Raw genomic sequence first — 72,089 nt, 5'->3', positions numbered from 1 at the left:
TATTTTCCATTGACATAGATAATTAGACCAAGGATTTGAAATTATTTAAAATAGATGGAAAACAATTGATCTATTTCAATCAGGCCTAAAGAAAGGGGCTAGGCCGCAACCAACCCAAAGACCACCAACTTGACCCACTAAGATATTCACCTGAAGCCCACACTGTCCACTAAAAACACATAGGCCAAGCTACAATAATTTAGGGCTAGGCTACCTACAGCCCAAGCTTGGGTTGGGTTGCTTATGGCCCCAAACCCACCACTCACCTAGGCTAGGCCGCAGATAGCCCAACCCACCCCAAGCTCGAGTTAGGCTGCACCCAGCCCAACCAACACTCAGGTTGGGCTGCACCTAGCCCGACTTGACACTCGAGCTGGCTGCACCTAGCCTGAGCCTGACCACCCCTTCCTCGACTCAGATTAGCTAAGGAAGAGAAGGAAAAGTGCTACCAGCAAGCACCGCCGCCAGCAACCAAGCCGGTACATCGGTCGACTCCTCGTCGGGTGAGGAAGGCACCACAGTACCAACCGGCTGACAAAGGAGGCGACAGCTGCCAACAAGGCAACAAAAGCCCCAACAGTGGGAGGGGAAGCTGCCAGCTGTCCCAGCGACCGACGTTCTCACTCAACCGCGCCAGCACCCTCCCTTCGGCTAGTAGAAGCTAGTTGAGGGGGAGCCTAGCTGCTAGAGGCGGCCGATGGTGAGAACCGCCCTTGCCAAGGCTACCGACGAAAGCAAGGGGCTGTCAAGCGGTTTCGACCACGAAGGCTCTAAAGGATGCCACTAAGGGCATTCTTGCGAAGAGGAGAAGCTCACCGAATTGGCGCAACAAGGCACGAAGCTGCCGGCTGTCCAGATCACAGCGAAGCTGAGAGGGGAAAGTTTCAAAGAAGAAAAACTCAAATGCTAACACATTTTTAAATTAAAATTTACCTGATGAGAGAGGTAGCTCCAACGCTTCAATCTACAGGGTTAGCGGTTTCGGCGGCACTCCGGTGCGACGGGAAGAAAAATGAGGGAGAGTGAGCTAGCGGGGAGAAGAAGGAAGAAAGAAGAAAAAGAAAGGAATTAAAAAAAAAGAGAAGGAAGAAAAGAGAGAGGGAGGGAGAAGGAAAAGGGCGCACGTGCGCCCAAATTTTTTTTTTTTTTGGGTTGTTACAAATCAAACTCTAGAATTTTTGTCGGTGTAGATGTCGATGTAGACAACTTGGTTCAGCTCCTCTGATGCTTGATGGTAAAACTTTGATACAGCCTACCACATGAACATAAATAGATAAGTCTCATATTTTTGTAGAAAATATGCTCCGTGATCGAACTAGAAACTCTTAGGTGATGAACTTAAAACTCCTCAAATCTTCTCTAAATTGATCCTACTTTTAACCTCTAGTTTAGCTCCTCTACAAGTTGTAGATAATATTTAACTAGTAATTGGACTCAAATTATTCTTCACACAATGATAGAAGGTTGAAGGTCCTTTTGGGGATGGATCCTTAAATGGATGGATTTCTTTCCGCTGCTTCTAGATTCTTTAAATAAGTGTGGAGGGATCTCTGCAATTCATACTAGGAGAACCTCAAAAGGAAACACCAAGTTTCAACCTATTCTACTCTTCTTGTTTTTATCAGACCTGTAGGGGGTGCATTAGACTTACTCGGAGTGTGTCAACTCCAAATTACATAGGAACTCTTATGTCAATTTTGTGTCAGGATGCACATATATGCAACCTGCAGAACTGAATAGCTGATTTGCTTTGATTTTAGTTCCGTTCTTTGATCTTCTTCACACGAGCATTCTTTCACAAGTCATACATTTTGATCTAACATCAAAACTATTATACATCATATTTTAAAGTGTTTTATGTCCACAATTTTTTTCATGATATAATTTTATACTTAACAAATTAAAGTTTATTGGTGTTATGGGGTTTTAGCCACAGATAACAAGGACAGTCAGAAACTCAGTTTGAGAAGTTTATTGGTGTTATTGGTGTTACGGGGTTCTAGCATTGTAACACCCCAAAATACGCGTCCTCTCTTCTCCTTCTTCCCTTTCCCTTGCCGTGCACGCCACTTTCCCCACCTCCTCTATCTCCTTCTTCCCCTCACCGCAGCCATCCCACCCCGGCCTCTCATCTTCTCCTCCACCTCACTTCTCTCCCTCTCTCGAGGATTGCCGAAGCCGGAGTCGACGAAGTGCCGTTGCCGCCGAAGCTGGACCGAGAGTTGCCGAGCCTGCCGAACCCCCCGGTAAGCCTCCCCCCCCTGCCATTAATTTTGATAGTGTAACCCCCCTCCCTCGCCGCCATCGGAGCCCACGGCGGCCAACGATCTCGCGTCTAGCTGCCGATCCGAGAAGCCCCGGTGGAGGGAGAGAAGCCATCTCTGGGCTTCGGGCCCTTGGTGATGGGGGGAGGATGGACTCCCCATGGCCGCCGGCCATGGAGCGCGGTCGTCGCCGTCGGGTCCACCTCCTTCCCCTTTTTTCTTTCCTTTTCCCCTTTCACTTACCCGTCGGTCTCGTGGCCGCCGCCGGCCTCGTGGCCGCGTCGTCGGCCTCGTGCTGCGCCGCCGGCCTCGTGCCGCGCCGCCCGTAGCCCCGCAACCCCGTGGATCCCTCTCACCGCCTCGACCTCCTTCCCCGGGAGGAGATGGGGTGGAAGGGTGGGGGTTTAACCCCCACCCATTCTCTCACACCACCTTTCTCCTACACATTTCATTTTTCTTAGATTTCTCGTCTCCTCCACCGGAAATGTATCATTTTATTCTTGAGTTAGGTAAAATTTAAAATTTTGATAATATTCCAATTGTAGATAAGCAAATATTGAAATGTAATAAAAAATACAGTGTACCGCCTCTCTCTCTCTCCTCCCCCCTCCCCCCATTTCTGAGAGAGTTCAAAATTTCCATGGCAATCATCATTATTTTGAAGAATGTAATGGTAATTGTGATATTTGAAAAAGTTTTTAATGACAATTGTGTAAATTTAAGAAGAAAAAAAGTTGGAAAGTTGGAATTTTGCATTTTATTTCTCTAACAACTAAAAGGGAAGAGGAAGTTCTCTCTCTTTTCTACCTGAAGGAGAACTGTAAATAATTTTTCGGATTTTCCTATTATCTCCTAGCCTAAGTACTCTGTTCTACAAGTTACAGGCTGTTTAGCATCTGAAAATGATAGAAAAATAATATGTTACTAAGCCATATAGTTTGATTAGTTTCATGTCCAAGTGTTAAGTTAGAAATTTCTTCATCTCAAATTCTCACTTAGGGTCCTGGTTTGTATTTGATCCAGCCTTGCCCATGCTTTCTAGAACAGGTCATACTGACAAGGTTGTGCAACAATAAAGTGTCATACTGTCATTATTCTTAAGAGTTAAGACCTTGCTTTAGTGTAAATGAATGGATGTTTACTTTGATTGACGATGATGTCATAGTTTTGGCCTTGAAGATGTGAGATTTTCTGATCTAGAAGTGATTTGAAGGTCCAAAATTGAGTTGTCTTCTGTTTTGCTTCATGCTCCTATAGTTGCCCTTGCTTAGATTATCTCTAATACCCCTATCTGAACTATTTTTGCAATAATCGTACCAGCTTGAATCACTTCCCTTTAATTATCTTTTCATGCTTAATATCATAATCATATGTTATCATATGTTTACTTTGGTGCTTGATTATTCCTTCCCTTTCTTAGTTCTTGGCAAAAATCCTATAGTACACAAAATTCAACCTTGCCGTTGGAAGGGATTTGCGTTATTAGGGTTATCCATATTGAAAGTCTAGCAGCCTCTTTGCTCTTAGACTCCTCTAACATTAGATCCTCCAATATAGAGTTAATTTTGTGTTATGATTCAATCACGTGGGTTAAGTCAAGTCAAGTTGAGTCGAGTCTATTTATCTTTTAATTATTTCATGATGTATGCTTCTTAAGCAAGTTTAGTTTAGTTGTGTGAGCCATTAAGACAAGTCGAAATAAGTCATGACAGTTCTTAAGACAAGTCTAGTTAAGACAAGTCCAAATAAGTCACGACAGCCCTTAAAGCAAATTTAGTCAAGTTAAGTAAGCTTTTAAGGCAAGTTTAATTAAATTATGTAAGCCTTTAAGGCAAGTCATAATTCAAGTCGTGTCAGGCTTTAGGGTTTATCTTGGTGAGACTCGTTGTAACTAACCTCTATATATAGAGGGGTTGGGCTCCTTTGTTAAGCATCTAAGCATTGAGAATTAATTAAATTTAGTTATTTTCTTATTACCGTATTTATCGTTTTATCGTAGCCGTTAGATTGCCTTTACCTTTTTAGGAGTAAATCATGGTTATAGAACCTCCAAGGCTTTCAAATCTTAATCACCACCTTCCTCCAGCAGCCATCCTACCCTACGGCCGTCCACCACCATTAATGGCCGTCCGCCACCTTTTCGATGACTGTCGCAATATCGGATATTTACTGTTCTATTCTATTCTGACCTATCTCCATTGTTTTATTTTTAATTTTTCATCTTGACGTCCGATTTAGGTGAAATTAGAGCCATTAAAACTTTAACTCATGAGGCTACCACCATGTAAATTTTTATAATTTTCTTATATTCGGATTATTCTATATCTAGTTTGTAACATTTTGATAACTAAGTTGACAGTTTGTAAGTTTCTCAATTAGCTAGTATGGTTGTTGGCAGAACACATTTATGATTGTATTTTCTAGCGCAAAAGTTAATTTATTTGGTCATTTCTCAAGAAAAATCATTCCTTTGCCCCTATATTATGTGCTAATCCTTAGGGGCTGATATAAATTCAAGGGGAATATTATATATCGGGGTTGTATTTAATTGAATGAAACACTTAGGAATGAGTTTTCCATCATGTGTTGTCTGAGTGTGGCCCAGCCTGGCATGCTATTGGCACACTTGCATGGCCTTTGGCATTCCCTAAATTAATCTTTAGCCATTTTAGAGCCTGAATATCCTGGTCATTGTGTGAAAATAGGAGTACAATTGTCGAGACATATAAATGTTTTGAAATAAAAACTGCATACATGTTTGAACTATAGATCAGAGGACAATAATGTGGCAGATCTTGTTGAATAATACACTAACTAGACTCCAATTTGATGCTTTCCCCATTCTCTTTTTCTAGATTTTCTTATGTCGGCAAAAAGTTTTGGCAAAACCAATTTTTTTTTGCGGTTGAAATTTTAATCAATAAATTTCTGAATTTGTGATGAGAGCAATGCATAGAGAGTAGATCTACTTGAATCCTGCACCAGTTAAACAACAATTTAATGATTTCCTATTTTCTTCTAATACTTTGCAAAATTGGGGCAGCTTGGAGAAACCCAACTTTTCTATCTATGGCTAAAATTTTGAATAATAATTGCAATATCTTGGTTTAGTCAAACTGTATGTGGTACATCTACTTGGATCTTATAACAATTAAGAGTTCATTTATGATTTCTTTAATTTTTCTCAATTAATCTCAATTCTAATTTCCTCATTTCTCTGATTTTCTCCTATTTACTTTCGTTTCCTTCTCGGGTCAATAGGCAGCCCGGAAATCTGGTATAAACCCCGGGGCCTTTCTGTTGGTGTCTCTCTCCTCTTGTGCTCTGTAGGATGGGACCTTTCTGTTGGTGTCTCTCTCCTTTTGTGCTCTGTAGGAAATCGTCTATCATGAGCTAATGTAATATGAGAACCCTTTCCAGTAGCTTCTTGATAAAAGTTGTGCTGATCGTTTTCTTTTGCTGCAGAAAAAGCATGTCCGCGATCAGTCGGAATTTTATATTAGATCTGCTTTGGTATAGCCTTCTGTGTGGGACCCCCTTAATGTTAGTAGTGTTAGTAATTTAGTGCCACATGGTAATACTGCTTTGGCTTTAGGGATAATATTAAACTTGCTCTAGTTGCACTTGTTATATGATTGTGGTGGTCTGTGATTGATGCCACCAATATTTCATGATATTTGTCTTAACTCTTTTCCTTCAGCTTGGCTTGATGGAATTCTGTTGGGCTGCCCATACTCCATAGACATTTCCTTTATAATTTACCTCTAAATAGCCATTTGAATTAGCTAGATTGAGAAAAAAAAAGTTTAAATGTCCCAGGAAAGAGTGATATGGTAGGATGCTTTTTATGATCCATTATGAAGAATGAGATAATAATACTTCAGTATTTTCTTTGGTCATTTCCTTGATATGTTCGAGGTGAGTTGCTTTTGATTATTCTTATCCACATTATGAAGATAATGTGATGTCCTGTACATTTAAAATTCTGCAGGCCTAATAAAGTTGGTTGGTATAGATTTCCACCTTTAAGTTGTTCCAAATCCTTTTTCATTGTTTGTCTTGTCTTGAACTCTTGCTATGAAGAATTGATGTAGCAGGTATATTGTAGTTTATAATAATGTTATTATTTAGGTTTAAATCACGTACCATTTAAAATGCTACAATTAAATTTCCTAAACTAATTGAGCATTGCAATTTTTCTTCTGTTATACTGGCACCTCACTTATTGGCTCAAAATTGTCACACATGGTGCACGTGAGTGATTTGTAACAATTATGCCCTTAGAATAAAAAAGTACTTTAAATTATGACAAAAATACCCTTTTTTGTTATTCCTTCATTTTCTTCATTTTCTTCATTTTCTTCATTTCTTCATTTCTCCTTCCTTCTCCACCCTAACTGAAAGCTTTCCCCTTCCTCAACCCTAACCTGAACCTAAACCCGTCTTCCTGCTGACTGCAGTCCACTCCTTGGTGATGGTCTTTATCATAGTGGCTAGCATTGCCCATGCCAAGACTAGCAATTTAATCCCCTTCCTCTCATTTAGTGTGCAAGGGGTAAGCTGCTGCAATTGTGCATTTCGTCTATGGTGAATTTGGTAACATAGCAACAATGGAAGTGGAAACTAGAAGTCCTTAAAGAGTCATTACCATTAGGCCTACTAGTGTGGAGTAGGTACTTAATAATACAATGTGGATAGGTGGGACATTTTGTGCCTCTATGTAGGACTGCAAAGGTTTAGAGAGTGCCATTAGTGCAATGGATGTCATCTTTGTCGATTGCAATTAATTTGTTACTCATGGCCCTTTGGAGTCTCAGGCATTCATTTGCTTTAAAATATGCGGTGGGATAGTGCTCATCTACTACTATTTTGGAGTGCATGCAACTTATAATATGGCTCACGGCTATGGGCAGTATGATAAGGCTGGAGAGACGCAAGCAGAGGAGAAGAGTGGAGACATGGTGAAGCCAATGGAGAGGAGAGAAGTTTGATGTTGTCCTTTCATCTTTAAATTGATGTTAAGCAATAGGAGATTTTAAGGCAGATGATTTGGAAATAGAGAGGAGAAAAGGAAGATGAGATTAAGGTGGTGCAATTTCAAAGTGGAGAGGAGGAGATGAGAGAGGAAGGGGATTTGTACTCCCAAAAAATCACATTGCATCCATTAACAATATAGGGTTAATGGGCATTTATATTGTCTCTAGTATCTACCAATAGGAATGCAGAATAATGCCATGTGGACAAGGATAAAAGAGTAATATGCCATGTTTCGTTAATGCCGTCAATTCTGTCACACCCCCTAATAATTTAAGGGGTTTGTTGTATTATTTAAACTGTAGGGGGTCACTGTAATACTATCCTATAGCTCCGGATGTGTAGGTGTAATTAGACCTATTATTTATTAACAACAATACAGCTTCAAGTTATAGTTGTTTGGGGCTTACTGTGAGTTTCTTTCTTTTGTTCAGCTTTTATTTGGTTCATACACTTTATATATAAGAGCCACTATAATTTTCTTACTGTTTTTTCAATCTTCTTCCTAATTGTTTTTGTTCCTCTTTATAAAACCTGAAATGTGTGAAAAACTACTTATATTTACTCTCTTCATGGAAGTTAGAAAATAGTTGCCTATGCTTTGGACTGTTGTTTCCATCAAGGCTATGTAATCTAGCTTTTCTTTGCTTGTTTCTCATCTTTATTTCTTTTTCTTTTTGTATGCATTGGTCTATTATATTTCTACATGGATTGTAACTAGCTGTTATTCATTTTTTCATGTTCTGCATTCTGGTTTTAAGCTCGCATTTTGCTTTTCTTCATGTGCAGGATCTAGTTAACTGAACTTCATCACATAAAGGAATTCATGAATGGTGCTTCTACATCTGGCAATAGCTTACGAGCAGCCTTCTCTTACTGCGTACAGCAAGTCCGCAGTTATGACTACCACCACTACCTTTGCCTCCTCCACCTTCCACCAGCTATGCGCAAGGCGGCATTTGCCTTCCGTGCTTTCAATGTTGAAACTGCCAGAGCCGTGGATGTTGCATCCGATCCCAAGATAGGCCTCATGCGCCTTCTATGGTGGCAAGAGGCCATAGATAAGATATTTGCTAGGAAGCTAATAGAGCACCCTGTAGCGCAAGCTCTTTCTTCAATTACTGTGGAGCGAAAAATTAACAAGCATTGGCTGAAAAGATCTGTGGATGCTCGAATAAATGATGCAAACCGAGATGACTGTGCCATTCCTGAAACCGTTGGTGATTTGGAGAGATATGCAGAGGACACCCAGTCTACCATGCTATACATGACTCTGCAAGCTGGTGGAATACAATCCACTGCTGCTGATCATGCAGCCTCACACATTGGTAAAGCTAGTGGACTCCTCTTGCTGCTCAAATCTCTGCCTCATCATGCAAATCGCCTAGGGAGGATACCATATATTCCAGCTGATATAGCTGATAAACATGGTTTGCTTATAAGAGAAGGCAGTCGGTCTGAGGTCAGAATGGAATCTGGCGAGGCACTGTCTGATGCAATTTTTGATGTTGCATCTATTGCCAGTGTTCACTTGCAGAAGGCACGAGAATTAGCTCCAATGGTTCCACCCGAGGCCATTCCGGTGCTCTTGCCAGCAGTACCGGCTCAGGTCCTTTTGGATTCGTTAAGAAGGTGTCAGTTCAATGTTTTTGATTCAAGGATATCACGAGGTGTTCTGGGTGTATCTCCTCTGTGGTACCAATTGAAGCTAAAATGGCATGCATGGCGAAAAGATTATTGAGGCAATTAGATTGAGGTTTTTTTTTTGTTTTTTATGCAAGGAGAATTTCATCTGCTAGTGTTTATTCACCATAATAAAACAAGAGTTTTTAAGAGCTTTTGTACAAGAGATTGCATTGCTGGAGAAAAAAAAATTTTGATTTGAAGTTTTAATAATTTTACGTCCTTTTTTAAGGTTGTACTAAATAAGGTGAATAAATTTTAAGCAATCCCTGTGTGAAGTTCTATGTCAAATTTTGATTGAACTGGTTAGAAGTTTGTGGAGAAGTCGCAATATGATGTATCACTGGGATGATCTCGTCGAGGAAGAAACATTGGCTACAAGGCAGAGCATCTGATTGCTCAAACTTCAATTAAGATAAATGATCATGATCTAAGACTTAACTTTTTCCCATCTCCCATCTCTTGTAGGTTTCAGCTATGGATCTTTAAACAATGAAGGATCTGGAAGTCGGGAGAATTTGCTCAAAGAAAAGAGGTAAAATATTATGTATGCATGATAACATTATTCTCCTTAAGATGTTCTCGATCAATTTGAAAATTTAAAATCTTACCCACAAACAAACACTCTATAAACATTTCTATAAAACAATGTAGATGTGACATCATCAAATACGTTGATAAGTATGATCACAAACTGCCAGGAGTTAATAAATTACACCATATTATTCCGCTTGTAAAACGTTTGGTATGTAAACTGTTTATAAACATAGCATCACACAATCAATCAATCGTATGATCACCCATACGACTTCCATACTATTCTCTTTCCATGACTATATATGTCTACATGCATGCCTTTTCGTGGAAGTGGTAAAGCTCTGTTACAATCTAAACTCCTAGCCAATATGGGACACCAGTCTCCGGAATCCATGACCTCCCTTCTATAAACCTCTCAACAGTGAACGGAGCAGCATCACTAGGATCCTTCAACACATGGAAACCGACCCACTTAACTCTTCCACCAGTAAAAGCACCATCCCCACTGTTCATATACTCTCCATAATACAAACTATCCAATGCAAAGTCTCCTTCCCACTTTGCCCACCCTTCCGGATTCACCAACCCATCAAGCTCCGTCTTCATGAACACCACCCTCGAGTACTTCTTCCATGGCCTGCCCAAGTAATTCTTAAATGACCCTTTTACCCCTTCGAAGTCCGGCGCCGGCCTAACGCGAGATGCGTGGATGGAAAAGCCGGTGTTCTGGTTCGGGTCGTCCCTGCCTTGGGCTGTGATCATGTTGGCCTGGTGGAGCATCGGTTTCCGCACGTAGATGTCGCAGTTCTGGAGGACGGCGGCGGCGTTGCCGAAGATGAAGTCGACGGTGCCGGAGATGCGGCACTCGCGGTAAAATTGGCGCAGGGAGTGGGCGAAGAGGGTGTCCTGGTAGCCTCGGAAGCCGCAGCGGTAGAAGGCGGCGTGATCGGCGGCAACCCTCAGGGCGACGGCTTGCTCCTTCTCGGGGCCCGCCGTGTTCTCGAAGGTTATGTCCCTTGCCCAGAATCCGTCACCTGAGACACCTGTAGAAAAAAAGTTCATTAGCATTCATTAACTCGTATTCCATAAGGAATTTTCCCATGGGAAGAATGAATTCTACATTACCAAATGTGGCCGAGCTGAAGGTCGTATAACCATCCGGGACATTCCGGTTACCCGTCACGATGGTCTTGTCGATGCCATCGCCGACGACCATCACGTTCCTCATGCTCGCGTCGATCTCGACGCACTCTTTGTATATCCCTGACTTGACGTAGATCACCACCCGCCTCAGCTGGCTGTTGTATCCTATCTGACGCTGCTGCTTGCCGCGTGTCGCAGCGACGGCTTCGTTGATGGTTCCGTAATTGCCTGTCCCATCTTGAGCAACCACGATGTCTGCACTACTACTTCGCATTGATATGTTCCAGGATGCCAGTAGTCCAGCACTATCCACGGCTGTCGACTTCCATTCGAGTGAATTAATTGTGAAATTTAAATTTTAGATGAAGAGTTTACGTATTTGGGATTAATCGACACAACTCACCGTGCTTCTCCTTGGACGTCGGTGACACGTGCAACGCCAGCGCCCTCTGAAGCACGGCTCCAAGTTTCTCGGCTGGGCTTATTAGTGATAACGTAGAGTGGTCGTACGCCCCCAACCCATCCATGCACGTCGAGTGCGCCGTCATCGCACCGCTCAGCCACGTGGCAGCATCCGACGTGTCATACTCCCCCGTCGCCAGCCGTCCGATCCGCTGCTCGCTGTCCGCGTAAAGCCGGGCGCAGTCGGCCCACGCGAGGCCTCGTGATTCGCGGAGCCCGTCGGCGTTTGGGCCCACCGAGGCGGTCCAGTTCTTAGCACTTCGCAGGGCCGCACGTGCCTCTCGGATTGCCTCTCGTCTGAGGCTTCTCAGCTGATCTGAATCTTGAGAGGTAGAGGAGATAGTAAACGACATGAAGCCAAGTAGTAGAGAGACAAAGAGTCTACTGCTGCTAGCCATATCGTTACTATATTTCCTTCTGTTAGTTGCTAATATCGGTAATTGGAGATAGGATATAGAGATAGCCTCCTTTTATCCAAGTATTCCTAAAGATTTTGAGGAGGATCTCTGAAAGGGCTTCTTTTGCCACCTGGACTTGTTGGTAACCCAAGTGGCAAGTCTCTGGGACTAGAGACTGTATGCACGTGCAAGGGAGCTAGGTAGTAGGTGTTGTGTTGGGTGGAGGAAGTGTCGAGTGGAAAGACGTACCATGCGTCGAGTGGGAAAATATTTATTGTTCTTGATTCAGAACCTAGCATTGAACGTATCTGCTTCTCAAATAGTAGAGTAATATATATTTCATTATTTATTTTTAAGATAGTTTGATCTACTTCCACTAATTGGTTTGACATGATCTTATTGTATCCTTGTATGACAAATTAGCAAACAATGTACTTGCTTTCAGATAGATAATCTTGGATTAATCTTGTAAATTTTAATAGGCTATTTCAACATTTATGCAATGAGGCATTTGTATTGGCGTTTCAAATAAAGCAAGTGCCTTATGCTGAGACTCTATAATGAAAAATTGGCATGCTGTTGTAAGAACAAAATCTAAAAATTTATTTAAAAAGAATGAAGATGTGCCTCTAGAAAGTATAGAGATGTTTGTTCTTAAGAGCCCAATAAAATTTATTAGAGAATACACATATGTTTGTTAGCAGTGATGCATTAAACGCTACACTAAATGCTAGAAGATGATGTTGTTACAGATCGAATGATCCTCGTCAACCTCCGTAGTTTTGCCAACCCTTGAAGGATAGGAGCTAGAATTAGCATGTTGCGGGCTTTCTGTCCAGAACAACCCTCTTTTTTTTTATAGAGAAAGTTTGTAGATAGTAAACTTCACACCCAACTATATTAAGCAAAATCACATAAAATAATACATCAAGGCTAAGAGCACCAAGATAACATTGCTAAAGAATGACCCAAGCTCTATAGGGGTGAAAACGGATCAAATATGGATCGGATAGTACTCAATCCATATTCGGATCTATATTTATAGTCCAGATAGAAATTCGGATATGGATATTGGACGGATAACAAAATTTAAAACCATATCCTAACTAACTAAATGGATACGAATAATTTTTGGATAGAGATCGGAATAATATAAAAAGAGGATATGGTGTATACTTTATTCGCATATTTTTTTGAATAATTTATACTTTACAGAATGATTTGTTAAAGCTCGGATACCAAATTGATGGGATCTAGAACCAAAAAATCGGCTACGGATCAATTCCTTAATATCTGAATTTATTGTAGGAAGCAGGCCGTGCAACTGTGGGAAAATATTAGTCAGATATTTTTCGGTAATTATAAAATTACGAAACCAATTAGGTTGGATCCGTATCTTCCTGATCTACAACTTTTGTATTTATACCTTTCACAGATTAAAACTGTAGCAGGGACGAAAATACGGAATAACGTGGGTGATGGTGGTGGTGACGAGTGGAGTGGATGTTAGGGTTATGGATGGGTATGAAGATGAGGGTGGATTGTGGAAGTGATTAAGGGAAGTAGACGAAGGAAACGAAGTGGTCGAGATCCCAAAGAAGAGAGGTGGCTCGACAGTCGAGGGAGATTAGAAATGAGGAGAAATCTTGCTAATGGTAGAGGTGGAAGGATAGTGAAGAGGGAGGAGTCTAGAGAGAACATAGAAGGCAACAAATCAAGAATCCAATAGCAATATGAAGTTGGTTGTCATCAATATAGTTATAGAGGCTAGCCAACAAGTTCTAAAACAATATGAAACCCTAATTCTAGAGGATTCCCGTCAATCGCGTTCGAACGCACTCAAAAAACCCCTTCTTTAGATTTGCGAACGCGACACCAGCATTCACAAGTCGTTCGAACGCGAGCGTTCACAAACGCGGGTGTTCACAACGCATTCACAAAGCGTTCACAAGGGTTCACAAGCGTGCAAACGTGACTCTACCTGCGTTCGAACCCGACCTATAGGAATTTTATTTTAATAAAATTAAACCCTAATGCAATAAGAAAAGATCCTAACTAAGTGTATAAGCCCACCACGCTTCCCCCACCTTGCCCTCAAGGTGAAAAGTCAAGAAAACGCTCCAAAATATTAGTCTCCAACTCCCATGTCGCCTCATCAGATAGCTTGCCAAGCCACTCAACTAGAATCTCCATCTCTAATCTGATATCATGTCGTCATCGACGTTTAGCAAATACTTGAACTAGCTCTACGATCTCTATGTCCTCCAATAGCTCCGACAAATCCGATCCAACAATCTCATGATCTCTAATGCGCTCTCTCAACAATGAAACATGAAAGATAGGGTGCACTCTCGACCCATCTGTCAACTCCAAATAATATGCAACCGGACCAATACACTCCAACACCCGAATGCATCTACGGTCCAGCAGCAAATCGCCTCGATTCTCCAACTCTAGATGGCGCTCCAAATCATCCATCACCTTCTGCAATAATCTCAAAATATCTGGGTCAGATGTACATGCATATCTCAGCTCATCAAGGAAGGGAAAGGTAGAAGATGAATAGGCTACAAGCTCGGCGGTATTGGGTTGGCGCGATAGTGCATCTGCAATTTATTTTTCGTTCCCTTCTTGTATTAAATTTCATAATCATACCCCAACAATTTTGTGACCCATAGCTGCTGTGCTAGAGTATGTATGCGCTGTCCCATAAAGTATGGAAGGCTCCTCTGATCAGTTCAGATAATGAATTGTTTACCGATTAAATAAGGCCTCCACCTTGTCATGGCATGTAGAATTGCTAGCAACTCTCTCTTATAAATCGATAATTGCTGAGATTTTTATGATAGAGCCTTACTAAGATAGGCAATGGGACGTCCTTTTTGTATTAGTACAACTCCTATGCTAACACTCGACGCATCACATTCAACAATGAATTCTTTGGTGAAGTCCGGTAGCGCTAAAACGGATGCCGTCATCATTGCTGTTTTTAATTTTTCAAAGGCTAAAGTGGCTTCATCCATCCATCTAAAAGAATTCTTCTTCAACAAAGAAGTGAGAGGATCAGCGATCTTGCCATATCCGATGATGAATCGACGATAATAATCAGTTAGCCCCAAAAATACTCTCAATTTAGTGGTAGTAGTAGGAATAGGTCAAGCGGTTATACATGCAACCTTTTGAGGATCTGTCGCTACACCATCCGTTGAAATGATGTGGCCTAAATACTCCACCTTTGGTACTCCCCATAAGCAATTAGACTTCTTGTTCTTCAATTGGTTTTGCTCCAACAAATTCAGCACGTCCTTCAAATACCACCAATGCTCCAATTCAGTCCTGCTATACACCAAAATATTGTCAAAAAATATCAAGACATACCTTCCAAGAGAAGCCGAAATATATCATTCATGAGGCCATGTAAGGTAGCTAGAGTATTGGTGAGACCAAAAGGCATCACTCAGAACTCGTAACGCCGGTCTGGAGTCCGAAATGCCGTTTTGTGCACATCTGCCAGGTGAACTCTAATTTGATGATACCCGGCCCTCAAGTCAAGCTTACTAAATATAGTCATCCCTGCAACCTCGTCCAGTAACTCCTCGATAACCGGAATGGGATATCGGTCCTTGACGGTAATAGCGTTTAGTCCTCGGTAGTCGACACAAAAATATCATATCCTATCTATTTTTCACACCACAAGTACGGAGAATGAGTATGAGCTATGACTTAGTTGTATGAGGCCTTGCTCCAACATCTCGGCTACCATCTTTGGAATAACTTCTTTTTGCACATGTAGATACCGATATAACCTCACGTTCGCCGATGCAACCCCGGGTACAACCTCTATGCGATGGTTCGCCGCTCTCCTCGGTGGCAACTCCTATGGCTCAAACAGTCTAGAAAAGTTATCTAATAAATTGGACAATTCAATTATAGTATATGAACTCGTTTGAGGCTCATCTCCTACTGGTCCTAACTGAAGAAAATAGGCCAAATTATACGCACCAAGCAGCCCCACCATAGGCTGCATCGTAGGATTCAGCGAAGTCCGTACACCATCAAGCCACATATCTTTGTTTCCTTGTTTATATTTCATCCACATGGTCCGGAAATCAAATGTGACGAATCCCAAACTTTGTAACTACTTAGCACCAAGGACAACCTTCGCTCCTCGTAGCACCAATGGATACAAGTCCATAATGATGTCGTGTCCTTGCACCTGTATACCGACTCGACGACACAAGCTCTCTACCTTAAGCTTCATGTCGTCTCCAATAGCAACGTCAAAATCCGTAGTCGGTTTGGCATCCAAACCTAATCTCCTCACTAACCTCTCATCTAGAAAGTTGTGAGTACTCCCCGAATCAATGAGGATGTGCACACAATACTTTCTAACGAGTCCATCTACTCGTAACGTCCTTGGAGCAGAAGTACCCGAATATGCATGCATTGATATTTCAGCTTGAATATCTTCCTCAACGCCCTCCTCAATGGTCTCATCATAGGTCTCCTCTAGACACTCTCCATCATCATTAATCTCATCATCCTCCTCAGGACCATCGATAAGCATCACACTCCCGATCGGTTTAGAACACCGATGACTGGAGGTGAAACGCTCATCACATTGAAAGAAAAGGCCTTTCGCTCTTCGCTCCTCCACCTGGGCAGGTGTGAGAGTTTGAACAGGGGGGGGGGGGTCTAGTGCCTCCTCTAACATTGGAAAAATGTCTCAAAGGTAATTGTGGTTTAGTAGTCACAACCGTTGTTTTTGAAACCGTAGAATTTGCAGCCGGCGTTCTAGGTGCAAACTGCTCATCTCGGTTGCCCCAATTAGTTTTTGCTGCCATCTTTAGAGCCATATATTTTTTTTTTATCCTCACGGCCTTCTCAAAGGCCTCCTCAAGAGTAGTAGGACATAGAGCACGAACATCCGCTTGTATCTCCTCTTGCAGCCCTGAAATAAATGTACTCATCAATGTACGTTTAGGCCACGGCGACTCATAACAACTACTAACTCTTTCAAACTCAGCTTAGTACTCCAATACGGTAGTCTTTTAAACCATCTTGCTTAATGTGGCAGCAAAATCTTTATATGCTGCTGTCCCAAATTTACGTGTAATCCTCTTACAAAAATTAGTCCATCCGGTAAATCCACCATCATGAATAATCGATCTATACTAATGCAATGCCGTTCCTTGAAGGTGAAAATTTGCCATCTAGACTTTTGCATTTTCCGTTGTACCTTGACAATCAAAATACTGTTCAACTTAAAATACCCAATCCGTTGGATCATCGCCTTGAAATTTTGGAAAATCCAAACGTACGGTTCTCCCCCGAATAGCATTGTCAGGTTCGTGAAAGATCCTTGGTTCAGGTCTAAACCTTTGTACATGTTGATCACCTTCTCTAAATCCTTGAGCACGTCCATCACCATCTCCATAGGGATCAAGCTCATCCTCATAGTGCCAATCCTCCTCATCAGCGAGGCGCACCGGTGCCTCACGCCTCTTGGGTTCCATTATCGCCAGTCTTAGGTTTTGTAATAGAGGTGGGGGATGATGTGAAGGCATAGGTAGGAGAGGATCATTGACACTCATATGACACATCTGGACCTGTGGGGTGTCGGTTCGATGGGGTCCCACCGTTGGTCCTTCTTGGAATTCCGTTCGTTGTCGAGGAGATGATGAACCCAATCGATTCACGACATATTCCTTAAATTCATTGTGATCCTTTTGTATGTTGTCAACTCAATACAACAATGTTTGGAACATGCCCCTTAGTTCATCCATATTCGAACCCATAGATGTTGGTTGACTTGGTACTACCGTGGTCACTCTAAAGGAATCGGCCTCATGGTTAGGATCAGCGTGCATTGAGTCCTCCCTTGTCGGTGTGCTCTCCATAGGTCTCCTTGTTGATATCATCTTTCTTGTTTCAATCATTAATGGAGGTCTGAGGTTCGTCTACTCTGATACCAATTTGTTAAAGCTCAAATACCAAATTGATGGGATCTAGAACTAAAAGATCGGCTACGGAATAATTCCTTAAGATCTAAATTTATTGTAGGAAATAGTCCGTATAATCGTGGAAAAATATTCTTCAGATATTCTCCGGTAATTAGAAAGTTACGAAACTAATTGGGTTGATCCGTATCTTTCTAATCTACAACTTTAGTATTTACACCCTTCATAGATTCGAACTGTAGTAGGGACGAAAATAAGGAATAACGTGGGTGATGGTGGTGGTGACGGGTGGAGTGGATGTTAGGGTTACGGATGGGTATGAAGATGAGGGTGGATTGTGGAAGTGATTAAGGGAAGTAGACGAAGAGAACGAAGTGATCGAGATCCCAAAGAAGAGGGGTGGCTCGATAGTCGAGGGAAATTAGAAGCGAGGAGAAACCTTGCCAACGATAGAGGTGGAAGGATAGTGAAGAGGGAGGAGGAAGGAGTCTAGAGAGAACATAGAAGGCAACAAATCAAGAATCCAATAGCAATATGAAGTTGGTTGCCATCCACATATTTATAGAGGCTAGCCAACAAGTCCTAAAACAATATGAAACCCTAATTCTAGAGGATTCCCATCGATCGCGTTCGAACGTACTCAAAAAGCTTCTTCTCTGGATTTGCGAACGCGACACAGGCGTTCACAAGCTGTTCGAACGCGGGCGTTCACAAACGTGTTCACAAGGCATTCTCAAACACGGGCATTCACAAGACGTTCACAAGCATTCGAATGCGACTTCACCTGCGTTCGAAAGCGACCTACATGAATTTTATTTTAATGAAAATAAACATCTAATGTAATAAGAAAAGATCTTAATTAAGTGTATCAGATTTATACTTTATCCTCTTTTTATTTTATCTATTCATGCATGATAGCGCATTCAGAACAATGAGACTCATCTATCCCTTTTCACATGCATAGGAAGCAACAACATTCATGTTATTTTTCCCTCTCATAGCAAGGTTATGTTCTTGTTATTTTTCCCTCTCATAGCTATGATAAATTTTTTTCTTGCATTATCTTATTTCCTTTTACCTAGCTACCAATCACTAGGTTTAAAATTTTAAATTAGAGTATGTCATTTTTAACTGCCTACTAGATCGATCACCATCGGTGATGATCAATCTCTTTCTCTGGTAGGTTGTACTCTCCAATGTTTAGAGTTGTCATCCTTCAAAAAAAACATCATTATTGCGCTATAAGTGAAGAAGTCATTTAACATTTTGCTCAAGATATCCTTTGGTTGTGGAAACGAGATTTAACCAACTTGAAAAGAATTTATGATGGTGATGTTGGTGATTATAATAAATCTCTATGAGTTTTGTAGACAAATGGACAACCTACTTCAAAGAAACGAAAAGTTTGACTCCTTAGTGAAGAGAAGGTTGATCAAGTTTAGTGCTATATGCTTACTCAATTATATGAAGTAATTCTTTTTGTCAAGTGAGAAGATTACTATTGAGTTTATAATTATCATATTTGTTATGCTCAAATTAAGTGTTAATGTTTTATTTTTACTAATTAATGTGTTTCAGATATATGTAGAGCTTTGATTAATTGAATTCCATTTAACTGAAAATAATCAAATTTGAGTTCCAATTAGATTTAGACTTAGCCACTTAAGCTTATTGATCAATACTAACCAACTCAAGTCAGCTCTCATCTACTCTGGTCAAGTTGAGGAGTCAAACTCAATCCATTATTCATCTTTTTCTACCCAAATCGGAATTTGCTTGGAAATAAATTTTTCTCTTTTCTCTTCCTCCCAAAATATAGTGGATATCTAGCATTGGCAGCAGCAAATTGGATCTCCATTAATATATTTATTTACCAAGTTGCAAATTTTTAGCAAGATCTCTCTAGCAAATACAACAACAAACCTCTAACAATTACAGCAGCAGAATTCTGATTTTAGCAAGCATATTTCCAAAAGTAATTGTAGCAAATTTCCAACATATTTTATGCAGATCTTTAATAGATATCACGCACATTTTTAGCAAATTTCAAGTAGTAATCACAACAGATTTTTATGAGTCTGAAAGTTTATAAAAAGAGGGGTTTTTATAGATAAATATCCAAAGTAGATTGATAAATATCCAAAGTTGCGGCGGTCGTCAAAAGGTGGCATACAACCAAGGGTGGTAGTGAGCGGCCTTATAGTAGGGTGGCTACTGGAGAGAGATGGTGGCTAGGGTTTGGAAGATTTGAAGGTTTTCTGGCTATGATTTATTCCCAAAAAGGTAAAAACGATCTAACTATTATAATAAAAGGGTAAATGTAATAATAAGAAAATAATTAAACTCAATTAATGCTTAATGCTTAGATGCTTGGATGATTTAAACAAAGAAGCCCAGCTCCTCTATATATAGAGGTTTGGGTACAAAGTGTTATGAATGAGATATGGACAGTAACATTGGCATCAGAGCCGACATTCCTCGGACAATGCTGAACATGTGATACAAAGCTAACCCAGCGAAGATCGCAACCATGGAAAACCAAGAACTTGTCTCCATTCCTATGAAGGTTTCCTCAGCACCACTAGAAACTATCGACGATGAGCCGTTAGCGTGAGCAAAAGTATTTTTAAAAAAAAAATTCACCTAGTCAAAGGAGATCCACACTGCCCTCAAGGACTCAATCCAAACCATCCTCAAGGACTCCTTTTAGGCATTGATAGAGGTTCTCCTAACCCACTACAATCACCCCACACTACTTGTGTCGTCGGCCACGCTAGAATAGCCCACTTATGAACCAAGAATGGGAGAAACCACACACACCACAGTGGTTGAACAAGAGTGCATCGAACCAATGGTAGACAGAAGCACCCCTTGAGTGAGCACCTCAAGGCTCGGCACCACCACATGATGACATGCCACTAGTTGAAAACACACCTCGCCTAGTGGCTAGGGCATGCTCTAATTTGACAATGCCTAGGGCTATGGCAAAACCAATTATAGCTATAGTTAGACGTGATCATCGAGCGGGCCGGGCCGGGTTCGGGCCGAGCTAACCAGGCTTAAACATTTGTCCACGGCCCGACCCACCAATCACTCGGGCCGGGCCGGATTCGGGCCGGGCTAGAATAGTCTAGCTCGTTACCGCCCATCAGCCCGTGAGATATCAGGTTGGCCGGGCCGGGCTCTTCCAATTAAGATTTTTAGCAAACCCGACCCGTGAGATATTGGACAAGATCACAAGAGCTAGGACGCTGGCTTTGGCAGCAACGCCGCGGCGGAAGGGGCGAGATCTCGCAGCCGAAAGGCAGGGTCAGCGGTAGAGCTCCAGATCTCCTACCTCCGGAGCCGTAATGTCCTGATGAAGCCGCGGATGCCGAGAACGGAGTAGAATTCCGATGGTCGGCGACGCTCCACCGTAGACCTCGAGCGGATCTCACGCTGCTCGAGTAATGCCTCCTACGAGGTGCTGCCGAAATAGCCTCCATTGTGGTATATCGACCGGAAGAGACAACGCTGACGAGTGCTCTGAGGGACAAATAGGCCGATCTGAAATCGACGCCGGGATGGCGCCGCCTAAGACCGAGATCGAGGAGTTCTTCGCTGCGACTGAGCGCGCCGAGCGGCGGCGATTCGCTGAGGTAGGTAAGCTACCGCTTTCGGCCGTGAGATCTAGCCGGACTCGCCCCCTCCGTAGCTTGGATAGTTGGACCTTGGTTAACTAGGCAAAATGGCAAATGAAGATTGTGATTGTAAGATTGGAAAGACAGAGAGAGTGAGAGAGTTTGGTTTTGTGGAGTCTTGTCATTATGTCATAGTTGATAGTTGTGCCATTGTGGGTGGTGGCCAGCTGTTGGCAGTTGGCCACTACCCATTTGGCCAATTTTTTTTTTACTCGGGCTATCACTTGGCGGGATTTTTTAGAGTTTTATATAAAATACTTCATATTATTATTCACCTAAATTTACACAGTATCGTGTTCACACCGCGTTCGAACACGAAAAACAGGCGTTCACACCGTTGTAAATAAAGTAAATAAAAAATTAGAATTAAAATAAATAAAAATAAATGAGCAGATATAAAAAATAAATAGTTAAACAAATGAGTAAATAGAAATATTTTTATAATTAAACAAATAGTTACACCAAAATTAAGAGGATTTTTTTTGCATCACTATAGAATGAGCACATCCCAACTAGGTTGGCACCTACCCACCTATCTATCATTTGCGTAATCCATCCATTAATTGTAGAAAGTAAAATAAAATTACATTAGTCATTGAGATTTAAAACTCAAATTCTATATTTTCTATTACAAAATGGTCGTCCATTTGCGATCTAGATTCGGCAGCATACCAATCTTGTAGGCATATTAGCACTTCAATTGTTTCTTTTCTCAAACATGATCGACGTTGATCAATTAATCGTCCACTTGTACTGAAAGCAGATTCTGAAGGTACAGTAGACATAGGAATGGTCAATATATCACGGGCCATGACAGCAATAATTGGAAATCTCATCTCATTTGCCTTCCACCATACTAAAGTATCTATTTCATTATCACTTATAAAATGATTGTAATACACTTGAAGCTCACTGATCCCCCCGACGTTGATGAAGTTCTCCTCATTTTAAGTCGAGCAAGCAATGACTTCTTAGTACTACCACTTTTAGGAGGAATAACAGAAGATAAAGGCGTAGAGGAAGAAGAACCATATATAATAGAATAATTATTAAAAAGCCTTTCAAAATAACTTTTAATAGTTACCGCACGAGAACCATAGTCATCTTGTTTATCTTCATATAAACCATTAAAAATATCGAAAAGGCCGGTCTCTTTAAGTTGAGGTTCTAATAAAATGCCAAAACCAATAAGTAAAGGAAAATGTTCAAAATATTTAGCATATTTAGTTTCCACTTTTTGTAAGATATTATGTAAAGTTCGATCATTTTTAAAAGCAATAAAAAGTTGAACAATATTAACAAGTTGCATATCAGCAATTATAATTGTAGGAGAATAAGAGCTTGATAACATATAAGTAGCATCAAAAAAAGTTTTTAAAAAATCTTTTATTTTTTTCTGCATTTTCCCATTCTAAATCAGTAGGATATTCTAGTTCGTTATTAATATCTAAAGAAACATAAGAAATTATAGCTTTTTGATATTCAAGTACTAATTCTAACATTTCATAAGTAGAGTTCCATCTATGTTGTACATCAAATTGAAGTTTTTTAGCTTTTAATCCACACATTTTACACATATTTACAAATATTCTAGCTCTTTTATCATTAAAAATAATATGATGTATAATTTCTCTAATTTTATGAATTAGCTCAGCAATTTCTTTTAGACCACTTTGTATAATTAAATTTATAATATGACACATGCATTTATCATGTAATAATTCACCGTTACAAAGTAAAGGAAGAAAACATCGAAGATTAGAAATTGTGGAATCATTATTAGATGCATTATCAAGAGTGAGAGAAAAAAATCTTATTTTGGATATTATAACTTGTTAACTCTTGAATAATAGTACGAGAAAGATATTCACCAGTATGACTCTCATCAAGCTTCGAAAAGAAATTATTCGTTTTTGCATTTTCTAATTATCATCAATAAAATGTGCGGTTATACACATAAAAGACCAACGTTGGCATGAAGTCCAAATATCACTAGTAAAAGAAATTCTAGATTTTAATTTTTCAAAATCTAAAATTAATTTTTCTTTTTCCTCAGCAAAATATTTTAAAATATCTCTTCTAATTGTATGACGAGAAATTTTTTTAAAAGCCGGATTAAAACCTCTTTGTAAACAACCTTCAAGTTCCGAATCATCACCCATAGCAAAAAGTTTATTTCTACGAATAATATATTTAACTATTTCTTTACAAGCATTTTCATAATTTCATTGAAAATTAGAAATATTTCCGGAAGCACCTTGATTAAGCAACATTTGACTAATATCAAGTTGACATTTTTTATGCTTATCTTTAATATGCTTCATTAGGTAATGCAGAAAAATCATGATTACATTGAAAACATTTAGCTCTACAGTCTATAACATTACCTTGGCCATCTTTCGTTTCAATCCTTTTGAAATACTTCCAAACTTCGGACTTTAATCTTCTAGAACTACTTGATGATGAGGCCGAAGCCAGAGTTTCCAGATCAGGTTGAAGTTGAGATGCGGGTGTAGGATTAATTGAATCTCCGCCCTCCAATTGAGATTCTATATGATCATCAAATGAATCCATATTGGAAAGAATTTGCTAATTTGAAAACTAAAAATCTTGAAACCTTTAATTTGGAAAGAACTTGAGAGATTATAGGATTTGAGAATATGTGATGAATTTAGAAAATTTATCATCTATTTATAAGCACGAGAAAAGTTAAAATTACCAATATACCCCTATAAACTAGTTGTTTATTTCTGTTAAAAGGGTAAAATGGTTAAAAAAAAAGTAGAGATCCTATTTTTCTAATTTTCTAAATTATTTAGCTATTTTGAGAATATTTTTTACCGTTACATATTTTTTTTTAAATATATTTTTGTTCTTCTCTATTTAAAAAATATATATATTAAAAAAAATTAAATAGTACATGGGCTGATATGTGATGAGAGATGGGCTAAAAAATTTAAACAATACTTGTACTTGGGCTGAATTATGATAGGAGAGATGGGCTAAAAAAAATTATAAAACGGTATAGTGTACAAAATTTTTCGTTATTTTTTACTATAGTAGAGGGCCGAACGGGCGGGCGGGCCGAACAAGCGGGCTTTCAGGCTGGGCTGGGCGGGCAAAGGGTTAGCTCGTGCCGCCCATTGGTAGTTTGGCCCGGGCCGGGCATAGCCCGGTCCAAACCGGGCCAAGTCGAGCTAGGCACGGGCGGGCTGGGCCCAATGATTAGGTCTAGCTATAGTTTGGTTCGAATCACTCACGGCTAGGATTTGGCTCGAGCCACCCGCGACTAAAGCGGACTATGGCTCAAACCAACGGGCCCTAGAAAAGAAACCACCATGAAATAGGATGCGCAAAGAGATCAAGGACATAAAGTTCGAGAGCGAATGAAGGTCTGAAAACCACTATGGACACCTTGAGGACAAGGTGGACGAAAGCATGGTGGATTGATGCGATACAGATTGGATCGGATCACATCATAGGGACATTAGGCTTAATTAATCGAGTCTATTTATCTTTTAATTATTTTATAATGTAAACATTTTAGGCAAGTCTAGTTTAGTCATGTAAGCCCTTAAGACAAGTCAAAATAAGCTATGACAACATTTAAGACAAGTCTAGTTAAGTCAAGTAAACCTTTAAGGTAAGAAGTCTAATTAAGTTATATAAGTCTTTAAGACAAATCCTATTTCGAATTGTGTCAGCCTTTAGGGCTAGTCCTAGTGAGACTTATTATAATCTACCTGTATATATAAAGAGATTTCCTTATTAAGCATTCATGAGAATTAATTAAGTTTAGTTATTTTATTATTATTATATTTATCATTTTATCATAGCCGTTAGATCATCTTCATCTTTCTAGAAGTAAATCATAGTTGTAGCACCTTCAAAACTTTTAAACCCTAGCCACCACCTTCCCCCAACTGCCCCGTTCTGACCTATCTCTACTATTTTATTTTTAACTATTCATCTCGACCTTCGATTTAGGTAAAACAAGAGCTATTAAAACCTAACTCATGAGGCCTACCACTACCAAATTTTTATAATTTTCTTACATTTGGATCGGTTCAAATTTGGTTCGTAACATAAGGACTAGCCTAGCCTCTAAAAACTTATACGACTCAAACTAGAACTTGTCTTATAAGCTTACATGGCTTAATTATACTTGTCTTAGAGGTTTACATGACTTAATTGAACTTGTCTTTTGAGGCTTACATAACTTAACTAGACTTGACTTAAGAGCTTACATAAGTATGAACCAATTAAAAGATAAATAGGCTCCACTCAACTGACTGGACTAACTTAACCCCCATGATTGGATCATAATATTGATAAATTCCTATTAATCTAAACTTTGAGTTGTCCTCATAGCTAAATAGGTTTTTTTTTCCTTGTACTATAAATTGGTTGATAGATATTAGATATTGATTGTTTTTCTCAAAGTGATATATTCAATTATTTGAAATTCTTACTCCATATTTTCTTAAGGAAAGGAAGTACTTAGTTTTTATGAATATTGAATTGTTTATTTAAAGATAATCTTTTGATTCACCAATAATTCATTTCTTGGAGAATTATAGAAAAGTAAGAGATTTAGATTAGCTAAAAGAAATGTGTTATCTACAAAGTGGATTCAAAGACTTTATTTCTCTCACACTTAATTGAAAATTTATAAAAATATTTCTTTTCCAATAAATCTCCTAAATTCTTTTCCAACTAGGTTAAAATTATTTTAAATATTTTCAAACTCTTTAAGTTTTCAAATAAGTCATTGTGGGATCGATACTTTGCTTGTTGATCTACTCTATATATTCGTGCACCTGTAAGTGTTACTTAATTTGTCACAACAATTATTTTATCTATTATGTATTGTATTAGAATTTTTTTGCAACATGCAATCTAATCCACCCAAATAGATTGTACCATTATTAGAAGGTATTTTACTTTTATTTGAAATTATTCCATGATTATTATATTGTATTACATTGTTATTAAAAACTATTTAATAGTTATTTTACGTATTATTTTGTTTATCTCTTTTAATCCACTGGTTATATCTCCCTATTCCATAGTTAACTTTATATATTAATAATTTCTCTCTTTTATTTCTTTCGTAATTCATAATTATTCTACATATTATATAGTTTTCTAATTTTAATTTCACAAGCGAATTTAAATTATTTTTAATTAATACAGTATCTTTCCTAGAGAGAAATAGAAATCTAATGGTATCTCACTAAATACTAATATCGTTGCGATTCGAATTCAGAAACTCTTAGAACATGAGTCCTTTTAATTAATTAATTGTGCACTATCTTTCTAATAATTAAGAAAATACTTATATATCCAATCAATGGTAATGTGCATATAATACAACTGATAAATGTACTGTACAACTATTTCTTCTTTTCACATGAGTTGAGATTAAACTGTGACAAAAGAAATATAAAAGGTTTTCCATAAAAAGAAAATGAAAGGTGGGATTCCCTTCTAAAGCCAAAATTGTAGTGGATTTTGTTAGTATTATTATTTAGATGGCAGCTTCATGATTCCCAAAACTCATTTAGAGCTTATTTATATTCAAGGTTAAGGCAAAAGATATTTAGATCACTAGAGTAAGTTTTAAGTGTTAGAAGTCAAAAATTTAGAATTTAGTAATTATTCTTCAGAAGATAAACTAACGACAATTTCAGCGATCAAACAATTGGGCTTGATCGAAGGCCAAATGAAGCTTGGTCAAACGGTCAAAATAGAAACCCTTACATTCCTCCATCAATAGATTAAACAATATTATCATGTTCGATCGATGGCACTACACTAATGTGGAATAATAAATTTTATTAAGGAATCTCAACCATCCCTCTGTTAGATCTAGGTTTCAAAGATTACTATTTAATTTTGATGATTAACAAATGAGTAAGTTAGTTTTATTATTTCAATTATAGCAAACAAGTTATAAGAGAAATTTGTATTTAAAGCAAAAGGTGAAATAATTCTAAATAAGCGATAGTATGTTGAGCATAATTTTTAATTAATATATGATATAAATATAATATTTTTATCTAGAAAGTATGCTTATTTATCTATATTTTTAATATAGTACATAGTTTTGAGTTCTCAAGTTTTATTTATCATAATTATGCCACAGCTAATATATCACAAATTTGTATTTCTGGTTGATAGAATTTGGCACTTGTTTGTTAATTTAGTCATTACTTTCTATAAAATGATTTGCTAAATATAATATTTTATATGTGGAAATTAGACTTAATATTATATAACTTTCATATACTAATATACTTAAATTTCTAATGTTAGATATGTAAAATGTGAGCTACAAACTAACCATCCATAATTCTATTTCATACAATATTTGGAGACATGTTTACTATTTTAATTATAATTTTTCAACCAAATATCTTTGTGATGTGACTCCTATCGGGTTAGAAAGATAACTAAAATATTTACAAATATCTTCAGCGAAATTTAATTTAAAACTCTTTAGCCATTAGAAAGGCATTGCAAAAAAGAAACCATAATTTAATCTAAATTTGCGATATTAAATGCTTTGAAAAAAATCTTAATTGCCTTTAACACTTTAAAATGAAAAAGAGTTTTCTTAAGCATATACAAAGAGATCCATTCTATTGGTTGAAGTAAGATTTTTAAAAGGCAAATAAAGAGATAAAAGAAAAAAAGCATTCTAGTTTAGCGCAACATTAGAGAAGATAAGATCTTAGCTAGATAAGCTTCCTATATCTTTTTTTTATTCTATTTCTTCGTAAACTTTATTGCAAATCTAACTCCTTGAGGGTAATTATACACCTTATGTGTGTTTGCTTTGAGTGTATTATGAAGAAGGTAAAAAAAGCTTTATAGTTTGTGAGTGAGAGATATAGTAAATCTCTTAAAAGAATTGGTAGACTTCATGACTCAAAGTGATTTTTTGAAGAAAAAAATTTGGGGAATCAATCTCTTGTAAGAATCGTTAGCATCTTACGAAGATAGTAATGTATGTCTTTAAGTGTGTATTGAATTCCTAAGAGAAGATTCTTAAATAATAGATGTAGGTATTAATAAAACCACTATAAATCCTGCTGTCTTGTTTCCTCTCTTTTTATCTTACTTATTTATGCTTTCATACCATATTCATCTCATAAGCATGAAGATTATTATTATTATTCTCAATTTACCTAAAGCTTTGATTCATCTATTATTTTTATAATTTGTATATGCATTTACATACTTAGTTTTTATCCTTATTTTTAATTTGTAAACCTAATTTACTCCCTCTTGGGTTGCCAAATCAGCCCAACACAAGATCTCTCCTACTATAATAAAGGATGCTTGGGGCATTATAATTTAGATATGTTATTGTGAAAGAAAGTCCTAGAGCCTAGGAGAAAGAAGAAAACTAGAGGAGACGAGAGATTCATAACTATCATATGCCAATGTTCATTCTATTAGAACTTTAAAATCAATGACCTTGAGAGCTAAACTTATTTTCACTACCACCACCTATCTAGAAGAGAAGAGAGAAGAATTGAAGATTAGGGAGAATTTTAAAGAAAAGACATTGAGAGAGAAAGATTGATTCATCGGAGAGGGTTTTAAGCAAGCGCCTTTAAAAGGGAGCCTTATAATTGACCATATGGAATTAACTCATCATATGAGATCAATGTGAGTGAGGATTATATGTAGATTATTTTTATATTGCATCTCACTAATGATTTGTTCAAGTAGGTCCGTACTTATTTCTCCAGGATTTTCATTTAAGTCTTTGTGTTTACATTATGGTGATTGTTCTTGCATATTTTAATTTTTTTTCTTAATATTCTTGATAAGACAACATATTAAGAAGCTAATTCTTTTATATAATTATGTGTGCATTATTCTATTTTGAGAATTAGACCTATGTAAAAATGAGCATGTAACATGTTGTAGTTTAATTAGCACAGATGTACTCGCAAATTTTATTTGTAAATTACCTAGATTTATTTTTTCTGAATTGTAAACCACCAAAATTTTTAATTTAGTGACAAAAAGGTCAAAATCTTCTCCACAATCTCTATCTCTTCTTCCCTATTTACAAGAAGTTCAAACATGCCCTATTAGAGCCTCGCAGAGCTTGATGTCTTTTATCATTGGCCTCATCCCGTTTCCTTTGTCATTTGTAAGAAAATTAGGTTATTTGGCGTCAGTCAACAAATCAACTTGCAACCGTTTTTCAATTATTCATTTTGAAAATAAATTATCTTATATGTTTATGATAGCTATCATTGCCTCTGTTTCCATCTTTTACTCTCTATTATTTCAGGTAATTTTACAAATGTTTGCAAATGTTGAGTTACGTCCTATGAGGTTATAAATTATAAGGATTACAGATAATCATAATAGCATGTAACACTCAATAATATTTGACTTATTAGACAAATTCATTTTGTCACTATAAAAGAGGTGACTTCCTTAATTATTATAAAACAGTTTTAGATGCATTCTTTCCATTAGAGTAAGAATCTACAGAGCAATAAATTCTTTTAATCTATGTATCTAGATAATGCTATCGGTCATTCTAATTTTATGTTTTTTCCTCTTATCTTTTCTTATCTTATATTATCTTATAGCAGCCACCAAATTAAAACATAGGGATAAAAATATCTAAGTTATCAAATTTATCACTTATTAATGTTCAAACATTTTAGTTTTTAATTTTATCATCAATATGTAGGTTAATGGAAAACCAAAACTAGATCTTTTTAGATTTTGAGATATAATTTATGTAGATAGATAGATGTATTACAACTCATCCAATAATACTAAATATAGAAATAAACTAAACTTTATTGCACACACTTCCAATACAGATGTGAGTTTTTTAGCTAAAAAAAAATGAATAGAATATTATTACATTACGGCGTGAGATAAAAAAGGAGAAGAGACAAAACTACCGTTTTCAAAGTTTACATCTTGTCTCTATATTTATTCCCATCACTTCGTAAAGTACATATTCTCTTTCCTAACTAATATAAATTAACAAGAATTTAAAATAATATTTAATATTATAAATAATGTGACTTTGTCCATTTATTTTAGAATAACAATTAAACGTTATGATAACCCTATTATGTAATACAAATACTATTCATCAAAATTATATCTTAAACCACCCGCTAATTTAATTACTAGTTTATCTTTGATATCTATCACATTAATCTATTTTATATCAAATCAAATTGTATTTACGATAATTTTATAAAAAATAAAATTTTATTTCATTCATTTTATATCACATCAAATATAATTAATTATTAAATTTTTATTTTAGAATATAAGTGAACATAAAAAATAGTTATTCTTAGAATAAAGATAAAAAAAATAAAGATGAATAATTATTTTAAAATTAACGTTATTGCCGAAGGAAATTAGGTCTAAAAGAAAATTTAAAATGAGCATAAAGTGCAAAAAAATAAATAAATAAATAAATAAATTGTACTGTGCACATCGTCCAAATAAACACAAAGGTAAGAATAACCAAACCAGAGAGAGTGACGACGTTACAGAAGAGAAGCAAGAAACCGAAGGAAACGAAACAGATAAAAGAAAAAAATTACATAAGGAAGTAAGAAAAGGCTCGAGGGAGAAGTGGGGATGGGGGATCCGAGCCTCCAGGAATCGGGGTGGGAGGAGCTGAGGAAAGAGGCAAGGAAGATAGAGGGCGATCTCGACGTCAAGCTTTCCTCCTACGCCCGGCTCGGTGCCAGATCCGCTCATTCTTCTGGTACACACTCTTCCCGATCCAACTCTTTTCTTCAAACTAATCGGATCAGTGCCGTCCTCCGATCCGGTTGCGCAGCAGAATTGGTTAATCTGCATTAGGAGATTTGAAATCTTTGTTGTTGTTATTAGATCTTGGGAAAAAAAGGGGGATTATTGCGGTTGATATCTTCTAGTGGAGTTCGATTTAGTATTCTTGCTTTTAGATGATCGTGTGACATGGACATATTTGTTTTGAAATCGACTTGCATGCTCATTGTTTATATGTAAAATTATATATAATTTAGTTAATTGCAGGCTCATCTTTTTTTGATGATGGATTGCGATAGACTCATATGTGCCTTGGACATGGTTAATGGATTCTCATCAGGCTTGTAGAATCTGATTTGAAGAAAAGATGAACATTCTCTTTTTTTATTTCCTCGATCTAGTAAAGAAAAAGAATTGGACTCCTAGTTTTCTGTTTGATTTTATCCCTTTACAGATGGTTTACAATATGTTACAAACGTTAATTTGGTATTTCGTTTTGCAAGTTGCTCCTGAGGGCTGTTTCTAAACACGTGAAGATTATGCGATTATCAAATATTTAAGTTGAAGAATAAAGCTGCCTTGGTTTTTTATCCTGTAAGTCTGAAATATTTGGTCACTAGGTCCTCGCCTTTTGGTGGGAGGAGCTTAGGACATAACTTCAGCCTCTGGTTCTTTTATTATTTTTACTTAGAGGAAGATATAGACTTTTAATATTAGATTTCGCTGGTTGCTCTTGATGACTGTCTACTTCATATATTTGGTATTATCTAATTTATTATTTTGTAATTTTATCTATGTTGGTATTAATTGTTGGTGATTGCCTAGTACTAGGTATTTGGTTAATTCCCCTTGGCATCCAGCTATTACTTGTTGTCATTCAAAATTTTGTAAAGAATCCACTAAAGTAGGGTTCTTTTGATCAATTTTAGAAGTCGCTTTCTGACATGTTTTTTTTACCTGTTTACCATTATTTCATATCATTAGGAGATTGGTTTAATGACCCAAACGATATTATGATGGATTCAGAAATTGGGCTATAAAGCAAAAAATCACCGCCCTCAAGTCATTGATTGCACAGTCAAGGGAGTAGAAAAGCATAATTGGGCTTATTTATGTAGCAATTTATAGAGGAGATCATCAATTCATCATAGAATCAGTTGATATGATAATTTGATCATTGATTGGGGTTTTATTTTACCGATTTAGTCATATTCTAGAGTCATCTTACATATCAAGTTCACTGCAAGCTAAATTGGATTCTAATAGTTGTTGAGTCATTGACTACAAACATCTGTAAGTGGTAACCAAATCACTTGTGATAAGACAGTTAGGGTATTGTTTTTTCTGTAACTTGCTATTTAAGACAGTCCATATCGAGTAGATAGACTAATAGCCCAAATGCCTAATAGGAATTATCTTGGGTTTGCAATGTGTAATTAGGCGGATTAAATTCTGGAAATGGAGTGTTGGTCCTATTTTCTTCTTCTCCTTAACTGCAACTTTTGCTACTCTCTTTTCGACTTGAACTCTCTCTAGTTGCCATCTTTTACAACTTATTTTTATCTCGTCTTGACTAACCAATATCTATTATAATCCTTTTATTATTTCTTGTGCCATTTATGATATACTAATGGTCATATCAAATAAATCTATCTGAGGTTGCATCCAATTTTCTTTTATTCTTTCATGATGCTAAATTGCTAAAAGGTTGCTTTAAAAGTAAATCTTTCTAGCTTGCTAACAAGTTTTGGGATTTTTGTATATGTACCCCTCAAAACTTCCGCATTTGCATATATATTATCTTATGTTTTGTATTTGCATGTATACCGCCGCAAAACCCTTTGTTTTTGCCTTGGTACCTTTCAAGTTATTTTTTGACAAAGTGAGTCAAAAATCTGAACCATTTAAGAAATAAGGTATGCTTGTCTTTTTACTGTTAAATAGTCCATAATTTAACTGTTGGTTTGTTTTGAGGGGTATCTATGAAAAAAGAAAAGTTTTGAGGGGTATACGTAGAAAGACAAAGTGTTTTGAAGGATATACATGTGAATATTAAACTTAAAAGGATACAAACATGTGTGTTATATTTGTTGCTGTAAAATTATTTAGTTTACTTCTGAAGTATACATGTGCAAAAAGAACCCAGCATTCTTTTGGTCCATAAAGCTAGTTTATTGGTTGCAGTAGCTGATGGGTTTAAAATTTTAAATTATCTTGCTTACTATTGAACTTGATTATTCATTGCTTAATCCATTGAAATCTGCAATACTGCTCGTTCTAGTTGTTGCAGTTTTATGTAATCGATCTGAGCTGCAACTACTATTAAGGATTCTTGTATTTTGTTTTAATGCCTTGATATTTGTGTTATATTTGTCTATATCTATATTTTGAGCATATGCCCTCTGTTTTACAATAAACTAATATATTTTACTTCTGCTCCGCAATTTGTTTATAGATAGCCGTGATCAAAGTCTATTTAATCCCTTTAGTAGAAGTTCTCTTGGTTAATCCACATGCTGTAGGTGATTCTGTACTGATCATACATCAGATGGGTAGCTAGTTATCAGTTATCATACATATCATATATTTGGTGTATATGATGAATTCAATTCTACTAGGTTGATGATTTATGGATGAACCTAATTATCTACCATCTCGATGCTGTCTATGCGTGGTAGAATCCAACCACTGATTTGGGCTCCATGTTTCCATGGATTAAACCAAGTTTTCCTTGATTTGACTTCCAACAGTAACACTTGTTCATCCATTGAGAAATGTAACTCTTGTACTTCACTGGAATGACTGTTATAAAGATTAGTGAGATAAAATACAAAAAACAGTTATAAGTTGAAAACTCCTTTTGATCTTGTTTGATCCTGCTACCAGACCCTTTTCATTTCTTTCATACTCCGATTAGTCTCATCCTACTGCTATTAAGCAACCATGCCAAATTTACTTGATATTCATGGCCACATAAGTTTGAACTTTAACTATGAGTTAGTTTCTTAGCTTAAATTACTGGACTTTAAAATACTATAACTCCTGATTTATTTATTCCTTGAACACATGGATTCCATATCAATGATTCCTTATTCTGTGAAGCTAGCAGATAGAGCCCGAAATTTGTCACTGCCTGTGAAGTATGGAAAGAGTTAAGTTGGCATTCAATCCAGTTAATAATCTACATAAATCCAAACAAAAAGATAAAAAGAAGGGTATTGAATTTCATTAACTCTACTTTTCTCTTATAACCGATTGCAGTCAAAACTTGGATTATGATTTTCAATTCTTTGGTTCAGAAATCCTTTGTATAAGTTACAGACAGAAATCTTTCTCAGATGCTTTTTTACTGACATGGATTGACTGGGTTTCCCTGATCCCTGGTGGAACCTAATATTACTTTAGTAGAAAACAATGCTAAATTGCATATAAAGATCAAGTTATATTGAGAGGGTTGACAGTTCTTTTTCCCTCTAGTGAATTGAATTCATCTTATTGATGACAGAAAAAACAGGTCAAACAATTATTATCATACACATTGTGGATGAGAGATAAACAATTTCCATCTTTCTCCAATAAAATATGAACTATTAAGAGCAGCTTATGTGATTGCTCTATATATGTATCAACACTATGAGGACTTTTAACTTCTAAGCATAACACGAAAAAAAAGAGACAATGTTTGCTATTGCCTGAACATTAATGTAATAATCAAACTTGTGATCAAGGTTCCAAAAATCGGGATTGGCCTTCCAAAAAAACAATACGTATCGGCCGTATTGGTCGTCCGAATCGGATCAGATTTTTTTAATTACATAAAACTTTAAATATTATTTAAAAAATGCAGAAAAATTTGTAAAAATTTAGCAAACATTACAAAAAATAATTAATATTCACATATGAGCATTAAAAATTAAACAAAGGTACTAACTTACTCAAAAATCAAAATCCGATAAATATCGAGTTGGCTCTCGTAAATCCTTATAGTCGTCATCATAATTGCTATAAGTTTGAAAATAATGATGTCTAGGGTTTAGTGCTTTAAAGAGCAATTGCATCATATCATTTATATCAAATGGATCCTATTGTCTATAAGGAGGATAATAATTAATATGTGAATCTTATGTCTTAGGAAACTGAGGAGAATATTGAGGAGAATGCTAACCAGCATATGAATCATGTGATTGTTTTAAACAATGAATATTTGATGAACCATAGTTCGTTGGAGTTCGCTGGAATGAGATTTGCGTCCCCGGATTTTGGTAAAGTTTGTTGGAGTTAGATCTCTCCATTAGAAAGTGAGAGTGAGAACAAAAGAAGAAAAGAGTGAAAGAGAGAGAGTGAGAGAAAAGAGTCAAGAGAGAAAGGGAAAGAGCTTAGTTCCGGGTCGGAATTAGGTCAGATCCATAATGGATTTGGCTCGATTTGATCAAAATTGGTCAATCCTAGACCGATCTGATGAACCTTGCTTGTGATGCCTGCCATGTGTCTTTCTTGTAAAAGGAAATGAACGAAGAGAACAAATGCAAAAACCAATCTAAGGTTCTTGATTATTGTCTTCATTTTCTTAATATGCAATCTAAGGTTCCATGGCACAAGAGTCTAACTCTACTGAGATATTCTCAGTCAACTCCTACCATGTTGCTAGAGACATAGCACATTGAGGAAAGATCATAAGTGCAAGTCAAAAGAACTAAAAAGAAAAAAAAAAAGTATCCCAATGCACAAGGCTCCCACCTACGTGAGGTCTTGGGACTTACGGAGGAAAGACACAACCTTACCCTCATTTCTGAGGAGATTGTTTCTAAGATTTGAATCAATGACCTCTTGGACGTAAGGGGAAAGCCTTGCTATCTTAGCCTCTTAATTTCCATTGTGCACCTTTAAATTTGCTTGAATATCTCTTCTCTCGGAAACTAGCACACATATCTAAAAGGTTGACAGTAAGTTGTCTGCTGGAGAACCCTTAACTGTTAATTTCTCTTGATGATTAGATTTGCCTAATCTCAGCTTCTGGACTCGGAATTTTTCCATCAACTGGGTGACGATTGTCTTTTACTTCTCCATTAAATAGTTGATGGTTCAAGTGCGTGACCAACTGAATGAATATCTTTGTTGATTTTAATACTGCCTAAGTTTTATTGCCAGATTATGAGAGGGAAAATATTTGGAGAATGTGTTGGTTTGTCGATAATCAAAGTGCCATATGCTGACGTAAAGCTGCTAGTGTGTTAATGCATATGGAGACTTCATGTTGGATAATTGATAGATCATCAAGACATTGCCTCTTGGTTTTGCATTTAAGTGATTTTGTATTTCAATTAGGTTCTAATTTAATCCTTTTTTCTTCTTCACTTTCTTAACAAAACAAACTGGATATGTTTTGCCTCACTTGTTGTTATGAAATTATGATCTTCACTATGGTTGGCTAAAGCTTATTATAGTTTCTCTATATCAAGTTGGATAATTGATAGATCATCAAGACATTGCCTCCTGGTTTTGCATTTAAGTGATTTTGTATTTTGGGTTAGGTTCTAATTTAATCCTTTTTTCTTCTTCACTTTCTTAACAAAACAAACTGGATATGTTTTGCCTCGCTCGTTATTATGAAATTATGATCTTCACTATGGTTAGCTAAAGCTTACTGCTGTTTCTCTATATCAAATGACTTGGTTGAATCATGCTATCTTTCTTTCGTAAATTGCTTCAGGTTATGTCGACAGTGGTTCACCAACCATAGGATCTAGCAGATCATGGAAATCTATGGAGATAGAAATCCAGTCATTGCTTGAGAAGCTACTTGATATTAATGACTCTATGAGTCATTGTGCTGCATCAGCAACACCTACCACTTCTGTGACGCAAAAGCTTGCAAGGCACAGAGACATACTTCATGAATTTACACAGGTATCTCCTTCATGAATTTACAAAGCTACTTGCTTTTGCTTATTAATCACACCATTTTATGCCACTTTACTACTTTGAGGAAAAGTAATGATGACCAAATCTCATATGTCCCATTAAGGTTCATGAAAAAGTATCATGATGTAATCCATCAAAGTTTAAGAATTGTATGGAAGATGGAAACTGACATACACTACCAAATTTTATCGACCAACCAGCATATGTATAAGAGGCTAAGAGCAAATAGTTCACACACACAAACACGAGCACATGTCTACAGTATACATTTAATCTTCATGATGTATGTGCTGCTACTTGACGTTGGAAATACTGAACACCTTTCTTATGATGCCACAGTATTATTATTATTGTGTGTTTGGAAGGGAGTATTAAGGTCTCTGGTCATGTTAGAATGACTTTTCCTACTTTGACAACTCAAATGACACTTTCTCATCAAGATATATTTTCTTTCTATGACTAAATGCAACGTAAATCTGATTTAGCATTCTTAATCATTTTATCTCTGCAGGAGTTTAGACGGACAAAGGGAAACTTGAATTCCATGAGGGAGCATGCAGAACTTCTTAATTCTGTTCGAGATGATATTAGTGAATCAAAGGTAACATGAAGAGTTATGGGAAAAGCAGAAAAAATTGTAAACAGGATATTTTTAATTTTGTAAGTTGATTATTCTGTAACTTTTGGCATCCTACAGGCATCTGGAAGTATGTCACCAAGGGTACATTTGTTAAGAGAGAGAGCTGCAATTCATGGAAGCATAACTCAAGTAAGATTATTAAATCTCTGTATACTTTTTCAAGAGCAATTTTTTATGACTACTATTATGGGTCAGAAACTGCAATTTCTTGTAAACTTGATATATAAGTAATGCTAATTTCTTCAGATGTTACTCTAAAGAAAGACTTACTTTATGTGATTTTATGCTTCACTTGTGATTTAAGTTAGAGTGGTTTCCACCTGATGTGGTTTTTAGATCGATTTGAATTGATTTTTGCGAGTAAAACTAAGTGGACTCTTCCATGCTTCTATTACTTTCTATTTGTATATGATGGAATCTGTTAAATTGATTGCTGTAGTAATTCTTCCTTTTTCATGTCATTAGCTATATTCTCCCTTGATTCCCTAATAAATGGCTAAACTATTAGTTAGAAAATCTCTTAAGGAAAAATATTACAAAAAATAGTTACACTTTTAGTCTGGTAACAATCCAGATCACATGTTAAGGAACTTGGCAATAATAGGTATATTTCCAAGCAGCAAACTGAAAAAAAGAGATTAGGGAGAGAGCGAGTGGTAAAAAACCAAACCAAAAAAAAAACTATAGTACAGTGAAGAAGAAGAAGAAAAGAGAAAAAAAATGAGATAGAGAGAGGAAGAAATGAAAAAGCTGAGAGAGAAATAAAGAAATAAAATTTAAAAATTACTACCAGAGTAAGCCAGAGTTAGGTCTGTATTGTCGGAGCTATATGGTAAGGAGAGAAAAAGAGAAAGAAAGAGTAAAAGAGAGAGAGAAAGAGAGTGTGTGAAGAAAGAGTGAAAGAGAGAAGGAGAGAGTTTGGATCGGGCATAGATCGTGATTAGGTTTGGCTGATCCCAATCTGAATCAGGAACGGCCGATACTGTGAATCATGGTAAAAACAAATCAGGTTAGATATGATCTAAGAAAGATTTTAACTTGGAACCTTGTGACGCCATAATCTAGAGTTATTCATGGCATTCCCTAACAAATGTACTTTTGAATCAGCTCCATAATCCTATATGGCATTATCATAATATAGTTTTTTCTATAATTCCTTGCTTTATTAATTATCAATTTGTCTGTTTATTCCTAAAGAATCTTACAATTTATGGAGGTAATAATACGGTAAGTAAAATTTCCAGTAGCTTCAGGTTTAGAGATGGGGTATCATTGAAGGGAAATAATCGCATGTGAAAATTAGAAAATGACACAAAGTATATAGTAAGGGCTATAAGCCTATAACTAAATTGTTTGTTATATGAATCACTACATATAGAAAGGTTGTTTTCTTGTGGTTGAAAGAAGGAATCTTATTGAACTCAACTTGTAGATTAAATGCCAAATATTGATGGGAAATTTAACATTTTCTGAATTGCAATTTGGCAATTCGTATAGGATTCATCTGACAATATTTATTTAATTTATTAAAGGACGTCATCCTATCACTTGCTTGGAAAGAAGGAAAGAAAACAAATAGTTCCAAGCAATACTACTGGAAGCTTTGTAGCATTTTTAAATTTTTATGGGTCTAATCCTGGTTAGTTTGTTAATACTAACCACTGCCACATTGTTAGAGGCGAGTGTTAGACAAATATTGGGAATGACAAAGAGAGAAACCTATTATTTTATGCAACTGTTTGGTTTGAGAAACTCTAAATTTAATTTCTATCAAAATTTTGCAAGGAAATTGGGATAAAAATATAATGAACTTTGGCCAAACATGTGAGATTGTGCTTAAACATTGACACAATTAGGTATGTAGATGTGCTGTCCCCACAAAACAGGTGTAGCTGTACACCATGTTGGCATATTTCTACTGTGCTCACGACACGTCAGTTCTTTCTTACAGCAAAATGTTTATAATAAATGCACCAAAAACAGCGGTATGATATGACATGACATTTGGCAATACAACAAACTTTAAAACAATATGCAAAATCACGATGAATATAGAAAGATGATTCTTTATCATGATATATTTCTTCATATTTAAGTAATTTTTTTATGATCTTGTACTGTATTTTATTTTCTTGATATCCCATAAAGTAATTTTAAAGCAAGCTGCATAAGCACCTTCATATGGAGCAACTCATTGTGCAGCTGCTACCTACAAAATGCAGCCCCGTTTAGTACAGTAGAATCGATCTTAAATAAAAGAGTACCTGATACAAAATATAGGATTTATAAGGACATCTCGTTGGTTTTATAGGGAAATATTAGTGGTCCTACAACATATCTAAGCTAATCTGGATGAGGAATAATTAGGATTGGATCATTATCGAGAATTTAGATTCTCACAGAGGATTATTATCCTAGATTAGATCATAGGGATAAGCAAATCTTGCCTTCTCAATGAAACTTGAATTCTAGCAAATTGAATTCTTTTCCTTAATTTATTTTGGTGGAACATGGTGTAACAAAAACATGTATGGTGACAGGTATGATAGAGAAAGAGGAATAAAAACATTATGCAAGTCATTAATGTGATGAATTCAAGGATATGAAGAAAGTGAAGTGGTATCATTATATTGCCTTGGCATAACCGGTGATTTTTTTTTATCACTGCCACAAAAGTAGAAGAGAGAAAATAAGTCAAGTAAAACTAATTATTTTATCAAAAATGGTTTGTTCTTTTTCATACACCATCTCTACTTTAATAGAGAACAACCCTAGGAAAATAAGGTTCCTAAAGAAACTAGGAATACAACCTAAATAGAAAAGTAACAGCTATTAGGAAACTAAATAACTAGTAAACCCTCTCGACATAAGTAACCTTTGATTTTAGGAAATGCTTGGTACTACATGCTCTAAGATCTCCAGTTCTCCACAACTTCTGCTATTCTTGTTGCATTTGTCTTCATATTTGAAAGCCTTTAACTAAATTGCAATTGTTATGATGAAATTTGATCCAGATTGATGAAGTGATAGGTCAAGCACAAGCTACAAGGTCAGTTCTCGGTACGCAGAGATCATTATTTGGAGATGTACAAGGAAAAGTCAAGCAGTTGGGTGACAAATTTCCTATTATTCGAGGCCTTCTTGGTACCCCAATTATCCCTATATTGAACCATTTCGTTCTTCTACAATGTTATGCTGGTCCTTAGTGCTTCTGTCCTTCTAGGTTCAATAAGAAGGAAGCGCTCAAAGGATACGCTAATCCTTGCTGCAGTAATAGCGGCCTGCACTTTGTTTCTGATTGTTTATTGGCTTTCAAAATGATGGGTGGCTGTGGAAGGCAACGATGAAGATGACCGCATCTCATAGTTTTCTACCTGTTGAGATGTAAAATCATAGCTAGCTCTTTCTTTCTTTTTTTCTTTTGTTGCCTCCAAAGCTAATAAGTCAATATTGGATTGCATGACATGGAGAATGTTAGGAGTAGTGATGTTTGTCAGAAGGCAAGTGAAAAGGTCGGTAAAATATATCTTGTTTTCTTTTCAGTTCTTTACTTGATGTACAGTGTCATGTGAAATTTTGCAATTTGAACACTAAAATTTCTTTCCATTGCAAAGACCACTTGTTTAGATGCAAAACCATAGTATTTTGTGGAACTGAAGGCGTCTTAAAATATACTGCTTCTCACCTCTGGTACATCTTTCTGTATTATATGGTCTTACCTGCAAATTTGTCAGATTGCGAATTGTAGAGGGCCTTGTTAAATTTAATTCAAGATTTACGTAGGATGTTTTTCTATTACTTTTCGTGATTATGACAATTGTAAGGGGAAAATAATGACCTCACAAATGCTTTACAAACATTTTGCAAATTGTGGTGGAAACATCAGATCATCTTGAGACTTCGTCAGGATATACAATGAGAAACCAGTGATGAGTGAGATGCAACTCTGCTTGTTTGAGGTTTTCACTGTTTTAAGTTTGCCCCTAATTTTTCTACAGGTCTAATTTATTTTGAAATTTAAATATGAGATAATGTGTTTCGAAAAGAAATGACTTGTATAAAGAAAATTTCTAAATTTTTTTTAGAGAATTTAAACTTTCTATATAAATCGCCAATCTAATTAGTAACTTATATTTTATCAAAAACGTACGCTCGTTTGACAAAAGTGTATAAAAGTGTGCATATACATAGTATCACACTAAAATTAAGATAGAGCAATACGAGTATGACCAATAAAGAATTGCTAAGATCAATAACTGAGAGTGAAACTATCACATATTTATCATTTGGTATGAAGAAGTTGTGGTTGCTCCATCAATTGGAAATTATATATGAGATTTATTTCTTCCTTTTTCCAGTGTTGTAATTCTACCTAGAATAATAAAAAAATAAAAAAACTTGGTGTTATAGTGTCCGGAATATCTAAGTTGAATTACATCTCCATGTGCATATGAAATGTTATTCTAATTTGTATGCCTTCCTCTTCTTAGTTTAATAATTAGGATTGCAACACGTATTTATGTTATACAAGTAGAGATAAAATTTATGTACTTTATCAAAAATCTTAATAGTCAATGCGATACTAAACTCACTTTCTTTTATTTTTTATTATTATGATAGACATTTTAAAGCTAATTTTATATTATTTTATTTCTTAGATTTGAATAAGTGATACATAATATTAAGTACTCTTTGAGCTCCTTTTATTTTATCATTAATCCATCATAAATAATGTGTGGATCCTACTTAATTTCTATCACAAAGTTCATAAAATGTTTCAAGATCAAATTATAATTTTTCGAATAGTATAGAGTTTATCATTATAATTTTCAATTTGCATAAAGTTTTGATTTATTAGTTATCTTTGCAATTAGCACATATACTTATACTTAATTTATATCTTTATTTTTTTTTTCCTTTGGAAACCTAATCCTCTCTCCTCTTGGGTTATCTAGTCAAACTAACATATCAATTAATTGACTTATACATAAATCGAAGTTCTCAGATTTGAAATTTTAGTTTTATATAGAAACAACATATATTTTTACAATTTTAAGTTAAACTTAATTTCATTATGAATATCAAATTCTAATTTTAGTAAATTGTGGCTCATAGTAGTATTATAATTTAGTTCTCATTTTCTTTTTTTAACAATAGTGTTATACCCCATTCTTAATATGACTAATTTAAATCTATTGTATATTTATCCATCCAACATTCATAGATAAGCTTAATATAGCAAGATAGATTAGTTTGCTCGATGAAGTAGTAGTTCACGATTGATTCACTAAGTTATAATCGTAAGTTTAGTTTAATTTATTATTCGGAATTAAACTTAATAATATATTTTTTAGTTATTCCTTGATATGCTCATATATATAAAGGAATTGAAAGAATGTTGGAATTGGGATGTGAAATAGGATATCTTTTGGGGAGAAAAAAGCTCATGGGCAAAGAACTTAATACCAATTAAACTAATACAATCTTAACACACACACAAAAAATTGAGTTACTACCTATGAACAAACTCCACAATTTGGTAATCATTTAAGTACCACAAAAAAGAATATATTGCAATAAGTTCAAATGGCACAAAGAAAATATAATAAGATACACAAACCAATTTCAACTATACCTCACTATCAATGCCTAGTGGGATGAGGTGTAGGGTGGGTGTGGATTTTTCTATATTATAGAAAGCTCAATGTTACAAACTTAATCATGCTTAATTCACTAGTTCATATGATACTCTAAATTCTTCGCAAGATAGACTCAGTATGGAAGTGACTAACATATAGAGGCAAAATTAGATGTAAATAATATTGTTAAAATACAAAGACAGTATGAATTGTGAAACTTTTATTTTTATTACAATAACTTTTTTACATTCAAATTGGAAAAGTTAGGTCTTCATATAGAGACAAATGAGACATAAGTATAGTATGAGAATTGAGTGGTATGAGAGCTCAAAACTATGTTGTCTGCCATGATGTATTGTAGTTAGAAAATTTAGTGAAGCAATAAGTATATATTTTGGCTACTAAAAGGGAGTAAGACTGTTCCTCTCCTAACTGAAATGATCAAATAAGAGGAGAATGAAGAGGCAAACGCAGTGGTGATTAGAAAAGAATGTCAAAAAATCTTAACAGAGTGTTGAATACACTTTTTTCACATAATATCAAATATAACTAAGAGTTATAATGTGAAATAATTGATATTAAAAAAAAGTCCTGTAAAAATTAAAAACTGGAAGTATGTCAAAGAGTTGAAATATAATAATGCGTTCTATTATATATTTTTACTCTATTCTTTCCATATCATATTTTCTAATTCTTTATAAATTGACTCTCTTATCTTAGTTTAATAATTACTTTTATTAATAGGATCATTATACTTGTTTATTAGCTCAATTTAGCTATGATTATTACTTATGTCTTAATTCGTTATGCAACTTTATATTTAACAAATTATATTATAGATTAGCTTTTTAATCCTATATCAATAGTATTAAAGCCTTAACTTTTTAGTATAATCTTTTTTATAAATTAAACTCCATACTTACAAAAATTTTGATAGAGTCAAAAATTAAAAATTGTAGAAGTTCAGCAGAGTAGCTATCTATTATGTTAATTTTGATTTTATACATATTTGAAATTATATTTATCACTCTCATTGATTGGTTTAGAAATATGTTTAACTTGATTGAAAAATATGTTTAACTTGATTGAAAAAATATAATTGCATTATTGATTAGATTAAAGAATTCATGATAAGACTTCCTATTATTAACATAGTGGTTGATTCCTAAATTGAACTATTGATATTACATAAAATTTTAATTATAAATTTAGCTTTTTTTAAGAGGAGGTCAACTGACCTATTTATTTAAATTGAAACCCAGATTATAATGAAAATTAGGATGGGGATTAACCCACTCTTTAAAAACTTTCTTGATAAAAGTAAATGATGCTAGATTGTTAGTTATAACGTTGTCGTTTCTACTAGTATCTACTAGTAAAACAGAACTTTAGGGGAGGGGTTTTGGGTTAGAATAAGGGAACATTCCCTAACAATGAGTTCTAGCACCCATTTAGAACTATCTTGGCTTAAATCTGTTACCATTCCGATCAGCTTCTCACAGTTAGAAAATAACTAAACATTCTTACCATTCACAACATTCATGGCTTCTTTCAGTAACTCCCAAAGAGCTAAAGCTTCACCGTGTAAGGCACTACTACAGTGCTCCAACAAAATGGCTTTACGTAGGCAAAAGTCAGAGGGATACTTTAATAGTACTACGTTTATTCCTCCAGTGTTTGAACCTTTCCATGCTGCTTTCGACTAGCCCATTGAGTCCTTTTATTATATTCGCTTGTTGCTTATCTCTAGGGGGATTAGAGAGAGATAAGTTCGAGGGCCCCGAAGGGATATCGGAGTGATCAACTGTGGGTCTAATTTCTGTGATCAGTAGGACCTTACTTAGATAAGGCTTTTATCCTCTAAAAATGAGATTGTTTCTACTTCTTCATAGGCTGGAAAGGATGCTAAAGCAGTACGACGTATCCTTTTTAAATTTAGCCATTTTTAAAATTTATTTATGGTTTACTTTTGTTGGGATAGATGGATCTAGTTGTTTAATCCTAGACAATATCTTTTTATCAGGAAGGATTGACTTTTATTCTATTTATACTTAGCTTATAGGCTTATTAGTAATTAAATAAGACATATTACTTGGTTCGGTCACGTAGATCTAGGATTAATAAATCTCATTTTCTAATATTACTTTAAATAGTATCACATATAAACTTTATTTAATAACTAAAAGGATATCAATAAAATGTGATATTTAGTCACATATGAAAATGAAATAATATGTGACATATTTAATAAATGGCATAAATCCACAACTTATATTTGAAGAAACTTATTTAATATTTACCTACTTTTTAATCTGGTTTTATTCAAGGGATGAAATACTAATTTTGACTTTTTCATACCTCTTATTTTACTAGCCATATTTTGCAATGCTAAGTTGGATCATGAGTGTTTATTTTTTTAAGGTGTTAAATTTATTTAAGCAAGTAGTATGAAAAATAAGTTTGGAGTTATACTCTTGCAAATTTTAATTGAGTTTGTATATTGAGTCTTACTTTCAATGGATTTGCTCATTTATATTTACGCAATAAATCTTTTCAAAGTCAAGGTTTAAAGTGGTTAATTCGGTGGTAATTTATTATTTTTGTTCAGAATTGACAATTAATACTATTATGATAAAAGTATAAAAACTAAAATTATTAGTTCATTAATAATAGAATCACACTTATTATTTAGCTATTTAGAGTTCACAAACTATATTTATTTAGTTGTCATTGATTATCTCAAACACAAGGTAAGAAATTCTTAAACTTTCATATAAAGTTAGCTTTTAAAGATAGGACCAAAATTATAATATTAAATGATTAATATTAGGTTATGGATTTACAATATCTTAGTTAAAATTTTAATTTGTATTTAGTGAGACTAGCTTAAAGACTTAATAATCATAAAAATATTTTTTTTTAACTTTTTTCTATGATTAGCTTGATGACTCTAAAAACTTATCATTTTTTTATAGTAAAGCAATTATGAAGAGTAGCGAATGATAACACTAATAATTTTAGATTATGACAAAAGTGTGTGGGTTAATTTATAGGTCAATGATGATATATTTATAGTAATTATTAAACAAACATAAATAAATTGAACATTTAAGACCAATTTGATAATTAAAAGAGAAGTCAAACTCAAGATTGATTAAGAGTAGTAGTTGGTACATAATAGAAGGTAACTAATATAGATGGCCATATTTTTAGAAAGAACTAAAGTAAAATAATCAATATAAGAGTATAATACTCATATACAATGACTTAAGCTTTTAAATTGAATACAGATTTCAATCTATGCTTCTAATACGTTTTTCTTAATTTGTATTTATATTAGCAATAGAGCTAGCTTAAGTTAGTTTATATTTTTTATTTAATTTAATTTTTTTGCTGTTGTTATATTATGATGGAGATTTTTTTTTTTTTTTTTTAACAAACAAACTACTGCATCTCTCATTTCATTGAAACTTAAAAAACTATTAACTTCTAAACATGTTATCAATACTATCATATACTAACATACTAGCATACTGGCATACTAGTATACGAACACATACTAATATACCACCTTATAAGTACAAAGTATTCAAATCTATACAGCAAACAAAACCAAGCTAATTTCCAAATCCTAAATCAAAACATAGCAATATAACAAAACACCATACTGAGATCCACACACAAAAAAACTAAATGTTTAACGTAATAAAACAGACTCTATTAATACATTAGAATGTCAATCTAAAGCGATAAGATCCGTCGCCTCACCCCTAATTTGCCAATAAGCACGTTTCACAGCCTTCATTTCTTGAATCCCTGTCCAGCATAAGAATAATGTCATTACTTTATAAAATAAAACATCCAAAGTTTTAGAGTAATTCTTAAAAATTTTGTTGTTACTTTCAGCCAAATTGATCATAATAATGTATTTAGCCAAATCAGCCACGACTTAATCTTTTTAGCTACCATGTTCATATTATTCTTTTCAAACTAGTTTTTGATATGTTTAGCCTTACCAATTATTTCCTAATTATTTTTCATTTTTTCTATAATTTGTTTCACATAACTACATCTAACAAATAAATGGTCTACAAATTTTATTTACTCACAGTTACACATTTTAGAGTACTCAACTAACATTTCCTCATCAAATTATCTCTGGTCAACAGCCTATTATTATATACCAGTCATAGGAAAGCTCTAATTTTAAGGGAATTGTTATTTGCTAGATTTTAGCAAATCTTTTTAAAATAATCTCACCATTATTTAATAAATTATAAATAGACTTTACTGTGAATATACCATCCTTTTCAAACCTCCAAATAAATTTATTTTTCCCAGCAGGAATCTGAACATTGCTATTACTAATCCAATTTATCATATTTTGTTCCTCCACAATCAACTGCTCTAATAAATTTTTTTTATATTTGAAATTTAATTCTGTCCATTTTATATCTCTTATACTAGAATATTCTCATCCTAGATAATATTAAATAGATATGGATAACATTTAGCTAGAGGGCAATATCCAATCCAAATATTCATCTAAAATTTAATCTTACTGTCCATATTAACTTACCATTATAAGCCAACTTTGAAAACAACCCCTAGTACAAAACACCTCTCTAAAAAAGGAAAATTATAGTAGAGTTCATCAATTTGAACCGATTCCACTTTAACATTCTTATAATATCTTTGTATCACTATCAGTGACCATATTTGATTATCCGAATTCAATAGCCTTTACTACCATTTTGCTAACAAAACCTCATCTAATCCTTTTAGATTAAGAATACCCATATCACCATATTTTTTTTTCCTCATATAAACTTTATCACAGTTAACTAAAGCATAGTATTTTTTATCAATTTTAGTCTCATGCCACAGAAAATTCTTTCTCGGCTTATCAATCATTTTCCTTACCTAGACTGGCATATTAACAAAAGTCAAATAGTATAAAAGGACTATACTCAAGACTATTATGATTAGGAGTTATGAGACATGGTTGTCGACGACCTATTATTCAAGTTGAATTTCACTTTATTATGCAAATAAATTTTAATTTTAATTTTTATGACTTCTATTATATTTTGCCATATTGTAATAATTATTATATTGCTATTAAAGTTTTGATATTTATTCATTGTTGATTTTTTATCTAATAGCTTAATTTTTTAGATTAATTAGTTATCTAATATGGCATTAATCCTTAATTTTTTAAAATTTTAGAGTTCATGTCACGTCTACCTCAATTTAAATCATTCTTTTATATTATCTATTTCTATACAATGATATACATCTTATTATCTTTTATCTATCCACGTATGGTATATAAAGGAAGGTTACACATAGAACAATATTATTGGTTTATTACCTAACTATTAAACCAGTTAACAAATTACAACTTTTCAGTACTGTTGTAGCACAAATTTAATATGTTTATCCTCTTATTAGTTTTATATATTCTATGTCCAGATTTATAACATTTGTTGATGGGCTCAATAGAATAATATTCAGTATATAACAATTAAGTACATATACTTTCTATACTAGATGCATATTTCGTTAAATAATAAGATATATTCAGTATGGGACGGTGCACACTAAATTTCATGAATAGCAAATAAAAAAAATTCACATGCTATTAAATTGGGTATGAAAAGTCCCACTAAAAGATTTCTACATCACCTCACTATTTATACTCTTTGATTCCTCCATAAGGGAGGTTTATTCTGCTCTTGGATCAGTATCTAAACAAATTCCTTTAGCCAAGGTAAGAATTTAACCCATTATTACGTTGCAACAGTAAAAAAAAATAAGAAAAAGGAAGGGAAAAGAAATTAGATCCAAATGAAGCTCAAATCACATTCATTGCACTGCAATGTAATGCAAGGTAGTAGTTGACAGTTTGGCTGACAAGCTCGAATTCTCTTAATAGGAAAATTATACCTTAATTAGAACATTCAACCATCGTTAGCAATTAAAAGATTGAAAGTAAATGCTTTGTGAGACAGTAGTCTCCTTTTATTTTTGCGTAGAGGCAATTTCATGCAACCAAAGAAATTATCAAATTAGAAGAGAAAAACCCTAACAGCCAGGAAGTATCACACAAACTTTCTGCCAGAAGATGGAGCATTACTTGTGTCACATACAGCTTGAAAGAAAAAAAAACAGAACATTATGACATAACTGCAAAGCTTTAGGAATTTATCAACATAAATATACTCCGAAGACAGATTCAATTGAAGACAAGTTTACAACACTCATGGATGGTGGATTCTCCAGACAATTACTTGTCTGAGGTGAATAGAAGTTGCATTTAGTAATTGATCAGCACAATTTTGCAATAACAATGATCAAATCAGGACGAATGTGAAGAGCTAAGCAGCATTCCGCTGCACAATGAAATTGCCATCATATTGACAAGAACAGATTTGCACACTAAAACCCTACAATTGAAGCTAGTCAAAATCACACTGTGTTCCTAGGGGAGGGGGAAAAACAAAAACCCAACTTTAGGCATCACTGGATCTGGAACGATTTATAGGACAAAGGCAAATGACACCAAGAGAAACATCAGCTTGAATAGCTCGCCCCTTCTTAATGCAGGGGTAGAAGATGACTCTGATCCATGGGGGGTCTGCGCCCTGAAATATATTCAGATTTAAACATGAATGAATTGTGGATAACATGAACGATATGAAGCAAGGCATGATCAAACAGAAGTAATATGGGGATTTCAGCTACCATACTTTTGCTTATCTTTCAGGAGGCCGCAATAGAGGACATTATCTGGCACTAGCATCTCAGTCTTGTTATAGCCTTCTGGATCGGCAACTCTAACATAAACTTCCTGCCCAAGATACCAGGTGTCTAGATTTTCCACGCGCAAGTTCCAGATGCCCACATTGTCAAGAGAGACTAAGATAGCTGTCCATGCCCCTGGGAAAACCTAAACAACAGACATGGAAGTTTTACTCAGTAATAGACTAACAAGTAAAGAAAATGCTCTATGAAATAAGAACTTGGTATAACTCCTATATAACAGCTGAAACAAGACTAACATGGCAGAGAAAAAAAATGCAAAATAGACTAGTGATTAATAATGCAGGTTGAAATCCCAATTGGTCATTCAAGTTACATTATTTATACTACACAACAGAACTTAGTATTGAAGACACTAGAGTTCATACTTCTATTCTACTGATACTTACTACCAAGACAACACTGATATTTCTGCATACCTCTTGACCTGACCGAAAAAAAATCGCAAAGCAAAGGAGCAAGAAAAGCTACCATTATGTGCAGAACAAGCATAAGAACATAAAAGACAACCATTTGATTATACAATTAAATGAATAATATGAACTGCAAAGTAACATATGATGGCAAAGTGTGTCTGTGTACAATCAACCAAGCTTCAGTCCTAGAAAAGCTGGAGTGAATGAATTCATAAGTCCAAGAAATCTCAAAATAATTGATGGAAAGAATATTTTCTTTTTCTAAATGACCTTCCAAACTTAGCACTGTTCAGGAGAAAGACACAAGTATATGGAAATAGAAGTTGATAGGCAGGATAGAAGGTGCAATGAACTTATGTATCGATGAACCTATTTATTAGTTTCTTTCATTTCATGATACTAAAATTAGGTCAACATCATACATGCTACATCATAAGAATGAAATTTTCTCTACACCCAAGTGATCCAAATTACCAAAGTTCATTTATGGGCAATTAAAAGACTAGCAACTCCACAATATTCCAAACCATGACATTTCCCAAGATCTGATCTTCCCATTTCCTCCATCTAATGCTTGGCATGAAAATAACTTGATTTTGAGTCAATAGCAAATGTGTCTTGCATGTCACATGAAGACGCTAATCATTACAAAGTTCTACTAGTGGAGTCTATGATACAGTGCTTTCTATTCCTTAACATTTTTTTGCAGCATGAGAAATATGACATGACATAGGACGTATTGCTTAAAAAACTCAAAACATTGGTTAATTCTCAATGCTTAGGCAGCAAATGGAAGTGATAAACTGCAGGCTTCAGATATTCACAGAAACTATTAATAGATATTTCCTAGTTAATCAAAAAGCCAACTCGAAAAATTAAATTTTTGCAGAAACTTGGGTCTGGAAAAAAATGTTTTGTATCACTAATACAAATTATAAAGAACTTGTAAGTTGTAAGTTGTAATAACAAATAAAAAATAGAGCTCTGGCGCCCAATAAAGTGTTTTTGCTCTAACTTCACTAAAAAGAGAATGCATCCAATGGAGTCCATCAACCCCATCCGGTTCCACTCCACTAAAATGGCTAGCAGGCAGTTAAAACCAGCTATCGCAGCCATTGCATGAAGAACAGTTTCTGTCAAATCAAATATATGAAGAGGGAACTCCATATTATAGAATACATATAGGGAAATTGAATGGTTATTTAAGAGAAACAATGACTATTAAATGACCAGTTACCAGTGGCTTTTGTCTGGGACATACACCAAGATGAACCAACATCTCACATTAATTCAGTTTAGCAGAAGGATTGGATGCTGCGATTATTGGAACCAAAATATTTGAAGTTCTACCAATGGCACAGAAGGTTCTTGAACCAAATATATACAACTATTATCTTTGATATTTCATATTTGACATTCAAAAACTCATGAAGAAATAATAATGAATCAGTATTTCTACTTTGATGATATGGCAATGCTATATTTTATACTATATTAATTTCTTCCTTCGAAGATTATAAGGACAACTAACTGATATACAAAAATCAGTACGAATAAAATTTGGCCAATCAATTGGCAAGATCATTACCTTGACATCAAAAAAATAGTTTAATCAACAGAATGAAAGAAAAAAAAGAAATGCAGTACAATGTAAATAATCTTCACCATAAAAGCAATCCATTAGTGATTAACATCTGGATAAAAATCCGAGGCAGAAGAAATGCACCATAAGATAGGTAATTTCTAGGTAGATACCTGAGTTGTACAGCGAGAAACACCATCCCATTTATTATATGTGCCTCTGCTGTTTTCAGTCCACTCCCCATAATCCATTCTGTAGTTAATAAACCCCATTTTGTTAAGAAGTGTGATAGCATTCAAGCATAAATATGTCCATGAGCTTATAAACCAAAAGACTAAACGTTGTACATACCCGACTACAAAAAATGCATATCCATCCATATGGTAGGTCTGAACTATAGAGTCATTATTCTGAAATATAATCTCCATGAAACCTCTGTACGTGCCATTAATTACAGATGCTCCAATTCTAGGTGGAGCATTAGTTGGCCTGGTGGGAAAGTCAAGTGTATATACTCCCTTCTTATCGTATAGGTCAGCAAGTCTTAGTGGAGTATCTGGCGGAGAATAAGAATTTCCATTTAGTGTAGTCCGGCGTTTTCCACTAATGATCACAGGTGGTACATTTTTCAGCACATATACTTGAGTTACATTGATAGAGCCATATTTAAAAGATCCTTGAGGATTGGGGCGAGCAGCACCAGAGGTAACATTTGTCCTGAAAAATTTACAGATAGAGGTATTAGTATGCTGTGAAGCTTAAATAGAAAGAAATTATTTGGCGGATTGCAAGTTCACAAAGAGCATGTTGCTATGGGTGTTCTAAACAAGGCTCTCACACCTAAACTTCTCAGGTCCAATGAACAGGTGGCTAATGACTAGGAAAGGGTGGTTCTGAAAGACGAGACAAGAAATTTAAAAATCTCCAGCAACCTCACAGATTAGATTAAACTTTAAAGGTTTTACTTAATCAGTGAAACCACAGTATAAGGCTTTCATAGACCTATAATACCAGAAAATAATTGAAAAGAAAATTTTTAAAAAAAATTAAACAGAAGACAAGTCTTTAGATGCCCAGATATTTAACTAGATAAAATATTTCATACGAACCTGACAGATTTCGCTTGATTCATTGAAAATGTTTTGTCATAGAAATCATTAGGAGGATCAGGAAGAGGACCAGATGCTTTGCCTTTGGAGTTTGAGTAGTGCAAAATGGCAACACCAGTAACTCTGGTCCAACGCGACTCGTTAACAAACCTAGCACTAGCCACAATGTAGTAGTCACTGCTTGCATTCTGATCCATTGTAACCAAGAAAGAGTATGACTGGCCCACATGGATGTCTAGGTTGGTGAAATTCTGCTGCATAGTGTATGTGCCTTCTGTTTCAACAAGAAGCATGTTGTGATTTTGAACTCTGAAGTTCAAGCTAGTAAAGATGCCAACATTGTGGACGCGAAAGCGATATGTTTTTCCTGTTTCAAGGAACCAAAAGTGTCAGACATCTTACCATAGAGAGAACGCAAATATATAAAATAACCTGACAAAAGGATAACACAGCCACGTCACTGTAGGAGCAGCGAGTACTACGTGAAAAAGACAGTATATACTAACAAATTATGTTAAAAATTACAAAATTGAAAAACAACGAGGCGAATCTAACTCAAGAACAAAAATGGGAATTCAGATATGCACATACCAACCTAAAAAGAAATTACATAAAATGAGGAAGGTGAAGTCATATATTTTCTCCTGCGCATTTGTGCAGTACAGAGGAATAATAGGGGCAAACTGTATTTAAGTTTTAAGTTGATGAAATATTAGGATGCTAAGTAATGTTGTTTCAGTTTTTATAAAATAGATTGTATCTAATTTGATAGTACACGTGCAAATATATCAATCAAAAAGTAAGCTTTTATACTATTACAATCTGAAAGCTTGTATCCTACACGGCGAGCCAGTTTTGACAAACCAAGTAAATCCAGGATTCCATGACTACTCATATAAATGGCCATTTTTATAAAACTTCTAATATAATTTTTGGAAAAATATATAATCTTCAAAAAGAAAGAATTCTAAAGGAAGAATGAGCATTCACCTGGTTCAACATTAATAGTTTCATAGTCAATACCATCTGGGACCAGCGAGGTGTTATACCTATACGGACCCTTGCCGTTCATCAACACACCATCGGGCATGCCGAGATCTTTCCCATCATCAAGTATCTTCCTCAAGGCCTACAGAGCACAAAAATGGAAAAATGCAATCAACATCAGAATGAGACACTCCAAACAACTCCAAGATCCAATGCACCAAATGAAAATCGTGTGATTGCAACGGACCGTGTGGTTCTTGTTGAACCAGTCCCCAATGAAAAGGGTGAAATCCCCGTCAGGCTTCCCGAACGGCACAGGGATGACCTCCCTGTTATTGACGGTGATGCCGCCGTACCCGCCGGCGGCTCTTTGGAGGGAAAGGGAGGGGAAGTAGAAGTAGCTCCCAATTTGATCCTTCACTTGGAACTGGTAGGTCCAATTCCACCCTGGTGGGATTGGACAGTTGGTCCCTAAAACACCATCCTGCCAACAATTCTTCCTCTGCTGGATCCCATCCCTGCCCAAATTCCCAAAACAAAATTTACAAACAAAGCCCTGCAAGAAATCTAACAAATTAAAAAGAAAAATGGAGGAAAACCCAATAGAGATTCCACTACCATGTAATCAAAAGAGGTTCATCCAAGCTATTTAGCACATTCACCACCACGTTCCAGTTAGTGGTGACGTTCATAACCGGGCCAGGGAATTGCTTGTTGATCGCTATCACCTGCAGCCATTTTTACGGTATTCTAGTGATTTGGCTAAAAGATGAGGAGCTAAATATTAAAAGAAAAAAGAGAGAGAGAGAGAGAGAGAAAAATGGCACAAGTATATCTCACTTGTTGCTTGACGCCGAGAGGAGCCGCAGTGATGTAAGAGACGTCCCAGTCGAAGAATGCGAAGGGATCTCCGGCGAAGGAAAGTCCGAACAGAGCTGAGACACACAAAAATGGCACCACCAGTGCCATGGCCATGGCCATCACCTCTCTCTCTCTCTCTCTCTCTCTCTCTCTCTCTCTCTCTCTCTCTCGCTCCCTTTCTTGGATTCACCTACAGTAGCAATGTGAGTACTCTGGAATAATGGAGGAGCGGAGGAGAGGAGGTGAATAATAAAAAGGAGGGCAAAAATTAGTTGCTACTAGCTCAGTCTTCTCTGTCTCTTTGACTTGCTATGGTTTGTAGTGGTTGCCTACAATGTACAAATTAAGAGGATGGCGATTAAATATTAAATATTAAATATTATTTTAGTTTAAAGTTGGCTATGCAAGGAAATTTGAGTGTCTGAGGGAAGCGGAGGGGGGTGGGGGGGACGAACAGCGAGAAGCGCGTGCCAGCGAATAGCCATTAAAGCTGCTCGCGCCGCAAGTTGCCGGAATGGTCACCGCACGAAGCTGACCACGTGGCGGTGTTGGTGTTTCGTGTTATTGGATGCAGAGCGGATCATCTGCCCGAGCGCTTGGGATGCGGTGAAGGGCACATGCGTCGCGCCAGCACGTTTGCGGGGCCCGGTGCGGCTTCTACTTTATTTATTTCTCCTCTTCTTTCTTTTTTCCCCCAATTTGTGGCACGTATTTTTATTTTAAATTTCTGGGAGGGAAATTAGATCAAGTCGTATGATTTCAAACAATATACAACGGCTCCACGTAGTTCTATTTTTTATTAAATGAATGCGGATTTATTCTGCAACACTAAAATTAAATTAATTGGTTTATACGGTTTATTTGGCTTAAAAGTCATGCAATACTAATTAATAGGAATGTCTGTTACAAAAGTTAAGTAAAGAACTAATTCTACAAAGTGCCTACGATCAATCAGGTAAACCAAAAATTAATTCGAGCACTCTTTTGTTCACGCTATAGAGTCCCAACATTATAAATAAGCCCACTAAAGCTATCTCTTAATGACCAAAAAGAAGCCTTCTCGGTTGTCGCTTGGTGCACGTAAATACGTAATCCATCGGAAGACAGAAGGGCATTCACGTGATCTGAAGTTTCAACGGTCTTATCCACAGTTTAAAATGCTGGAGCCTCGTCGAACAGAGAGAAAGAACATGGAAGCCAAGCACGGCGCAAATTTAGGAGAGAGGAAAAGGCAAGTAAAACAGGGGCCCATGCCTTGTCATCTGTATCTCAGACGTGATTGGTTGTTTGTGGGAAGAGGGTGGAAGAAAGTTCAGGAATGGAAGAGAGGGAGAGAGAGAGAGAGAGAGACGACTCATGGCCTGGAAGCCTCGTGGGCCATCTCAACTTTCTTTTATTATGGTCGTTGGAGATCATTGTTCTGCTAATTGTTCTTTTCTTTTCTTTTTAATACTTTCCAAAGAGTAATGATATTGATAAATAACTGTATTCTATGATATCATAATAGATAGTTAGAATATACTAATCACAATTTACATAAAGAAAATTATATATGCACATCAATAGTTTCTTTGCATGGAGACTTTGATTGTGTCTCATGTGTTCCCATGTGGTAAGGTATGGATCCACCCTGTATACTGTTTGAATGGAGACTCCATTCTTTATGCCTCTGTTTTCCTTCTTCTTCTTCTAGTTTTGTTTATCATCATTTTCGTTAATTTAGCCTATCGTGAACTAGTTGAGCAGAGGTAAGACAAACAGAAAAGATATATATATACATGTTAATTGGAAAGAAAGAAGAACCATATGGCTTAGCTAGGGAATTAAGTAAAAAATCCAAAGACATTCATGGAAACTAAAACTACTACAGAGGAGTGTAATAAACTGGAACTCAATTAATGCTGGATGTATTAGTCTAACATAAAGATGAAACTAGAGATGAAGGCATGCAAGTGCATCTCAACGGTAAGCTTTTCAAAGTTATATTCTTTGATGTTTGAACTAATTTTATATTCAAGGCTAGGTTGCCGTTAGTTGGGAGCAGATCCAATGCAGCCCCTGCTGCAGGAATTAATGGAGTCAAGTGGATGGAAGTCCCTTTAACTGTTTCATTTAATTCTTGGGGGTTCCCAATGACGTTGATTCCTGGGAAAGCTAGATCATATCAAATTATCAATCGAAGGAATTTAATCTCATAGAAAACAGGAATAAAGCCTACAAAACGGATTTAAATACTTGCTAAAGCAAATGGGCACATGCTCTACCTAAAGAAGGAAAAACCACCGACCTTATCTTAATTTTTTTATTTTATTCACCAACCTTGAACATTAAACTTCTTCTATGTGAATAATGATAAGCAAGCAGAGTCTGAGTAGCTAATTTTTGGCTAGAAATCAATTTTGAGCTTAGCCAAATATGAGTCTCGGTTTGAAGTTAATCATACAATAGTGCATATGTTCACCATTAAATTTCAGTCCTAATGCTTAATGTTTGGTGAGTGGCAACATGCTTAATTTATTTTGTATGTTAAAATTTAAACTTACTTTAAGTTAAATTTTGATAATTTTATTTTGTTAGTTCTATGTTAAAATTTGAACTTGGTACATTTCCATTTTTATTTTGATGATTCAATAGTTAGTTCTATATATTACAAGTCGCACGTATTTATATTTTCCAACATTCTACATTGGATTTCAAGCTTTAATCAAGATTAGCCAGCCTGCTTGATTAAGACGAATTGAACGTTATATCGACTCAGCTGGAATTAGACTTGGACTGAGCTCGCCTTGAAGTCTATCGAGTTTAGCTTGAACACTAAATATAAGCTCTAAATTAATTTTGAGCTGATCAAGCTTGATCAAAGATATGTATTATTTGTGAATTTATTTGTAAATTTAATTAAGCTTAACCCTTTTACACCAGTATTATACGTGAATTTATCTGTAAACTTAATCAAGCCTAGCCCTTTAACACCCCTAATGGTCTATAAATTTAAGATTCTAATCTTTTGATCTTATCAACCAAAACCTTTTCTGAACTACCCTGTTCAAGGACATTTAGCTTATAGAACATAAATTTTGTCCAAAAGAAAGAAAATTTAGATTTAAGAGAATCAGAAAGATAGGATTTTTCATATTTTCATATAGAGTTTTTTTTTCTCTTCTTGTATCTTCTTAAGCTCCATTTTAATATATACAAATGGGTTAATATAAGGTACTTTTTCATTGGCCACCTTAAGTTTTCTTGTCATCATTATGTTGGATTTTTTATACCGTAGATACTTGAGATGGAGAGTGGTGGAATGGAGACTGAAATGGTGATGGTGGTGGTCCTTGGTGCTAGTGCAATGAAGGTGAAGGTGAGAAATGGTTAGTGGGCAGTGAATGTGATAGAAAGGAAGTAGACCATCTCTCTAGGACGAGAGGCGCTAGCCAGACGAAGAGATAAGCAACGGTGTTTGGTCCTAGGCGGTGGCTAGGTCGGTCGCAGCTTGGTCTAGTTGAATAAGGAGGAAGAGGATGATCTTGCAATATTTTGATTAATCCAAGATGGTTCAATTAGATGCGCATGCTATTATGAATCAAATTTGGACTAATTTGGATGTAAAAAAAATGTGATATTTTTATAGATGGTAGCTTTGCGAGTTATAGTTTAAATGGCTCTGTTTCACGTCAATCCAAGGTCGACCTGGAGCTAGCAGCAGTGGTGTTCGCTTTGAAGATTTGGAGGCATTATCTCTACGGGGAGAAGTGCGAGATTTTCACTGACCATAAGAGTTTGAAGTACTTATTCACCTAGAGGGAGTTGAACATGAGACAACGCAGGTGGCTTGAGCTGGTGAATGATTATGATTGCACTATTAACTACCACCCTAGAAAGGCAATGTGGTTGGCTGATGCCTTGAGTAGGAAGTTGATGGAAAATTTGTCTAGTTTGATTACTCAGTAGCAGGGCATCTTGTGAGATTTGCAGAAGATGGACATACACATCATAGCTAAAGATATGGGTGTTGGACTGCTTGCCCAGTTAACTGTGAGGCCGACTCTAGCGAAGAGGATCAAAGTTGCACACAGAAGACCCACATTTACTACAGGTCCTCCAGCAAGTTTAAGACTAAGGTAAAGATTTTGTGTACCTGATGTGGGCGAACTCCGTCGGGAGATTTTGGAGGAAGCTCACCAGACCTCTTACAGTGTGCACCCTAGGAAGACAAAGATGTACCATGATGTTCGTAAATACTTCTAATGGCCGAGACTGAAAAAGAGCATTACAGAATTTGTATCTCGATGCTTGATTTGTCAGTAGGTCAAAATTGAACATCAAAGGCCGGTTGGGACACTCAGGCCATTACCCATTCCTGAGTGAAAATTGGAGCATATCACTATGGACTTTGTGGTGGGTCTGCCGAAGACCTTGAAAAAATGACTCTATAAGGATAATTGTGGATCGATTGACTAAGTCAGCTCACTTCCTCCTAGTCAGTACCACTGATTCTATAGATTATCGGGCTACTTTATTCCTAAATGAGATCTTTGCCCGCCAATGCCCGCCATGAGGCACTAGTTTCTATAACTTTTGACTGTGACCCCAGGTTCACCTCTAGGCTGTGGCATCATTTTACTAAATCACTGGGTACCAAACTACAATTCAGCACTGCCTATCATCCTCAGATCGATGATCAGTCGGAGCGAACGATCCAGACTTTAGAGGACATGCTACGTGCTTCAATTGTAGACTTCGGACTTAGTTGGGACCGACACCTTCTCCTAATTGAGTTCGTCTACAATAATAGTCATCACTCCAGTATTGGGATGCCCCCTTATGAAGCTTTATATGGACAGAACTGTCAAACACCTATCAGTTAGGATGAAGTGAGAGAACGGAAGATAGAGAGCTTAGAGATAATTCAGGAGACCGTGGATAAGGTGCAGAAGGTGCGGGAACATTTGTCGGCTGCCCAAAGTCGACAAAAGAGCTATGCTGATCGTCGACGTCGAGATCTGGAATTTCAGGTCGACTACAAAGATTCCTCAAGGTCTTGCCGTGGAAAGGGGTAGTTCAGTTTGGGAGGAAGGGCAAGCTGAGCCTTCAATATATAAGCCATTATAAGATCTTAGCACGGATATGACCGGTTGCTTACCGGTTGGATTTGCCATCGAAGCTGTCTCAGATTCATAAGATGTTCCATGTATCGATATTGAGAAAATATCTATATGACCCATCAACTAGTGCGGATCATTGATAGATGTGTGAAGATGCTTCGAAGAAAAGTCGTACATTTGGTCAAGGTTCTTTAGCGGCACCATGAAGTAGAGGAAGCTACATGGGAGCCCGAGGAGGAGATTCAGTTTACTCACCCCCATTTATTTATCAACTCAGATGCGTAATTTCAAGGACGAAATTTCTTATTGTTGGGGATAGTTGTAACACCCTAAAAATTAAATAAAAAAAACTAATGCATGTCATAGGCCCTACCACCCGTCCTTCTTCTTCTTCCTCTTCCCTTGCCGTACAACCCCCTCAGTAAGCCTCCCCTACCTCGCCGTTAATTTCAGTAGATTAACCCCTCCCCCCCTCCCCCCCCCCCCCCTCGCCGTCGTCGGAGTCCACGGTGGCCGACGACTCCGCGTCTCCGAGAGCTCCGGTGGAAGGAGAGAAATTCTCTAAATGGCTTCGGGCCCTTAGTGAAGGGAGGAATGACCTCCATGGCTGCCGGCCACGGAGCACGCCCCACCGCCGTTGAGCCCTCCTCTCCTCTTTCCTTTTTCTTCCCCTTTTACTTACCCCTCTCGGTCGCCGTGCCTTACCCGGTCTCGTTGCTGCGCCACCAGCACCGTTGACCTCGTGGGTCCGCGTTTCCCCTCCTTTGTCTCCTCCCTTGCTTGGAGGGAGATGGTGAAAGGAGGAGAGGGGGTTATTAGAACCCCCACCCACTAAGCCCATTTCAAGCCCTTGTGGGCTGCGATCTGACCGCAGCCCACAGACCCTCCATTGGTGGTGGGCTGCGATCCCTGATTTGGGTAAACTATAGACCACAGCCCACTAACTAAACCTTTGGTGGGCTGTGGTTGGACCCCCAGCCCACCTCATGCAACCTTATGGGTTGTAGTTGGGCTGCAACCCACCAAGGCCCCCTTATTAGGCTTGAGCCTAACCCAACACCCCTAGCTTAGCCCATTTGAACCCTATAGCCCTATTTCTTTATTTCACCTAATTTATTAGCCTAACCACTCCCCTAAAGATAATTTATTATCATTTAAATAGTGTGAATTTCAGGATAACATAGAACTCACCTAGGGATCCTTGACTCATATATATGCCCAAACCTAAATTCTCTAATAAGGCAATTATTCTATTAATTCACTAATCTTACGTATGGACATTGCGTGAGGAGGATTTTGGGATTCCGGAGGAGCTGGCTAACTAAAGAGAATTAGAGTACTGTGGAGACCCCCTAGGTGAGTAGAGTTGATACAAGTCTAGAACAATGTAGTTACAGCTATTATACTTTCTATGACACTATAGGAAATGTTAATATTAATACATGCATCTAGTGTATCATACTATATCTTGACATGTGCAGTTATTGATAGTTTACTCATCATGATATTATGAGAATGTTAATGTTAGCATATGCATTAGTGTAACGATGCTCTACATGTATCTTGTATGATAAATTCTTGCATAAATATCTGTTGTAAATATAGAATGTAACGATCATAATGACTATGACATGACTTATACACTCACAAACACTGCACCACTTCCATCTATCATTAGTGGTCGAGTTCTGACTAGATAGTGCCCCTACTCACTCAGCTCGGGGTTAAGGGTAGAGTATATCATAAATGACTATACTATTAGCGGCCTACACCTAAGGTCGGGAGCTTGTGTGGCATTCAGGTAATTATACTATATAGTCAGAACTAGATTATGATAATAGAAGAACATGTTTGTGAGGCGGGAATATATCTTTAGCGATACTCGACGATGTAGGGATAGGGCGTCCGTTGATGAGCCGAGGGCTTTCGATTCTCCCGCTAAGGGCGGTGATGATTTGGAGAGAGTAAGATATGGGCTCACGACCAGGGTCCTTAGTCTGATGGCCACAGACAAATAGTCACATGCAGTGTTGTCATACATGTGTGGGTGGCATTATCGCTAGATGTGTATATATTCCTCCTCGGTGTATGAGATGATGGATAGTTATATGATGGGTGATTTTCTTGAGAATATCTCCACGGTGTGGTGAATGGCTCGGTGAGCTATGATAAAACATGATTAATGCCTTGGTGAGCATGAAATGACTAAACTACTCTTTTAATGCTATGTATAACATGTAAACACTATGATTGATATTTGTATAAATAAAGGATTGAATCAAGCTTTATAGCTATGCGGACTTATCCTGATATGATTAGGAGTTAGCATGTTCTAGAATAGTGACGTGTAGTTTTTATTGATTGCATTGATTTAATGACTCATGGTAAGTCATTTAAACAAGTGTCTTATTATTGCTAGCAACTATAGGCATGCATTGGATATGCACCTGTGATTTCATTGTTATAGATTGTATGGATTCTACTCGCTGGGCTGTGTGCTCACCATCTCTTGGTGGCATCATTTCAGAGCTAGAGAAAGCAGGTGCGGGTAGTGAGGATGTAACGCCCCCGCCCGGCATGGGCATGTGCACGCACACGCGCCCACACGGCACGCGCGGCGCACGCGACAGGTCGGGCGGGGCCCGTCACGCACAGATACACTCCTGTGCACATACAATCATGACATCATCAAATAACACCTGCTAATATATCCATGATCAAATAATCCATCACCAAATAAATCATACTCTTAACTAAATAAACCTATTGGCATATGAATATCAAAGTCCATAATAATATACACTAGACCGCCACATAATCTGGTAGGACCCACACAGGCCACAACAAACCATCAAGATACAACTAAAATAACTAATACAAGGGTACACTATGATTTGACCTGTATTATACAAATCATTGTCTAATACAAAAGAGTACAAATATCAAATATTGGTACAACTCAATTTCTATATAAACTATCATCTATACCATCTCGCATCTATAGCTCATCTCATCATCGCTCTAAAATATCTTCTCAAGTCGCTATCACGTACCACATATCTGAGGGGGTTAGAAAAGAAATAAAGAGAGTCATGAGCAAAAGGCTCAGTGAATAGACCTTACCCCGAATCAGTGAAGCCAAACAGAGAGTAAATCATGTACTGGATAATATGAATCAGAAAGCAGTATGATGTCATGTATGAACATATATATATATATATGTATCCTCAATGACATATATATGAATGAAATCAGTTCTCATGAATGACCATATTATATCCTCAACCGAAATTATATAACATGATGAAATTACCATATAACATCACCGAATATAACACCATATCATGTATAACAATTATGCTCCAATGATACTAGTCACAACAATGATGATGCATGATGCATGCCAACTACTAGATAATCATATATGTCAGAGCCAGATATAATTCACATATCTCTCACTATCACAATCATCCGTCTCAACTCTGAATATTATCCACCATGCTGGACTACGGTACCCGGCCCCAAACTCGATACACATCATATCACAAGCTCAGAGCATACCTTGCCATACGCTAAGGGTATCTCTGAAGAAAGTAATCATACCCTGCCATACGCTAAGGATATATCAATGATAGTTGTACCTTGTCATACGCTAAGAGTACAACTATCAGCCATCACCATACTCTGCCATACGCTAAGAGTATGTCCAGTACTAGTCCGGATCAGATACCGTTCCAGCCATCACATCACATCACATCACATCACATACACATGTACTTTTATGATTTCTTATACATGATAAATCATATGCATATATCCAGTACGACAACAGATCATACAACTTAGGAATTTAGGTGGTAAAGAAGCCGAGAGAAAAATGATGTAATGCAAACTCCAATCATCTATCTAACACATGCATACTCATGCTAATCTATCACATGCATACTCATAATAGAGATCATCCCGACATAAAACCATAATAGCATAATCATCTCAAATCATCTCTATATATCACCAATGTACTCATATCCCAGATCAGTCTAATCAAATGCATGATAAAATATATGCTCGACTGAAATCATCTCTATATAAAGTCATATAATCATGCTGGAGGCCAAAACATGCATGTACATAATATATAATAAATCCTAATTTGAGAAAGGGATCTAGGGGATAAGACTACTCACAGTCTGATTAGAAGATACAAACCACGCATCTCTCACGTCCGTCAGGTAACCGAGTGACACTCATCGCTAGCAAGGTCCACGGGGTCTCAAATAAGAGGGTTCGGAGTCTGAAAATATTTAAATAATATGATGTTAGCCGTTTATCCCATTTAGAATTCATTGGTGTAAAATATAATAAATTATTTGATTTTATTAAATAACTTGATATACCTTATATATATATAATTATGATAACTAGTTACTAATCATACATATATTAATCATTATTCATAAATATAAAAATGATTATCTGAGCTCAGCATTTTATTGCATAGAAAATAATATATAATAATAATGATAAGTTGCTAGAAACACATTGTATACTCAAATGTATTAAATATATGCATGTATAAGCATACATAAACATTAATAGAAACTTATAAAATTTAATTATTTTTAATAAAACTAACTATATAAAATATAAGATTATTATCTATATGATTACATGTATTAATCTAATAAACAGTGGTTATACTATATATAATTATATGCAAGTACTTATAACTATAATTAATAAATTATTATACTAATAATACTTAACTAATACTTATGCTAGAGAGTATAAATTATTAAAATAATCTATCATCCAGATAACTGATTCACCTAAATTTTAAAAACTAAATCATATAATTAATATAAACAAATTAAAAAGGGAGCAATCCCTTGTCACAGTGCTGGGCCGAGCCCAGCACTATTGCAGAAGGGAAATAGCTGAGGAAGATGAAGAAGAAGAAAGAAGAAGGAAGAAAGGAAGAAGAAGAAGAAGAGAAGAAAAGAAAAGAGAAGAAGGGAAGAAGGAGGAGGGAGGTGTGGACCCGGGCCGACGGGGAGGGCACCGGCAGCTGGTGGCCAGCTAGCTGCCGGCCTCTCGCCGGCGGCTCGGCTGCGACGGGCCCGAGCCCAAGGTAAGAAAAAGAGAAAGAGAGAGATAGAGAGAGAGAGAGAGAGAAAAAGAGAGAAGAAGAGAGAGGAGGAGAAAGAGCTCACCGGCGCTCGAGGAGGTGGCGGCGGCGGCGGCGATAGTCTGGCCTCGGCGAGAGAGAGAGAGAGAGAGAGGTTTAGAGAGAGACCAAACGGGAGAGAGAGAGAGAGAGATTTAAAGAGAGAGAGGGAAGGCGGTGAGGGGGGGCGGTTTGCGGCGGCGTCGGGGCCCGCCGCGGCCAACTGGTCACAACCCATTGGCTGCGGCAGCGGCAGCGGGCACGTGGCGCCCCCACCACGCAAGCTGCATGCGCAGCTTGCATAGGCACGAGGCCGGCCACAGTGTGGCCGGTCGTGTCGTGCCCAGAATTTTTTTTTTTTTTTTTTTAAGATTGGGTTGTTACAGAGGAGTAGCTACCTTTTTATTTTAGTTATGTCTATGTCTATTAGTTGTATTGAGCCCCTGCGAGGGCGTTATGATTGACATTGTATTTTAGACTTTAGAGTTGTATTTTGGATGTGTATCTTGAAGGCTTGTTGTGGCCTGCGGAACTTGTATTCGGACTCATATTATTGAGATTATTTATGATATGAACATATATTGCTCTATGCCTTGTGAAAATCTATTATTGATAGGTCATGTGATGCACCGCGTAGGGGAATTTACTTACACGGTTTACACATGTATTTGGAGGTTTAGGTGTTTCAATTAGGCACAGTCAACACCCATTACCCGATCTCGTCATCTTGCCTATAGACTCAAAGCATACCCTATCATACGCTAAAAGTATCTCATTAGAAATGTCTATATGGTTTGAACATGGGGTCAGAATCTGAAATTATTTATGACATGTAAAATTAGTAATTTTACTAATTACATTTAATCTGTCTAAAAAATAATTTCTCATTGTAATCCCATATTATTAATGCATAAATTCCCAATTTGATTTGCAGTTAATATTTCATCCTCATATTATTCTTGTTGTAATCCCTTGCACATGTATTTTTTCATGCTAGGTGTATTATTATTCATGATGTTTAATTAGTGATAGTGTCACTTGCTGAGCGTTAGGCTCATTCTGTGCTAATATTGGATGCATATTGACTTGTACCCTAGCGGGATGCTTAGCAGCAATTTATATTGTAGGGTGATAGACTCTTTTTTTTATGTTTTATTTTATACTTATGTTTAAGGGATGTATGTTTTCTTATTGTATCTTACTTTGAATATGTACTCTTGTAAGGATTCTCACCATTTTTATTGTATTTGGATAGATTTGTCATAGCTTGTAGGCCCTTTTTTTGCTTCCATTTAAGTTTTGGATATCTTCATTCTTGGTGGCGTGTCGTTGAGCTCTTAAATCACCACATGACGCTCACAAAGAAGGGTAAGCCTAGTGAGAGTCACAATGAAACACCCAAACCTCCAAATACACGTGTATATCGCGTGGGTAAATCCCTTATGTGGTGCATCATGTGACCTGTCAGTAATAGGTTTCCACAAGGCGCATAGAAATATAGGCTTATACTATAAATATTCTCAAGCAATTATGAGTTCGGATATAAAATCCATATGTCACAACAAGCTTTCAAGATGCACATCCAAAATACAACTCTAATGTCCAAAATATAACGTCAATCATAACACTCTCACGGGGCTCAATACAACTAATAGAAATAGTCATAAGTGAAATAACGGCAGCTACTCCTCACTATTCGCACCTACTTCTCCCAGCTCTGAAATGATGCCACCAAGAGGTGGTGAGCACACAACCTATCGAGTAGAATCCATACAATCTATAACAATGAAATCACAGGTGCCCATTCAATGCATGCCTATAGTTGCTAGCAATAAAAATACACTTATTTAAATAACTTACCATGAGTTACTAAATCAATACAATCAATAAAAACTGCACGTCACTATCGTAGAACATGCCAACTCCAAATCATATCAGGATAAGTCCACACAACTATAAAGCTTGATACAATTTTTTATTCATACAAATCTTAATCATCGTATTTACCTATTATGCTTAGAAGTAAAATAGTAGTTTAGTCATTTTATGCTTACCAAGGCATTAATCATGTTTTATCATAGCTCACCGAGTCATTCACCATACAATGTAGATATTATCAAAAAAATCATCCATTACATAACCATCTATCATCTCATACATCGAGGAGGGATATATACACATCTAGCGGTAATGCCACCCAATGTATGTGCTAATAACATACTATATTCACAACATATTTATGAAAGGGTTTCTCATACAGGATACATGTAGGTCATCGTTACACTAATGTATGTGCTAATAATAACATTTTCATAACATCATGATGAGTAAACTATCAATAACTGCACATGTCAGTACACCAGATGCATATACTAATACTAACATTCCTACAATGTCATAGAAGGTATAATAGCTGGAACTATATTATTCTAGACTTGTATAAACTCTACTCAGTGTCTCCACAGTACTCTAGTTCTCATCAACTAGCCGGGTCCTCCGAAATCCCAAAATCCTCCTCACGTAGTATCGATCCTATTAATTCACGTAAAGCCATACGTAAGGTTAGCGGATTAATAGAATTAATTACCTTACCTCCCCCCCCCCCCCCTCCTCCTCTCCACTATCTCCCTCAGCAAGGGAGGAGACACGGACCCCACAAGGCCTACGGTGCTGGTGGCGTAGCCACAAGGCCAACGGTGCCGGCGGGGCAGCTATGATGCTGGGTAAGGCACAGCGGCTGAGAGGGGTAAGTAAAGGGGAAGAAAAATAGGAGAGGAGGGCTCGACGGTGGCGGGGCACACTCCATAGCTGGTGGCCATGAAGGTCCCTCCTCCCTACTCTAAGGGCCCGAAGCCCATTTAGAGAGCTTCCCTCCTTCCACCGGAGCTCTTGGACTGGCAACTAAACGTGGAGTTGTCGGCCGCCGAGGTCTTCGACGACGGCGAGGGGGAAAGGGGTTAATCTACTGAAATTAACGACGAGGGTAGTGGGGCTTACCGGGGGGGGGGTCATGCGGTAGGCTTGTTGGCTCTGGCGTCCAGCAAACTAAAAAAAGGTGAGGGAGGGAGAGATGATGTGGTGGGGGAAAGAAATAGAGGAGCGTCGTGATGGTGGCGTACACAACAAGAGAAGAAGAAGAAGGGGAGGAGGATGGGCCGGACGGGGGATGGCAGGGGCACTGGGACGCACGCACGCGCTCAGTGTGCGCGGGTCCCTTTTTTTTAAATTTTAGAGTATTATACACAAGGCAGAGTCCGACTGTTACAATTAATAGCTTTACTATTCCAACCATACAATTTATAATCTAATTTACCCCACTTGTTTACATATTTGATAACTTCTTTTTGCTCAACTATCATAGTTAGAGATGTCCAACCATGAATAATCAAAATTCAAACTTGTTCATCTATAGATTTTAAAAAAGCTCGAATTTTAACTTTCCAATATGAATAATTAGATCCATAAAACAAAGGAGGTCTAACAGTTAATTGCGCTTTCTTAGGAAAATTCATATTCCAAAAGGTCTCTTTCTAAAGTAAGAAAGTCCTACTCTGATACCAATTGAAAAAGTATAAGGCAAACTCTAATATAAACTATATGGCCTTTAACTAGTAAACATGACGATAAATAATAAAAGCTAAACAGTAAAATAATACAAACACACAAAATTTATGTGAAAAACTCTAAACTAGGGTAAAAATCATGGATTCTTTTCACTATGATCAAATCAACCACTAATCAAAAGCAAATACAAGAACTATTTACAGATTACTCGCTGAATCCCACAGCTATATTTGAAGATCTCTTATTTGCTAGACCCCTCGATGAGTTGCTTCTAGTAGTTGATTGCATTAATCTCTATGACCCTTGAGATCAAACGTATATTGCATCAGTAACCCTCAAGACAAGGTGCACAATGTTGCAATGATCAAGAACAATCTTTGAACGCTCAAAATCTTTAGCTTCTTGATCAATGAAGAACCCCCACCCAAATCTTTGCCAAAGCTTCAATTCACGTTCTTCAATCAATACCAACTATTCTAGGCTTTAAAGACTTATATAGGTTTCCAAAATTAGATGAAAAACCTAGTTTAAGTTCGGTGTAGAAAAGCTTAACTTCATTAGTGCATTCGAACGCCGGAAGAGCCGTTCAAACACTCTTAGCAAAGTAGACCAAACATCCAAGGTAGTTTGAACGCCTATTAGTGAACACCTTAAGAATCATTCGAATGCCCGTCAAAGCCCATTGCTCTAGTCCTTTTGTATTCGAATGCCTCCAAAGACCGTTCAAACGCCAATAAATTGATGCTGCTTTGGCTTTTGCCTTCGAACGCCTCCGTTCGAATGCTTAAGCTTTACTTCAATCCTCGAGCAGGAGCATTTGAATGCCTTCAAAGGCTTTTCGAACGCCGGAACACTAAAATATTGTATCAGAAGACTTTTTAAACTTCAATATTAATTCATGTTCTTTACAAAAATCTACCTATCACAAATAAAATAAGATTTTGTTTACATAATTGCCAAGAAAATAAAGTTACGGTTGGTATTATCACCACAATCTTTTGTTAAAAAGCTTGTTGGTCAAGATGTGCAACAGAATTGCATGACAGTTGGAGAAGTGTAGCCTTTCATTATTTCTGTGAGCCAAGAAACTAAAAGAAAGGCACAAATTGCATATCTATGAAATAATGTAATCTTACATGATCTTACTTTACAGAAGCAACACCCAAAAATATACACCTAACAAACAGATCCCTCTTTACTGCCAAAAATTTCATTTACACATCTTTCAAGAGGACCAACACAACGTTGAATTGGAAATCTGCAATACATACAGTTGGAAAAGATGAAGTTGGACGAATGAGAGGATAGCAACTGGCGAGGATCTAACTCATTAGGAAACGAAGAGAGCAAGGTGAAGAGATCTTTAAGATTGGGTAGGGTAGGCATGATTGGAGGAAGAACTCATCTCCCATATGGTGAGGGACTTGGCAGTCACTTTAGCACTAGTAGCATTGTTGAAGAGATAGACTCCTGCTGCAGAATAAATTGCCTCAGTTGGGTATACACGAGATGTGATGCATGACCTTCCTTGCTGAGCGAAACTCTCCACTATAGAGTGATCCACCTGAATGAACAATTAACATGTCGTTCATTAGAAGTTGAATAGACCTTGCAAGTATTAGATGAAATACACAATCTAACAATAAGTAAAAGGCATACTTGGTATATGACCCTCCCTGCTGTTCTATGTATATATGATATGCAAATTGTCATCGTTGTCTGTATACTTAACTAAGATGCAGTTCTACATTATCACTGATCTAGTTATGCCACATTAAAGTAACCAGGGACAACCAAATCTAAAAATTGTTGCAAGATATATCTGTCAACCATTATACTGATGAACATGTATGATCTTTACAATGGTAGGAGGCATGTGTAAAACAATGCAGGCTGCAAACATCCTTTGCAGTGCACTAATGTACTTCAAAAACAAATATTCTTCCCCGAAATATATAATACCTTATGTTTTCAAGCTTTCTTACAGATTTCTCTACACATTTTCATTCCCAAATCTCAAGATTTAAAGAAAGGCTTTGAGAATAATGATAATATGCATCAGAGTGAAAGAAGTTAAATGTTGATCAAGTACATAATACTATAATTAAATAAATTAAGTTATAATTTGGATAAATGATTTGAGAAGTCCTTAAAAGATTAAAAAAATGACCAGGAAGACGAAAAATAGTTTGAAACCATGATAACTTATTTTATCCAATTTAAAACGACTTGCATTTTCTCAGTGGACAAAATCAAAAGAAGCAAGATGTAGAATGTTCCAATTTACCAATATTCTCACTGAGAATGTTTCACCATCGAGTACTGGGACAGTGCTGCCGACCACTCTCTTAACGATATCATTTGCGCTGGATGACCTACATAATTCAAACATAATACAAGTGAATTACTTTCTTCATTCTATTTTCTTGATAAGGTGCAGAGTGATAATGAGTGTCTGCTAGACAGAGGTTCGTCCCTGGGGACATATCGTGATTTCAGTATATACGAGCCTTCAGCATTCTAATAATTCATAGATCGCAACCAGCACAGTGCATAAACGATCAAAGAATGAATTCTGGTGCAGATATGTGAATGCTTGCTATCTACATACTCTTCCTAACAGTTCGTTACCTAGAAGGGGAGGTTGCCCGATACTGATCCATTGGCATATGCATGTGCTTATGAAATACATGATTACTGAGCAATAAGAATCAAGAACATGCCTTAGTTCATCCTGGCAGAAGTGAGTGCGAAAGCCACCGTCCGTTCCCTTGGAGATGAAGAAATACACCGCGGTCTGCTCTAAGTGGTTCTTGTCAGCCAAGACAAGCAGCCCAAATGGTCCAAGTGCACCCCGCCCTGCTGCACCGCCACTGGTGCTGCAGTTGTAACTTACATCCGCTTCTATTGTTGCTTCGATCGCTTCCTTTTCTACTTGAAACTCTGCAATTATGTCCAACTGCAAATGTGAAAGAGCGAGGTAAGTGACAGTCTTATGTTGCTGAAATTTTAATGCAAGGTGATCAAAGTGTTCTCCTAGCTACCTGTGCGCCGTTGCGAACATTGAGGGGAACGATAGATCCAGTATCAATGGTGATGCCACCAAAGACTGTGCTGCTCATCCTTAAGCTCTCCACTTCCTCAACAGGCCACTGGAGCAGGTTGCTTTTGGTTTTCGTGTCAAACAGCACTGTTCGAGGAATTCCCTGTCATGCAACAACCACAGACTTAAGAAAATTTTGGTGGCATTATAAGAAAGTTGTTTTCCTAGGATCCTGAACCAATCTTCGACTCTGTTTTACTATAGATT

At 36.4% G+C, this 72,089-nt stretch overlaps 5 protein-coding genes across 5 annotated transcripts in view; 2 read left to right on the top strand and 3 right to left on the bottom strand.

The window, feature by feature from the left end:
- Nucleotides 1-1,968: 1,968 nt before the first annotated feature.
- On the top strand, nt 1,969-9,250 carry LOC140771202 (uncharacterized). The gene is made up of 2 exons (XM_073112648.1): nt 1,969-2,246; nt 8,088-9,250. The coding sequence occupies exon 2, from the start codon at nt 8,125-8,127 to the stop codon at nt 9,037-9,039; it is 915 nt and encodes a 304-aa protein (XP_072968749.1). The 5' UTR covers nt 1,969-2,246; nt 8,088-8,124; the 3' UTR covers nt 9,040-9,250.
- Nucleotides 9,251-9,869: 619 nt separating this feature from the next.
- On the bottom strand, nt 9,870-11,521 carry LOC140769896 (pectinesterase). The gene is made up of 3 exons (XM_073110784.1): nt 11,065-11,521; nt 10,644-10,976; nt 9,870-10,561 (listed from the first exon to the last, which is right to left on the bottom strand). Exons 1-3 carry the CDS (start codon nt 11,519-11,521, stop codon nt 9,870-9,872), a joined length of 1,482 nt encoding a protein of 493 aa, XP_072966885.1.
- A 19,173-nt stretch (nt 11,522-30,694) lies between these two features.
- Nucleotides 30,695-41,133, top strand: LOC140769495 (Golgi SNAP receptor complex member 1-2). The gene is made up of 6 exons (XM_073110195.1): nt 30,695-30,939; nt 36,676-36,872; nt 37,399-37,488; nt 37,585-37,656; nt 40,542-40,671; nt 40,751-41,133. Exons 1-6 carry the CDS (start codon nt 30,810-30,812, stop codon nt 40,846-40,848), a joined length of 717 nt encoding a protein of 238 aa, XP_072966296.1. The 5' UTR covers nt 30,695-30,809; the 3' UTR covers nt 40,849-41,133.
- An 8,268-nt stretch (nt 41,134-49,401) lies between these two features.
- On the bottom strand, nt 49,402-55,245 carry LOC140771410 (monocopper oxidase-like protein SKU5). Its single transcript, XM_073112947.1, has 9 exons — nt 54,926-55,245; nt 54,704-54,813; nt 54,333-54,603; nt 54,089-54,227; nt 53,099-53,465; nt 52,341-52,706; nt 52,163-52,241; nt 49,919-50,118; nt 49,402-49,813 (listed from the first exon to the last, which is right to left on the bottom strand). Exons 1-9 carry the CDS (start codon nt 55,064-55,066, stop codon nt 49,708-49,710), a joined length of 1,779 nt encoding a protein of 592 aa, XP_072969048.1. The 5' UTR covers nt 55,067-55,245; the 3' UTR covers nt 49,402-49,707.
- Nucleotides 55,246-69,868: 14,623 nt separating this feature from the next.
- The window catches only part of LOC140770257 (beta-fructofuranosidase 1-like), a 6,710-nt gene continuing 4,489 nt past the window's right edge, over nt 69,869-72,089 (bottom strand). Inside the window, exons 5-8 of the mRNA XM_073111352.1 lie at nt 71,824-71,985; nt 71,503-71,738; nt 71,067-71,154; nt 69,869-70,343 (exon numbers count right to left, since the gene is read on the bottom strand). Of these exons, the coding sequence (XP_072967453.1) occupies nt 70,143-70,343; nt 71,067-71,154; nt 71,503-71,738; nt 71,824-71,985 (687 nt within the window). The 3' untranslated portion in view covers nt 69,869-70,142. The remainder of the gene's footprint in view (nt 70,344-71,066; nt 71,155-71,502; nt 71,739-71,823; nt 71,986-72,089) is intronic.

This window comes from Typha angustifolia, chromosome 11 (genome assembly GCF_048772165.1).
Source record: "Typha angustifolia cultivar Huaian chromosome 11, ASM4877216v1, whole genome shotgun sequence".
In the NCBI taxonomy this organism is placed as follows: domain Eukaryota; kingdom Viridiplantae; phylum Streptophyta; class Magnoliopsida; order Poales; family Typhaceae; genus Typha; species Typha angustifolia.
The sequence above is the reverse complement of the archived record's forward strand: the minus strand, read 5'-3'. Positions and strand labels throughout refer to the sequence as shown.

Excerpts from the sequence above, each read along its gene's own strand:
- LOC140771202 (XM_073112648.1), top strand. The coding sequence starts at position 8,125 with ATGAATGGTGCTTCTACATCTGGCAATAGCTTACGAGCAGCCTTCTCT.
- LOC140769896 (XM_073110784.1), bottom strand. The coding sequence starts at position 11,521 with ATGGCTAGCAGCAGTAGACTCTTTGTCTCTCTACTACTTGGCTTCATG. Across the intron at positions 10,977-11,064 it reads GACGTCCAAGGAGAAGCACG|CCGTGGATAGTGCTGGACTA; the intron begins GTGAGTTGTGTC and ends GGAAGTCGACAG. Across the intron at positions 10,562-10,643 it reads CTTCAGCTCGGCCACATTTG|GTGTCTCAGGTGACGGATTC; the intron begins GTAATGTAGAAT and ends TTTTTTCTACAG.
- LOC140769495 (XM_073110195.1), top strand. The coding sequence starts at position 30,810 with ATGGGGGATCCGAGCCTCCAGGAATCGGGGTGGGAGGAGCTGAGGAAA. Across the intron at positions 30,940-36,675 it reads CAGATCCGCTCATTCTTCTG|GTTATGTCGACAGTGGTTCA; the intron begins GTACACACTCTT and ends AAATTGCTTCAG. Across the intron at positions 36,873-37,398 it reads TACTTCATGAATTTACACAG|GAGTTTAGACGGACAAAGGG; the intron begins GTATCTCCTTCA and ends TTATCTCTGCAG.
- LOC140771410 (XM_073112947.1), bottom strand. The coding sequence starts at position 55,066 with ATGGCCATGGCCATGGCACTGGTGGTGCCATTTTTGTGTGTCTCAGCT. Across the intron at positions 52,707-53,098 it reads AATCAAGCGAAATCTGTCAG|GACAAATGTTACCTCTGGTG; the intron begins GTTCGTATGAAA and ends TAAATTTTTCAG. Across the intron at positions 50,119-52,162 it reads TTTCTCGCTGTACAACTCAG|GTTTTCCCAGGGGCATGGAC; the intron begins GTATCTACCTAG and ends TCTGTTGTTTAG.